This window comes from Saccoglossus kowalevskii, chromosome 11, assembly GCF_978046115.1.
Source record: "Saccoglossus kowalevskii chromosome 11, keSacKowa6.1, whole genome shotgun sequence".
Lineage (NCBI taxonomy): Eukaryota > Metazoa > Hemichordata > Enteropneusta > Harrimaniidae > Saccoglossus > Saccoglossus kowalevskii.
This window is the reverse complement of record NC_140651.1, coordinates 24,685,641-24,757,729: the sequence shown is the minus strand read 5'-3', so window position 1 is coordinate 24,757,729 and position 72,089 is coordinate 24,685,641. Positions and strand designations below refer to the sequence as shown.

The 72,089-nt window shown below is 36.4% G+C and overlaps 2 protein-coding genes and 2 long non-coding RNA genes across 4 annotated transcripts; 1 reads left to right on the top strand and 3 right to left on the bottom strand.

The window, feature by feature from the left end:
• Positions 1 to 558: 558 nt before the first annotated feature.
• LOC144360159 (uncharacterized) lies at positions 559 to 1,584 on the bottom strand. Its single transcript, XR_013422167.2, has 2 exons — positions 1,414 to 1,584; positions 559 to 671 (listed from the first exon to the last, which is right to left on the bottom strand). It is a non-coding gene; the product is annotated as an uncharacterized LOC144360159 (long non-coding RNA).
• Positions 1,585 to 43,405: 41,821 nt separating this feature from the next.
• LOC144349532 (scavenger receptor cysteine-rich domain superfamily protein-like) lies at positions 43,406 to 52,219 on the top strand. Its single transcript, XM_085505292.1, has 10 exons — positions 43,406 to 43,451; positions 43,732 to 43,860; positions 47,655 to 47,828; positions 47,999 to 48,130; positions 48,248 to 48,430; positions 49,787 to 49,918; positions 50,281 to 50,457; positions 50,587 to 50,718; positions 51,076 to 51,249; positions 52,119 to 52,219. The coding sequence occupies exons 1-10, from the start codon at positions 43,406 to 43,408 to the stop codon at positions 52,217 to 52,219; spliced, it is 1,380 nt and encodes a 459-aa protein (XP_085361418.1).
• A 3,896-nt stretch (positions 52,220 to 56,115) lies between these two features.
• On the bottom strand, positions 56,116 to 60,234 carry LOC146736553 (uncharacterized). The gene has a single exon (XM_085505290.1). It carries the CDS (start codon positions 60,232 to 60,234, stop codon positions 56,116 to 56,118), a length of 4,119 nt encoding a protein of 1,372 aa, XP_085361416.1.
• A 6,850-nt stretch (positions 60,235 to 67,084) lies between these two features.
• Positions 67,085 to 67,821, bottom strand: LOC146736552 (uncharacterized). The gene is made up of 2 exons (XR_014930850.1): positions 67,754 to 67,821; positions 67,085 to 67,258 (listed from the first exon to the last, which is right to left on the bottom strand). It is a non-coding gene; the product is annotated as an uncharacterized LOC146736552 (long non-coding RNA).
• Between the last annotated feature and the right edge of the window lie 4,268 nt (positions 67,822 to 72,089).

Sequence of the window (72,089 nt, the reverse complement as noted above, 5' to 3'; positions counted from 1 at the left end):
CAAATACAGTCTGAAGATCTTTTATGCGTGATGGGTAACCAATAAGTTGTGGCAATTCCCTAGACACCATCTTTCCATGTATTACGATGGCCCAAGTTAAATTTTCATAAATTAACAAACCTCTTGAAATCACAGGTTGCTTGTCCAGACCAGATACTACTTTATGTATAGTTATGCCATCTCCCTTTTCTATATATGTACAACACCACCCAACTTCATTGTTAACCAGTTCAGTAATTTTGTGCTTGATGACATCACAATCAAATGAGGTGATATTGGTGTCCATTTCCGTCAAACTACAGATATGTTGAGTCGAATCAGTTGTCACCTGTGGGCAAATTCTTTGTACATGTTTTCCGCAATCTTTACTATGATCCTGTTGTGAGAAAAAGGTTAAATTAATTATTAAATATTTTTCCCAATTCTAACAAACAGGCAATAAAAATAACTGCAATTGTTAATTAAAATGAAATAATTTGAGGGAAAAAAATAAGAAAACTATGGACGGAAATAAGTATAATATTCACCTGTTTGTCATCACAAATCTCTTGATCTCCCTTCTTCTGCTTTTCAAGTTTCTCCAGCTTTTTTTTCTGTAACAATTTTCTGTAATGGTTTTTTGTTCTATCTAGCTTTCCCGACTTGTATGGCATTTTGTATGAATAATAACACTGAAATACAAAAATACATATTCAGATTAAACCTGCACCATGAAACCATACAACTTCCTACAGGTGTCAATTACACTGCCACTGGAAGCAGTCATGAAAAAACAAGATGGCCGACATCGCTATCGGGAGTAAAATGTCTGCAAACTTCGTTAAAATGAAACTAACATTGCTTAAACTAGCACATCCCTTTAATAAAAGACTAATAGATTATAATTCAATGCACAAAATAAACTTATGAACCGTTCACAGATAAATATTTGGGTACAATTCTTCGTCGCCATGTTGGACATCAACAGACACAGAGTTACGATTGCCCTACTGAAACGATGACAATTTTCTACATTAACCTAGTATTTAACCAACAGAAATGATAACAATGTGAACTATAAATATTAATTTAATAATGTGTTGTACTAAAATATAATTTAATCTGATTTTTCAGCAATTTTCCCGAACTGTTACGACAAAGGCAGTCAAAATAGCTGACGTCGCTAACCTTAACAAAAAAAGCGTTATTGTCTAAAATTGCGATTGAAACTAGTTATGATGATCGTAACTCGGTATTGAAATACCCAAACATTAACGTAGTAATGAATACAAACATTTTTGAACATTTACAGACAGAGTTTCAGGGGTACAAAATGCCAAGGTCAATTACGATTCGCAGACGGCAAATCTGTCAACAAAACAAACTATCCGTATTTTCATTTTTTTTTTCGAAAACAACAAAATAAAAGCTCACCTTGAATATCACACAACAGTCGCACAGGAGTCGGTGATGTTTTTACGACGGTTTTTCGGCTTAGTGAGTTTTATTTCTTCAATTTAGTTGACACACAGGAAATGCAATAGCAAGTCAGCAATATGGACGCCGTGCATAAAACGCAAGCGATGACGTAAGAGTGGTTGGACGCGCACCAAATTGAAGTCAATGGTAATTAGCATATCTAACAATAGAGTTTCCTAACCGTTCTTCTAGTAACCGTGTTCTAATTAAAATTCTATACGACAATCTGTCTGATTAAATGTGTTCTGTGTATTAATTAGAAGGTGTGCCATGAAAAGTTCCTTTCACGTTCTTATATAAACTTTAGCAGACTTCTCCGCCACATGAATATTCAGAAAAAGATCTGAAATTTGGTATTTAGAAGCTATGTATATAAGGGATATGCAGCCTGTAATATTTGTTAAACGGGTGTAGTAATTTCCACATGTTGCATACGTCTTTGGCAAGGTACGACTTGGGATATTCTAAATCTCATATATGCATTCTAGCTGTTTCATCGGCAAAAACACATACATCCTAGGCACTTTAGCGCATTCTATACATTTGCATACAGCAGCGCGTGCGTTGTGGTTAGTCTATCGACTGCATTTAAACAAATAATTAATTGTTTGAACCAACAATCCTTTTACAGTTACAGAGATACTTTGACGACATTTTAGCTTTATAAAGAAAAAAACACAGCACAAATCTGCGAAATATCAACATCTACACACACGTTGTCGGCAATGGCACAGTGTGACACGACTTTACACTCATCCAAACTGAGTTTGGTGTTATGTCTATTGTAAATATTATGATTTATTCAGTAAGTTTATGTGCTTTGGGTTGCATCAGGTTAAGTTAGAATAAGAGAATATTATTTTTGGGGTTGGAACGTTGAATGTTAGTGAATCAAATCTAAGCAGCTTCGGTCATATGAAGACTGTTTGAAACTTATCAATCAATTATTTCCGAGGCATATAAACACACGCCTTCTAACATAAATGTATACGTACTTCCAATCTCCAATGAATATTTTGAATGACCAACAGTAAACAAAATTTGGACAACCGGTTACATCTAAAAATGAATCAACATGAATTGCGGATATATGCCATTTGATAACGAGTTGAAAATAGATATGTCATTTATACATATCTCAAACGTTACTAAGATTGTTACTATAACAACCAATACATCATCTGACAGATTAGCTATAGCTACTGGACTACTCTAACTCATAGAGATTCCTAGCAACGTATGCTTGTATTGGATTCCCATTGAACCCGAAACGTCATATGTCCTCTGTCCTTGTACTCCACAATCACAGTCCACATGTTTCTGTGCAATAGGTCAAAGTTCGACACAATAATTGGATGTCATAATCAGAACTGGTAACAATGTTTAAATTCGTGTCAATACAGGGAGTCGCCAGTTGAAATTACGCACCTCACTACGACAATTACACCACTCGGGTTAATGACTTATTATAATTCTAATTCTAAAGTCGAACTTGCAAGACGTTTGGAACCTCTGTCGCTGATAATATCGGAACGTGTTCTCTAACTGAACATGACTCCTGATCAACATCTCCTCTCTTGAAGCTCGTCCTTGTGATATCAGCATACTAAGATCACGCGTAAAACTCCGTGATATCACGAGGTTGTTGTTTTTTGATAACCATTTTGTCATAAAGTTTTCACGATCTGTATGTTTTGCGGGCCAAACACATACACTCAACACAAAACTAGCAATGAAACTCCGTTGATTATGACTGTGTATGCCGTTTACAGTAGTTTGTGTCCTATAAACTGCGTATAGTGATATGATGTGCTCGTTTGTTTTACTATGTGAAACAACTGGGAAAAAACATCGTATAATAGTACATGTTCAGATATATATGTTTGTTCAGTTAGTAGATGGGTTTTATGTTACATCAGGTTACGACAGGATATCGAAACTAAACCATTGATCAGGATTTGCGAGACAATAACTTGAAACTTTTAAGTCATATAAAGACTACTCGAATGTATTTTCTGTTGAAGAGAACATGGTAAAAACGATCAGGTTTATCACTCATTAATTTCAAAAACACATTACTACAACCTTTAAATCGCCTACGGGTTTCCAGCGACTATTCGATCTCATGATGTACAATGGTTTATTACGTTTGGATTTGACATGCTACCTCAAATAGCTTCACAATAAACCATTTCAAATATAATTCACGCCTTTTAACATAATTACTCTCATCACACCATACAATGATTATTTATAATGACTACCAGAATTTGAATATTACCATAGCAATATCTGACGTTATGTGCATATATTTAAAACAAATGTATACGTCTATGCTCGTGAGTATTTTGAAGTGCATCACATGAATATCTTAGCGGCAATGGATCGTCGTCGACTTGTTTTTATGATTGGGATATTTCTTTTGTATTTTGCAAATTATTGTGCTGTACTTGGAGAAGGTAAGAAAACATATACTGCATGCCGTAACTGTCATATATTGCTTTATGTTTTTTAACAATGTTCATCCCGATAGCCAACGTACGATTTCTATGCTCCTTGTATCTGTTAGTAGTTTTGCAAACCACCTTTTCGCGGATGGAAATTAGAGGCAGATGTTGAATGGCAGTGTTTCATCGGACTATTGGACAATCCAACAGCCAGTATTAATTGAAAACGATGACAGCTAAACGTAACAGGGTGCCATATATGCACGGAAGCTTGGGACACAACGTAAATGTTAATGTGAATTGACCGAAACATAGAATGGGCTTTTTTTCATATATTATATCTGCCTGTGCCATGTATGATAAGATCGAAATAGAGACCTTGTTGTTTTATTATCATTTATTGCTTTACGGTTGTTCGATTTACTACTGGATGATTTGGCGCTTTGTTTGAGTGGGAAGCCTGTGACTGAGCGTTGATGATTCATGTGTTGTATTGCGCAAACTATTTCATAAGTGGTTAGTTGTCAAGCTATCGTTATTTGATCTAGACAATGTAAATGTAATGACACAACGATTTGGTGATATTAAAGACCAGCCATCTTCATTCTATTCAGGATGAAGAACTTGTTGATAGTAATGTCTTCACACAACAGGGGCTCTGGTTGTTTCCTTGGATTATTGTACTATATTTGCAGCACATAACGCATGAGGCACTATAACTGATACTGAAACGGTGTAAAGGCATCAGACCACTAAATAACTTTCTTGTTACCAAAAACTCGAATAGCCCATTCAGTACTTACCAGATTACCATTGCCCGAGTAACTTGTTATTTCGTGGTGATAAATTGTATCAATCAAGGGGACTATGCTCTTACTTTTTTTTAAATCGAACGATCAATTTTAAACTTTCTTGAACTAAGGTATCTGACAGTATTTCAAGCTGTCGTCTCTCATCTCATTACTTGAACGGACTGAGGTTAAGTTCATTTATGATTTAGTTGTGGACTGTTTATTCAAAGAAACACCAAATCTATCCATCCGTTTGTTTATTGCTAAGAATTTTTACAATATTAACTTATAGTAACATAGATGATGAAAATTGTAATTAGTACATCCAGATTATCCCCGAAGTATTGCTGAATATATTGTATTTAAACATCATATTGGCAAATATAACAACGGTTTTTTTTTAAACAGAATAGCCAACCATATTTTCAGTAAATATTAATTAATATATGTATATATAATATGACCCAAACGAACAGTGTAGAAGTCATTTGATCATCATGGTTCAGTGTTTTTAGTAGAATAAGATGTAGAAAAATTCTCGATACAACTAAATTAATTCTTTTACTGTAAGACATTTCCACATGTTTCCATAGCAGCATCTCACACCTGTGATCAATTTTAGTCGGTTGACTGGTTAACAAAACCGACAAAGCGGTTAATGGTTTATTTATAATTTTACTGAAACACAGACGGTCATCCACAACTGGTGTCATTTATGCTAAAAGTGCTTAAATCCGCGTTCAAGAAGTTCCCAAGTTGAATTTAATAATGGCGAATATTGTTTTCCCTGAAATTCTAATTTTAAATTCGGTACAAATTAGTATGTGTAAATTTATCTGCATTCACAAAATATTGATTTGGTTTATATTTTGATATTAAAAAAAAGGCTTTTTTAACATGGTAAAATATTGCAAGCTGTTGGCGTAATGTCTACTGTTGCAGCGCTTATTGTCTTGGCTATGTAATGCTGTCAATGTAAAAACTACTACTGCGGGGTTAGAATGAATGATTATGATGAATAATCTAACTCCGTCCAAACTCACATTAAAATGTAATAAAACGCTTCATGCGTACTTACTGTACCGTGGTTATTCAAACCATATCACGTGGTGTTTTCAGTATAACCGTATAAAAACCAGGCATTCACGACGTCACCCTTCACGGAACAGTGGGATTTCAGTATATCGCATGTTTGATAGATCGGGCGTGGATGTGGACAGTCAACAGCGGAAAACTAAAACTAAAAGAGCTAAAAATAAAGTGAAAACCAATATGTATCAACGACAAAAGAAGTAAACTAAGTTTGCTCCAAAACGTTTTCCGGAGAATCGAAACAACCTTTGTATTTTTTTTCGACATTGTTGTCATGACTCCGACAACCTTCTTAAATCGATAATTACCTGCAGCGGTGTTCAACAGAGGGACTGTCATTGGCCTTATAAACCACAAATGAGCTGTTTTTCTGATGCTTATGAAATTAAAGACAACTTAAAAAGCCGGTAAGCAAGAACAACAAGTCTTTAACACACTGTATACCACAAACTAGCGAGAAATCAGTTCAGTGTTATTTACAAGAATTGTAATTCTTTGTGTCAGTGACCCAAACCATCACTCACTACACGGCCGGACGATCTAATCTATGGAGATAATATGCCAGTAGGGAAAACTACTCTTGCCAACAATGACGTACTTCTGTAAGTTAGTTGTATTTGGCATACGTGTAATAACTTACCCTATAAACACGGATAAGTTACAACTCGCGATCGCTACAAGTTTCAGAAATTATATGTGGCCAAAGACCTTTTAACAAAGGTTTTCCAACAATTCAATTTAAATATTATCAACTGACCATTATGAATTATGAAGTCAAAACCTGGTGGTAGTAATAGTTATTTATTTTGTCAGAAGTGCCTCTCATACCGCGATAGATGATTATTGTCTTGTTACTGCATGCACGGTTTACAATACTAAGAAAGTAACCGTGCTGCTTAAGGATATAACAGATATGATAGGTGACTTGTGTTTGTTTTTGTAAAAACAGTAAACGTGCCTGGGTTGTGGCGGATCTTGTCTAATTTAAACAACGACATTATGTGTGATTGTATATTGTATGTTGACATACGTATCTTGAGTCTGATAGGAAAAAGAACAACACAATAGCTCTCCCGTATGTCTTTGCACACTCTGTTTCAACTTTACGTACTAGTTTATAATTGGTGTTCGACCACACACATAACGCACATTGAATCTTTGCTATTCAAGGTCGCATTGGCAGCAGCACGTAGGCAGCGACTTGTTTAGATACGTGAACAATTTGCAGCTAACTGTATTATTGACTAAATATTCAAAGTTCGCTCGAACGTAGTGATAAGATGAGTGAAATTACCGTCTATAAATTTCGAAAGGAAAGGTATATTCAGATTTACTATAATTTCAAAACAAGCTAATTGTTGGCGCGCGTTTTTCCAGGTGTCATTCAATGACGTAAAAACTTAAGGTCCAGTACATACGGGGACCTACATTATTGGATACGCTTTATTAAAGCTACGTTAATTTCTTGATAATTCAGTGAAAAATAATTTACATTGGTAATTGTAACAGCCACAGACCAGTATTGTTTTTGAAATTGATCGCTCCACGAAACAATTCCATTAACAAATTGGTAATAATTATTAAAAGCAATTTTCGTTATTTTACAGAATAAAGTCTCACGGGAATAATATTCTATATAGAATAGTCATGTCATGTGACAACAGACTAGAATATTGCATTGTTGAAAAAATGTTGTAATTAGGCGTAATTATTTATTCCATTGTAGTTCGATTCATAATGAAATGTAAGACAATTAATGTAACGTATTCTTTTATTATTAATCTTGCCATACATTGTGTAAAATATTCAGGTGATTGACTACTTGACAATTCTATGCTGTTGGGGCTATTTATTTATAATTATTTACTAACTAAAATGTCAAAGGGGGTGTACTGGCAAAGTGAGAATAACTACCTTAAATGAGGAATGTATCAGTAATTTGCATTGCATTTTATATTTCAGACACTACAGACCATTATATCACGTGTCCTGATGACGTAGTTGAACCTACGGCAACTGGAGACAACGGGGCTGTCATTGAATGGTTTGCACCCCAGGTCTGGAATGACTCTGGATCAGTGACCGTTAACTGCGACAGGCTCTCTGGCAGTAAGTTTTACATTGGTAAGAACACTGTGACTTGTACAGCTACTAGCCCGTCCGATAACACCGTCGAATGCAATTTTTCGGTAGATATTGTAGGTGAGTACAATATTACGCAATGTTTAGTCGTTAGAGTGCCCTTGTAAAATATTACCGTTTTTGCAGTCATGCCCCTCAACTTAGGCTAAATAAATAAATAAATAAATAAATAAATAAATAAATAAATAAATAAATAAATAAATAAATAAATAAATAAATAAATAAATAAATAAATAAATAAATAAATAAATAAATAAATAAATAAATAAACAAATAATATATATAATAAAATAAATAATAAAATATATGGTTATTAGAATAATCGGATAATTCTAAGTAAACCACAAAATATGGCATGTTCTCATTTTATTATGCACACATTATGTTTGATAATTTTCTATGACTACAGTGTTTTTCGTATGTTGTCCCAAAAAGTACACCAAGATGGGAATGATAATGATCTAATACAGAACGCTTGTTCATATGTAATGCTTCTGTCATAAATCTCGAGGTACACCATAGCACAGGATAATCTATTACTGAAGTATACAGGTACAAATGATTTGACGTTTTTAATTCCAAAGTCGTATAAACTCTACCTCCTTAAATAAGATATTCTCGGGGGCGGAGCAACGTCACAGAACGTTCCACTAAGACGCGCAACACTGTACCACATATTTTTATCGTCTCCGTGCAAGCTACTGTGAAACGCCGGTGTAGAGACGGTGAAAACAGATAAAAGTCATACTTTGAGGTAATCATGTGTATCCAAAGTTTATATATGTAGCACATGTAAAGGGTAATCTAGTTACACAGTTCAGGGGAGTATCAGCAACTATCCAGATGTACAGCTTTCTGTGAGTTTTAGGCCTTTTGTGTTTACCGTGATGGTAATGTAAAAAACGTATCGTGTAATCACAATTTATCTGCAGTTAAATCCGAATAACATCAACGAGAGTTTATGCTCATTGAGATCGCCTTTGAGTTAACTACTCCATTACTGATGCAACGTTTTATATGTAGTTAATTAGTTGTTGGTCAGCCTACATGTCCTAAAATATATCAGTGTTTGCGAAATAAGAAGTAAAAGCAAAGCTGCAAATAAATGAATAAAAAACACGGGGAATAGTGCACATTTATACACATTTGTTTCAGACTTGTCGTATAACAAAACACATTGATTTACTTTCAGACGAAGAAAACCCTACCTTGGTAAACTGTCCGTCCAATATTCAGCAGAATACAGATAATGGAGAATCGTATGCTACGGTTATATGGCAGGAGCCTACACCGGGAGATAACTCCGGATCACCAAACATGATCAGCAACAGATCGCCCGGGCAGCTGTTTTCTATCGGTGACACCGAAGTCACATATACGGTTACCGACCCTACTGGACGTCAAGCACCGCCATGTTTATTCACAATAACTGTAACAGGTGAGTGAAGAAACTTGTCCTTCGTTGAAAACTTAATTACTAGTAGTTTCCGCACTAAATCGAAACAGGGTATGGGACGATAATGTACAGATATGAAATAATTTTATTAACACACCTGTTATTTATTTTCATCATAAAAAACATATGTTAATAAAAAAATAATTAAATGAATAATATGATTGGTGAATGACAGTGATCATGCTGCTCTGATTAGGACTATGAACATATTTCGGAAAAACTAATCGTATCCATAGCCCTTATATCATCAATATTTAACCATGAATAAAGTGCCACATTTGTAAAATAAAATGAAATTACTAAAATACTTGGTTGAAATAATTACTGGTATCATGGCCAAGCTTGTATATTTTTGATCAAAAATTAAAAGACAATAGTTGAGTTTACAGAGTTTATTTAGTCAAATGATGCAAAGTTGTCGGAATAGTGGTGCAAAGTGTGCATGTAAAGCAGAGAATGTAAGGTAGCGGAATAGTTTTTTGGGCACTTTTCACATTTTATTTTGAAAATCACAAGCATAGCTCCATAAGGCATGCTACATACATTAGTGTATTTATTTTATTGAAAAAATAATATCTTGTACAAGTAAATTGGGTTTTTTCTTGTGTGCAAACAAACACCCAAGTTTTTGTTTATCCAGTGTACACCCCATGAGTGCTTCTCATTAATATTCATGGTTAACAAACATAACTGAACTGGGGCTAAGCTATTTGCAAACAACTGATAAGATATCTGTTTGTAGTTTACAAACAGCTGATAAGATATGTGCACTGCTTCGTTTCAAGGGGAGGAAGCTGTACAGCAAAAACAAACAAAAACACTTTCGAAACACATCAAATTTTGAATAAACAAAATACTAGTAGTACTAGTAGTATCACATGTTACCGGATTTTGCCATAAAATCGCTCGGGCCGTTTAACGGCAGTTTGGTATTTTTTAAGATTTTTTTTAAATATTTTGGGAAGACACATTTACGTTCTAAATGTTATTTTTAAATCTGTTGTCAAAATAAAAGTACAGTGTAACAGTTGGAGATTTTTTATTGTTTTTATTTCTGTTTGATACATTGTATGCTTTTTAAGATCAGGGGGGCCTTGTCCCTTACCGAGTTCCGTGTTGATTGACATTCAACGAGATCCGAGTTTTTAATTTGATGGCTGGTTTGAATTTATCCATTTTTACAGTGATCAATATAAGCGTTTGGAAATACCATAATTATATTGCGCGAGTGAAAGAACCCAGTGAAACTGTGCCACAGCGTGTTCTATTTATTTCTGACGCGCGTGGTCGGCGTCTTCGATTATTTTGTATTTTCGTTTTCGAAATGTATCACTCTGCGTTTTTTTTTTGATCACGTCTCGCAACTGAAAGTCCAAGGCTGACTTTGTTTTGGCTGTAAAACTAAAAGCCCTCAAAGTCGGATTCGTCAGCATCATTCACAAATACTTGAAGGGCGTCTGAGATATCTCCACCTTCAAACTGTCTTCGTCCAAAAAGTCAAATTCGTCGTCTTCTTCTCCAGAGTTATCTTTCCCAGCTAACACCTCTTGAAGTTTGCTGTTCAGTAATTTACTTTCATTGACTCCACCGTCATTCACAGCAGTTTTCGTTTCCTCAACGGCGGTACTCACAAAGGTAAAGGATGTTTCCCAAGATAGTACACGTATTCAATGTGGACGTGTGAATTATAAACAGAACAGACAAGTCCGGTTAAAGCAACAAAAAGACGACAAAAAGACACTTTGAAGCCCCGTCATAGCCATAAAAAGAAACCACGCGGGGTTGTTTAGTGTCTGTCAATATTTTAGAACACTGCTTTTTCATTGGTCGAATTACGTTGAAAGAGTCGTCAATTGTAACAAATATTACAGTCTGTTGACAGTGATTGATCACTGTTATCATCATGAGAAAAAAATGTTATCCACGACTTGCTGTTGGGGAGCCGCACTACGGTAGCCTCTTTAGCCGAGATCGCCAGAATCTTCACGATAATAAAAACGCAGTCGTTGTAACTTTTCGTGGAAAGAAAGTGGCAAGTTTAAAACTTGATGCAGCACAATTATTTGCGAACATAATGGACTTGAATTTAGCTGATGGTGGTTGTTACTATCTTAAACTAAAATCAAACCAAAGTCCGACGTACCTGCAAAAAGAGTGCATGTAAATGTGCTGTAAGACGAACACTTTGGTGAGGAGGGCAGCGTTCCCTTCGAATTTGTCTGAAAATCGCTTTAGGCTTATTCAGGTAAAATGAAAACTAAACTTGCACGAACACTACAAAAGGTCCCTCCCGAAAATAACAAGTCCAACAAAAACGGTCTCGTCGGATGATGATTTACAATATTTTCGTGTTGAAAATTTACTCTGCATTTCCCCAAATCCACACATAAAAAAACTTATCCCACAGCCGCCATTTCATTTTCTTATTCTACCGTACTCTGCGCAAGTTTGCTCGCGGGAGTCTGATAATTATTGTCGGAAGGTGACTGTTCTTGTGTCTCTAAAAGACTCGTGGAATACTCGAGAAAATAAGTTTGCAAATAAAACGGCCCAAACATAAATACGCTATGTTGACAAACACTTCAACTTCCCAGTGCAGTAGTTGTGTTGTTTGCTACCCGCAAACAGAACCGCCCACTTTGCATAATCCCAGCTGTAATGAATGACGTTACCGTTCATTAACAGCACAGACCGTGTCAAAACTTCATAGCGTGAAACAAAACGGTAAAAAATACAGTTTTTTTTCACAGACATAAATGTCGATTCATGATTTTTCCTGAGAACAACCTTCAAGGTAATTTATTTACTACCAACCCATGTAATTGTTGCTGCTAAAACGGGAGTTAAAGGGAAACTGAATAGAGCCTATTTTGGTGTTTGTATTTATCAAGTCATGTATATTGATTATAAATTTGAAAAAAAAATTAAAAAAAATGATTATCTTCAGAGTTATGATGATTTAAATATAAGAAACTATAAACCTGCGATGGACTTCCGTTTGCGCCATCTTGTCATAAAAATACGCCCTCATGAGATATAAACAGGTAAGGTAACAAAGCATGATGACGAAATAGTATCTGATTAAATATAAGCAACTTAGGAAGCCATAGTTGGCTGGACAGGTGAATTGACTTCTAGTCTAGGTTGTTTCGACTTTTACGTTAATGTTATTTACAAAGCGTATCAACATACAAACATTATAGATGTGCGATTGATCGAGACAGGCATTTTGTTTTGTTTTTTGTCTATATGTCTAATAAATGCTATTTCCAGTACTGCACTGTGCGTGCAAATTATTTCAAAGTCTGGATGCTGGAGTATGCAATCTTGAGTTCGAAGGGTGGCGGTGGAAACATTGTCGTCCATGTATTCACGGGGCTGCACTGGCAAATCATGGGACAATTGTCACAGGAACACCAAGCAGATTGTTCAAAGACTTCCGTGTAATTTGAAATAAAACTATCATCCGAACAAGGGGCATCGTCGACGATATACTCTCATCACTCACACTGGACTGATCTGAATCTTCACAGTATACCGTACTTCCCTGATCATAAGCCCGGAGGCATGAACACGTAAGGGAAAAGTAAAGGGATGAGCTTGTACTCGAGGACCAACTCAGAAAATATGATTTTGTTTTAGGGTTAAACACTGTAACCATCTTGCAAACAACGAAATATTATCCAAAAAAATTATTCGTTCACCACGCAGGGCTCGGGAAAATAATACTTATTTTTGAAAAAAAAAATGCGTCATTGATTTGAACGACACTTACAATGAAGAAACAAACATGCTCATAAAAAACACACACATTTCATTACAATACGATTTACATACCGTCTGAATTTACGGTGAAATAATGGGTAGGGTCTGTGAGGAAACAGTGGACGAAGGCAATTATCATTATCTTCGTTTTGGTATGTTTTCGATCGTACGCAAACTCACGACGCAAAGCAATTTTCCACCATGAGGTTTTTCAGCACGATTTGACCTGGAACAACTTCCTTTGACATAACAGGTCATGTCTTTCATTAACCAATCAAAATGATGTGTCGTAATGATGACATTTTCCGATTATTTACGATGATTTTTTAACGCAATGCGGAAGTGAATTACCGCAATGTTAAAATGCGATCTGTAGCACTGATTGCAACGAAAAAACGATGATTTTTTCCCTAAGAACTGGCGATTCGCAATTTCCGAAATATAAACGACGATAATAGTAATCGTGGGTAAACTGAGTGTGGAGGAAGAATTTAAACACTTTTCTCGGTCGCCAACATGTCTCATCGTTCAAACCCTAGGCCTTTCATGGTAGTCTCAAAGTAAACCATGCCCAATAACCAGGTACACGACTTAACGATCACATTTTTGGCTTTTCGAAAGCTACTACTCAAAGAAATATGGATTACTCAAGTATATCAACATCGGGGTTCATCCTGAGTAAATGACAGAATAGAAATGATACGAACCACGTTGTGTACGTTCACCATGCACTCTGAAATTAATGCGAGTTTTATCATAAAAGCACGAACCAAACTACCGTACCAATCACGATTATTATGAAATGAAATACACCTTTTTCACGCATATTTTAAAGAATAACGTCGAAGCCCAGGAAAAACACCCCGGGCTTATAATCGTGAATGCCCTCAACTCGATAAATACCTAGTACAATAGAGGGATTGGCTTCATACGATCGGGGAAGTACGGTACTTTAACGCAATTGGGCTTCCACTCTCAGAATACTGTGGTTCAAACGCATAATGATCTAACCCAAGTTCTAAAAAGCACATTGTGCATATAAAAGTTGAGTTTATACTAGTAGTACACAATGCTTGGCAGCATGAACGGGGCATGAACGGCTATGTACAATGGCGTATACGAATGCGATCAGATACTAAAACGTCATAGCTTTGAAAAGTACCCGGATGTTAGATATGTTCGTTCGTTATTTATTTCCCTCCATGAACGGCCTCCATATGCATGGTGTTTAATTGCAAGCACTTCAAATGCCTATCCAAGCTACAGTTATAATTAAAACAAAATTAAACCACTGCAATATTATTTCAAATACAGTTTAGAATATACACAACTATAAATTAAGGCCGCATTTAGGTTCGCTTTAAATTTTGATACGTATGTGAGGTGAGGAAGTATTAATGTGTTGTGTAGTAGAATTTTAGAACAGAACTCAATGGCAGACTAATGAAATTATACAAACTTTGGGGCAAATATTTATTTTCCGCGTCAATGATCATACCAAGGCAATTAACCGCACATGCTCCCTCAATAGTCTTCAAATATTCTGCCCAAAAAGGAGAGTGGAAGAAGCAAATATGAACTATTATTTCCATAAAGCAGGCTGAACAAAATAATCAGGGATAACCCAACTTGATTTACATTCATTCCAGAACATGACTAGTTAAACTAAATCTAAGCACGTTTTGTGAAAACAATCTTATTCACATGCATATTGCTGCCTACATATGGCAGTGTTTTTTTTTGTATCATCATTTTAATCTGATGCAATTATACAGCCAATCACAGCTACGTAATATACTGTTATATAATGTTCATTTCATAAATAGACGCAGAAGAACCAGTGATATCATTTTGCCCGAACACCAAACATCAGGACTCAGACACTGGCCTAATGACTGCTATTGTCGATTGGACTGAACCTACAGCTGCAGACAATTCGGGAGTTTTCACACTATCTGGCGATCATGGATCCGGCCACCGGTTTGATGTCGGAACATCAACTGTAACCTACACAGCGATAGATGAAGCTGGTAACGTGGCAACTTGCATTTTTGATGTGGTGATATCTGGTAAGTGTCACGCATGAATGAAAGCAGTGGCGGATCCAGCAAAATGTATTGGGGGGGGGGCAAGCTTCGCTTAAGATATACGGAGCGAAAATCGCAGAGAAGCTATGCGTAATCCAGATGATATGAATCGTCATGCGTCATGCCCCCGCCCCTCTGGATCCGCCACTGAATGAAGGATCCTAATATTTACATTATGTATTGTCATATATTAATTACTGTTGCCCTGTTAATATCATAGTGGTGTTTGTATCGGGGAATTTCTAGGGCATCTGCAGATCCGTTTTACACTTATTATACTATCGGTCTGCTACTTGAAAATTAATCCGCTATGAAATCGTCCGCTATTGAAAACACCCACCAGAGGTAACCTTCGACCTCCATAAAGAAAGCCCCCCGAAAAATGTTGGGGGCGTCGCAAATTCATATGAGAATATTGTCTCGGTTCAAAACCCCCCACGAAATAGTGTTCCAACTACGCAGGCTGGTTTCCTTCACATGAGTATTAGCTTTGCATGACCAGTCACTTTGGGAAATATTGACCTACAAGGTACGTGATTCACCAACACAAGACAATCGTGCATACGGTACCTGTCTGTACCTGGGATTTTCAAGTAGCGTACATATTCTTTGAGGTGGGACCGATTTTCAAGTAGCGAACTAATTGCATATATAGGCCGCTGTATGTATTAAGGTACAGAATTTACATTCGATGTACGGGCTGTCGTTTGATAGATAAACTGCACAAACAAATGTGAAATATGACACCAACTCCTGCAATAGCGACAGTTACAATTGGATTAATAAAGATATACTTGATGCACTTTATAATATCTTCGATTTTACCTGTATGAACAAAACCGGGAACGGGGACTTATAAATTGACGTCTGAAAATTAACGATTTTCGTGTTCTTCATAAAAAGGAAAGTTTATTCCATTTTCACCGTAAGCGGGCGCGCGTGCTGAGCTCACTGAACTCCCGGTTTACGTCCGGCACGCGTTATGGAGAAACGTGCTTAACGTTTGGCAGACCTGTATAATTCATTCCGCAATAAATAGTAATATCCAAATACATTGTTGAGAAGTAATAAATTACATTTCCAATTTTCAATTAAATTTTATTCGGTTATTTTTGTTTTATATTCACCTATACAGTTTGCAATTATATTTCATAGCTTACACACTAAAATTTCCATCAACATATTATAGCATCACGGTGCTTGTAAAATATTGTTTTCATACGTCTCTCAAAAAAATGCATTACTGTTTTATAGTGACACAACCGTCTTTACATAAATATTCTTGTATGTAATCAGAGACAATTATATCAATGTAAAGCTGTTACTTTGATGCATGTCGACGTAATAAATAATGCTCGTAAAATCTAACATTGAAGAGCGAAAACAATCGAGAATTGTTTTATTTCTCATGGAATTATTTGACTCGTTAACACTACGCTTCTTCTGTAGATGGGAAGCAAGTCATGTCATATTTGTATTGGGCATGAAAATAATGAAAATTTGGCGTCGTAGTCACTTGTATACACAACAAATAACAACACATTACACATTTATTAATCATATTGTGGAATAGAAAAACCATCACGTATGAAGGCATCCACGTTTTACGAAACGTTCAACAGCCACGGGGATGACACTACTGACAATTGTGAACTGCTTAATGGTTCATCAAAATATAACCATTATTGTGCACCAAACAGTTTTCTTGCTTTTCACTTTCCTTGAAGACCCAACACAAATTACTGATTGTCAACATAGGAGAGGGTTAGGGTTAGGGTTCATCACGTTCATTTTTCACAATTTCCAATGCCAGAATGTTCGGTGGGCTTGTCAACGTGCAGGGTAATTATTGCAAAGAAGGTGTACTTTCGAATCAGAGATATTTGATGACTTTTCCATGGGATAACATTGATTGATATATGAATTAGTATTAATTGTTGTCTACAGCGTTACAAATAATATTTCTAAGCTTGATAATTATTTTGATATAACAAAATTTATAAAAAAATGAATAATAAGTTTTGTTCATGGTCGTCGGTGATTTATAATTCAAAAGACAATTAGACAATAATATTTCAGATAATAAAGTTCATTTATCCATTTAATTATAATATTTACTAACATTGTTTTCTAATTCAAATGAAATGGCTATAGTATGTTCTAAACCATGTCGAAAAAAACACCTTCGGACCAACTATGTCGTGGTCACCTTAATGTACTGATAAAAAGAAATACATGATTTGTCAGAAGACGTGTGTATATTAACCAAGTACTGATTTTTGATCTACATCAAATCAAGATCTGATTAGCTAATAGGTTGACGTACAAATGTTTTACCAAATAATCAGGAAAATTGGCATACAAAAAGAATTCTTATTTAATTGATATTACAAGAACTCCCATATACTATGAAACACTTACATATGAGTGTAATTGGTAATATGTGCACGAGTAATTAGCGTCATTGGAGTGAGGGAAATTCAGTTTATATTCTTGTACTGAGACGATATTTTAATTGTAATATTTAACTATATGCTATATAATGCGTCAATTGAAATGTTTGGACATAATGAAAACTACGTCTTTTGAAGTGTTTAATGATATTTATTCATTTAACATTTGCTGTGGGGTTACCATCGACATCGTCGTAGCCTTGCGTGGTGATATAACTAGTTGACAGCTGACAATTTTAATATTTATTTTTCAATTTCGTACAAAGAATGTATATTTTATGGTGTTTCTAAATATTCCTTAGCTTGTATTTTTCATTGATATGAATATTTTTACACCATTTTTTGTTGTTAATGATCTTCCCTTGTATCAATATTGTTGAATTATTTGCCGTATTTATTTTGTTGACTTTTATTTTATTTTCAAACTAAAGTGTTCTGTTTGTGACTGTTATATCAACAATGGGCCACACACATATTAACATTGATTGAGGTGATTGTCATTTCTTTCAAAAAAACATACCCATGACCAATCACTTCAGGTTAACCTTGTCTCATAAGTTAATGGGGTGGTATGTACCTGACATGCCTTGTTTAGTGGCATCAAATTGTACAAGTACATTACACATTATATCATACCGCATGTGGTTTAAGTTCCGACTAAAAATGGCTTACTAATTTCAGTTTTTTTTCTTCCTCATATAATCGAAACTGTTGCCATTCGCAACTAATTCCAGACAATGAAAAACCAACCTTTGAAGGATGTCCCGACGATATTACCCAAAGCGCTAACACTGGAAAAGCGTACGCAATAGTCACATGGAGCGAACCCGTAGCCAGTGATAACTCGGGCAATATTGCATCACTCACAAAGTCAAAAACATCAGAAGATGAAATTAGTATTGGAGAGACAACAGTGACGTACAGAGCTGAGGACCAGACCGGAAATGTTGGGACATGTGTGTTCGTTATAACAGTCACAGGCAGGTTGCAGCTATTTTTTTTTACAATTATGAGGCTCAAAACAAATCAGCTAATTCTGTGAATGATAGCCAAATTGTTGTTTCGACTTAAAAAAAGAATTAGTACTTGTGAATATGTGCTTTTCCTATGCCATCTTTATTTGTTATTTATTTGGTCAAAATACCAATATTTTGTTGTAGATGACGAAGATCCTACCCTGAGCAACTGTCCGTCAAATATTCATCGGAACACAGACGTCGGGAAACCATATGCTACTGTTACTTGGCAAGAGCCTACACCGGAAGATAACTCTGGATTTCCAACCATGACCAGCACCCGATCGCCCGGGGATCAGTTTTATATGGGTGTTAATGAAGTCACTTATACGGTAACCGACCCTGCTGGAAATGTAGTATCTCCTTGTTCATTCACAATAACCGTAATAGGTGAGTTTTGACTCCCATGTGAGAGGCACACAAAGGGAGTTCCCATGTGAGAGGCACACAAAGGGAGTTTTTGCAGTTCATTTCAGTCTTTATATATGGACAGAACATCGTAAAATATATACGCACATACGATAATTCTGTCATCGGACATATATGACTATTAACGATGGTTGTCTTATCAACGTTGTGACGACTTCCATTCAACTTTACATCTACCAAGTTACGACAAACCTACCAAGTAACGACCCAACTATTTTTCATACTTTTCACAATAATCGAATTTAAGTCAAGTTTGCGTAGCTTAGTGTTAGTAAAGGGAGAACATATGGTATAATTTAAAATAATATTAATATAATTGCGCAGACCTAATTAGTTTTACATTAAGATCTGTGCATAATAATTACCTATCATCTTATTCAATGAATCTTGGTACGTAAATGCATTCAAAACATGCAACTAAATAGTTTGGGTTTATATACATCCATAATAATTACCTAATTTGCATAATAATTTACTTTTCGGCTCACCATCGATTTCTTAAGAAATAATCACATTATAATAAAACTTGGAATGACGTGCCCTGGAACAATAGACAAGCCTAATTAGTCTGGGGTTCAAATCTATGAATAATTAATTTTCACGTTGTACATCTCCTTGTTTGGAGGGCTAATTAATTGTTAATATGTTTCCAATACTCGAGAGTTCTTTCTAAGATTATTTTGATATTAATTGCTGGCACACCAACTTAAACGTTGACAAGAGATTATAGGAAATATAGGGCATGATGATATGGACAAGGTTGTGACATGTCTGAAACATGACCTCTGTTGTTTGAGGATTTTTTCAAACCGTTATGATTACATGATGTTACTATGTTGTAAATGTAACCCAAAATGGCTTCCTGGCGAGCATTTTGTTTTTTGACAAATTAGTTATACATTGGTGCATGCTTTGAGCAGTTCACTTCAGTCTTTATATATAGACAGAACATTATAGCATATATACGCACATTCGATAATTCTTTCAGCGGGCAAACATGGCTGACTGGCTGACTAACTATACCTGTACAAAAACACTAAAATCAAAAATTATAGATATTATGACATGCCGAAAACTAAATGTCGGACATTTAGACTAGGTTGGAGGAATACTCATTACGAATAGTTGCACGCAACACACGTTGATGGCCGACTAGCGACCATCTTGTTTTTGGTAAATTCTATTTCACACATATGATTCGTACATGCCATTAACGTTATAAATACATAATACTTCATCCTCTACACCACAAATTAGGTCTTGCCATTGAGCACAATCATAAATTCCAACATGGCATAATGTTTCCTATTGTAATACTTATTTGTCGTGAATTGTATGTAATAGACAGTGAGAATCCGATAATAACATTGTGTCCAAGTGACATAAACCAAGGCACGGACCCTGGAACAGACGTAGCTGAAGTTAGATGGGATTTACCTGTGGCTGAGGACAATTCGGGAATCGTGTCTGTAGTAGGAAATTACCAGCCAGGCGACGTGTTTGATATCGGAACAACTACTGTCAATTATGAGGCTAGTGACGAGAGCGGACACACAGACACATGCTCGTTTCAAATAGTAGTATTCGGTAAGTGTGTATACAGTTATGGCTAATCACACGTTTGGCACATATTTTTATATGTTCGTAAATGTAAATTCATTTGAAATATTGATACCTAGTGATTTACCGTGAAACACGATAATTTGCTCGTAGTAGTTAACTACTGCTCGTTTAAGTGTGATTAATTCTCGAATCAGTGTAAATAACATAATGTAGTTGGACTGTATAACGTAAACTGAATAACTGTAACTATATTCCAGTAAGTACGGGTCTTCTATCTGGTCTCATACTTCGTTGCAATCCTAGGATACAATTTAAAAAATAGAAATTGCGCTTAATAAGATAGAAATACCGAGCCAATCAAGAAGCATTTTGTTGAGTTGAATTACAAGTCCAACACAAAATTATATCAAACAAAAACATGGAATTGGAAAATAGCCAAAGTACACTGCCGAAATAGACTGACTGATTTGTCCAAGAAACCATATAACTAAACACTCAGGAAATACACGGAGAAATATATCAGCTGTCATAACAAATGTGATGGTAAAAGGTAGTATTTCGTTAAAGGTTTTGGAATCGACTTGTAGTGAAAATCAGGACTTTTTCAGATTTCATAAGTAGCATCGAAAGTAAAATTATAGGTATGAAGCAGAAAAAGTTCATCTCACTACTGAACTTGTACGAAGGGGTCTCCCGTGTTTTAGATGTATATTACTATGAGTCGATTTTTCGAAATACAGCCATCAAAGAATTAATATTAGACGTTCAAATCTTCTTCTCACGTTGTATGTGATTTCAGTTACACCTCTTATACGGAAACTAATTGAATTAACCTTGTTTGTATTTATTTATATCAACTGTCAATAGACGACGAGATACCAAATATTATCTGCCCTGCCGACATTGCACAAAACTCGGATCCGGGAAAGGCAACTACAGAGGTTACATGGAATGTGCCATCTGGCTCTGACAACACTGGGGTAAAAAGCGTGACAAGTGATTGGCAACCAGGAGATACGTTTTCTATATTTACTACCCTTGTCACGTACACTGTCACAGATATATACGATAATTCGTTCGAATGTACATTTGATGTTGTTGTTTTAGGTGAGTGTTTTTTGCATGATATAACATTGTTTTCGTTGCGGGGAGGGGAAGTCGTCTGTATTGACGTGCTAGTGTACTAATCACGTGTTCTTAAACTATGGGAAAACATATAGTTTACACCGTACCGCACAACGCCGAACAAGTGTCAAGTATAGACAGCAGCACAATTCGTTTTATCAGAGCGACCTACGTTAGACTGTCAACACGCAATGTGCATATGCTTATAGCAAAACTGTGCACTATAGTAGCGTGTATACACCAGCAGTTCCTGGCTAACACAAATATTAACTAACTGGTTGTAGTTATTTGTTTTTAATAGTCGGAATAGTGAAAGAAGTACATCGAAATTGTCAGTCAGATATGGCATATGAACTGCCGTTACGGTATATGCCTACATCCAAGCTTTCAGATGATGTGTTAGTTGCTATAGTAGCATAGCTGCGTGAATAATGACTTGTAGAGAATGAATCACATTTGGATTTACGTTTACACTTATTCTAATTTCTGTCTGTTGACATACATGTACTAATCGTTTCAACTATATTTGGAAGACTACTTGGTTGTATTCTATGTGAAACAACAACTTCGAAATGATGTTTACAGTCATTATTTATCATGAAACTCTGATTTGGTTCAATTCATCGCCAAGACGTGGCTTTGTATGTGCGTTATTAAATGGTAAACGTTGTTTTTGATGTCCATGATTTTGCTTGCACATTTGTATCTTGTTACTGTTAGTACAGGTTAATTACATGCAGTGTCGTTAGTTTCATTACATGCAGTTTCGTTAGTTTCATTACATGCAGTTTCGTTAGTTTCATTACATGCAGTGTCGTTATATTCTTTTTCTATATGATAAGTCGCGTGTCTTTATGCATGAAACGACGACGTGATTGACGAGTATGTGTGTTCGATTATTAATATATATATATGATTTACCAAACAAACTGATTCACTAATACGATTGGATAAATCAAATTTAGATCACAGCGTATACTAACAATATTATCTCCTACAAACGTCTGCAAAGTTAAGTAGTTTGTTTGTTTACATGCCTAATGTTATGAATATATCTGTAATCAATGAATATACATATTTTCATTGCTTAGATATTGAACCACCGACTATCATTTGTCCCGAAGACATAAAAGAAACTACTGACCCTGGCTTGCCAACATCAATCGTCACTTGGTCAGATCCCATAGTCGGCGATAACTCTGGAGACGAAACTGTGACATACTTATCTACCATGTTGCCTGGTGATGCATTTCCAATGGGAAATACTACTATCACTTATCATGCTGTAGACCCATCTGGAAACAGCGCCAAGTGTGAATTCACAATTGAAGTGATAGGTATGTAAAAATTAAACTAAAATGTTTTCGTTTCACTATATTTTTCAAGTCTCACTAAAAATAAACTCAAAAATCAACACGTTTACCTAATTAAATCAACGCAGTGAAAAGAACATTGAAATTGTATGCTAGTTGTAAATTAATTTGTATATATCGCACAGTAGATATGCTTGGTGTTTGTTATTTTTCTTGAGCGTTTTTTGCAAATCTATTTCATATAATATTTAATAATACTTATTTCTCAGATGATGAGCCCCCAGTGATTGAATGTCCAACCCCTATAACAGTGGACACAGAACCCGGACAACCCGATTCGCTGGTAGAGTGGAATCACCCAGTACCAACAGATAACTCTCAACAGGACCCCATACTATCATTTTATGGTGGATCTCCAGGAGACAGGTTCGGCATTGGGCATAACACAATCACCTATACAAGTAAAGATTCCTCGGGAAATACTCAAGGATGTGAATTTATAATCACAGTTGAAGGTAAATGTCTTCGTGGTTAGTGCTTGTGACCATAATAACTGCCAATAGCTCTAGTTACCTTACTATCTGATCTAGTATATTCCTGTTTACCTTACACGTCAGCTTGATTATATTACGGCAGTTCATCTAGTGTTGAATGAGACAACCCACCTTCTAAAATTACAACTTGTTCTATACGTGTGGGTTTTGATTTGAGTCATAGTTTATATGTTGACTTTTATTTATTTTAAACTATCGATTTTTTGTTATCAGTGGATAAATTTACAGTATAGGCACTATTTGGCATATATGTGAAAAGAGAACAATCACTATCAGTATAAATCATAATCGCTATAATTTTAATTTGCATTAGGAAAAACAACTTATAATGTTAGAACTTTAGTGTATGCAGAACATTTTAAAGTTGTGTAGTTGTGTATAATATGACGCATGTCAAAGTAAACAGCAATTAATCAACTTCCATCTGTATGGCCATTTGTACGAGCATCACAACCGTTAGCAAATTTGATGTACTGATGCAATTTGGCATTTTATATATTGATATCTAAAAAAGATGGTGGTCTAATTGTAAATTATGCGATGCTATTTGTATGCGATGTTCGTGCTTATTGTATACTTGGAGGTGTTTAATAAACGAATATTCTGAATAACTTAATTTCTATTACACAAATAACGAAAGATTACACGTAAAAAGAGCAAATATATTTTTTTAGTAATGACCAAGACAGCCCCGGTAATCTTTGTATCGAGAATTTCAGTTGAAAAATAACCACTGAACCGAGGCGTGGCTTTTCGCACAACTATGGTAATAGTTTTGTGAATTTACTTTTGCAGACCACGAACCTCCAACTATAACCTGCCCAGCTGATATAATTATCGAGGCCAATCCCTGGCCGTCCGTCATCGTCAGCTGGCGATTTCCGGATAGAAGTGACAATTGTGGTAGATGTTTTCGGACGCGCTATTTTATTAAGAGTGGGTCGCTATTTTACGTTGGCACTACTGTCAATTGGTATACAGTTACTGATGGTTCGGGAAACACAGCTTCTTGTTACTTTTCAGTAACAGTCACAGGTAATTTTCATTATGACATATTCTTTCCTTTATATAAACCTTTCTCCAGTTTTCTACCAAAACAATTGATGATATATTAGGAGATTATTATAGATGCACATGCTGGTCTATTGTGTTTTTTTATTAATAATAATGTTACATTTGTCGTTTGTAGCAAAACTGAACATAGCAGACGGACCCAGTCTACGTGAAGGACGTGTTGAAATCTATGAGAATGAAAAGTGGACATCTATTTGTGGTGATTGGTGGGATAAACCAGATGCTGATGTCGTGTGCAGACAGCTTGGTATGTATATGCTTATAGATCGAGTGACTCCACTTGAGCATGAATGCGTGCAGAAGTGTTTACATACTGTGCACTAACGTATATTCCTACTCAGTGTGCAATGATAGGAATTTGTGAGAAATATTTCTACTCAGTGTGCACTAACAGGAATATGTGAGAAATATTTCTACTCAGTGTGCACTAATAGAAATATGTGAGAAATATTTCTACTCAGTGTGCATTTATAGGAATACGTGAGCAATATTTCTACTCAGTGTGCACTAATAGGAATATGTGAGAAATATTTCTACTCAGTGTGCACTAATAGGAATAAGTGAGAAATATTCCTACCCAGTGTGCACTAATAGGAATAAGTGAGAAATATTTCTACTCAGTGTGCACTAATAGGAATAAGTGAGAAATATTCCTACCCAGTGTGCACTAATAGGAATAAGTGAGAAATATTTCTACTCAGTGTGCACTAATAGAAATATGTGAGAAATATTTCTACTCAGTGTGCACTAATAGGAATATGTGAGAAATAGTTCTACTCAGTGTGCACTAATAGGAATAAGTGAGCAATATTTCTACTCAGTGTGCACTAATAGGAATATGTGAGAAATATTTCTACTCAGTGTGCACTAATAGGAATAAGTGAGAAATATTCCTACTCAGTGTGCACTAGTAGGAATAAGTGAGAAATATTTCTACTCAGTGTGCACTAATAGGAATAAGTGAGAAATATTTCTACTCAGTGTGCACTAATAGAAATATATGAGCAATATTTCTACTCAGTGTGCACTAATAGGAATATGTGAGAAATATTTCTACTCAGTGTGCACTAATAGGAATAAGTGAGAAATATTTCTATTCAGTGTGCACTAACAGGAATATGTGAGAAATATTTCTACTCAGTGTGCACTAACAGGAATATGTGAGAAATATTCCTACTCAGTGTGCACTAATAGGAATAAGTGAGAAATATTCCTACTCAGTGTGCACTAATAGGAATAAGTGAGAAATATTTCTACTCAGTGTGCACTAATAGGAATAAGTGAGAATATTTCTACTCAGTGTGCACTAATAGAAATATGTGAGAAATATTTCTACTCAGTGTGCACTAGTAGGAATATGTGAAAAATATTTCTACTCAGTGTGCACTAACAGGAATATGTGAGAAATATTCCTACTCAGTGTGCACTAATAGGAATAAGTGAGAAATATTTCTACTCAGTGTGCACTAATAGAAATATGTGAGCAATATTTCTACTCAGTGTGCACTAATAGGAATATGTGAGAAATATTTCTACTCGGTGTGCACTAATAGGAATATGTGAGAAATATTTCTACTCGGTGTGCACTAATAGGAATATGTGAGAAATATTTCTACTCAGTGTGCACTAATAGGAATATGTGAAAAATATTTCTACTCAGTGTGCACTAATAGGAATAAGTGAGAAATATTTCTACTCAGTGTGCACTAATAGGAATAAGTGAGAAATATTTCTACTCAGTGTGCACTAACAGAAATATGTGAGAAATATTACTACTCAGTGTGCACTGATAGGAATATGTGAGAAATACTTCTACTCAGTGTGCACTAATAGAAATATGTGAGAAATATTTCTACTCAGTGTGCACTAATAGGAATAAGTGAGGAATATTTCTACTCAGTGTGCACTAATAGGAATAATTGAGAAATATTCTTACTCAGTGTGCACTAATAGGAATATGTGAGAAATATTTCTACTCAGTGTGCACTAATAGGAATATGTGAGAAATATGTCTACTCAGTGTGCACTAATAGGAATATGTGAGAAATATTTCTACTCAGTGTGCACTAATAGGAATATGTGAGAAATATTTCTACTCAGTGTGCACTAATAGGAATATGTGAGAAATATGTCTACTCAGTGTGCACTAATAGGAATATGTGAGAAATATTTATACTCAGTGTGCACTAATAGGAATATGTGAGAAATATTTCTAGTCAGTGTGCAAAACATGAATGTGTTTACAAGCTCTCTATTTAGTGTGTAACAACATACATATGTGGACACGCTCTCCACTCATGTCCAACAACATGAATATGTAGACAAGCTCACTATCCAGTGTGCAACAACATGAGTATGTGGACAACCCCTCTACTTAGTGTGCAACAACATGAATGTGTCGACACGCTCCCTACTCAGCGTGCAGCAACATGAATGACTGGACACGCTCTCTACTCAGTGTACAAAACATGAATGTGTGGACAAGCTCTTCATTTAGTGTGCAACAACATGAATATGTTGACAAGGTCTCTACTCAGTGTGCAAAACATGAATATGTGGACAAGCTCCCTACTCAGTGTGCAACAACATGAATATGTGGACACGCTCTCCACTCATGTCCAACAACATGAATATGTGGACAAGCTCACTAGTCAGTGTGCAACAACATGAATATGTGGACACGCTCCCTACTCAGTGTGCAACAACATAATTATGTGGACACGCTCTCTACTCAGAGTGCAACAACACGAATATATGGACAAACTTTCTACTCAATGTGCAACAACATGAATATGTGGACAAACTCTATACTCAATGTGCAAAATATGAATGTGTAGACAAGCTCTCCCTTCTATGTGCAACAACATGAATATATGGACACAATCTACTCAGTGTGCAACAACATGAATGCGTGGACACGCTTTCTACTCAATGTGCAAAAAATGAATGTGGTGACAAGCTCTCTACTCATTGTGCAAAACATGAATGATTTTACACGCTCTATACTCAATGTACAAAATATGAATGTGTAGACAAACTTTCTATTCAGTGTGCATCAACAGGAATATGTGGATAAACCCCTTACTCAGATCAGTGTGCAACAATATGAATACGTGGACACGCTCCCTACCCAGAGTGCAACATTATGAATGTATGGACACGCTCTCTACCCAGTGTGCAAAACATGAATGTCTGGAAAAGCTCTCTACACAATGTGCAACATGACTATGTCGAATAGCTCTGTACTCAGCAAGATGAATGTGTGGACACGCCCTCTACTCAGTGTGCAAAAATATGAATATGCGGACAAGCTCTCTACTCAATGTGAAAAACACAAATGTGTAGACAAGCTTCCTACTCAGTGTGCAACAACATGAATATGTGGACAAACTCTTTACTCAGTGTGCAACAACATGAATATGTGGACACGCTCCCTACTCAGTGTGCAACAACATGAATGCCTGGACACGCTCTCTACTCAGTGTGCAAAAATGAATGTGTGGACAAACTCCTTACTTAGTGTGCAACACCAGGAACATGTGGAAAAATTCAGTGTGCAAACTCAAACAGAAACTCAGTGTGCAACAACATGAATACGTGAACAAACTCTTTTCTTAGTGTGCAAGAACAAGAATATGTGGACAAACCCTCTACTCAGTATGCAAAAAATAAATGTGTTGGCAAGTTTATACTCAGTGTGCAACAACATGAACATGTGAACAAAGTCTTTTCACAGTGTGCAACAACAAGAATATGTGGACAACCCTCTACTCAGTATGCAAACAAATACATGTGTGGGCAAGTTTGTACTCAGTGGAAAAACACAGAAAAATGTGAACAATCTCTCGTCTCAGTGTGCAACAACATGAATGCTTGGAAAAGCTTTCTATCCAGCGGGCAAACACATGAATATGCGGACAATCTCTCTACTCAGTGTGTAAAACATGAATATCTAGACAAGCTCTCCATTCAACAACATGTATATGTGGACAAGCTTTCTATTCGATGTGCAACAACATGAATATGAGGACCAGCACTCTACTTAGTGTGCAGCAACATGCATATGTGGACAAGCTTTCTATTCGATGTGCAAAACATGAATATGTGGACAAGCTATCTATTCGATGTGCAACAACATGATTATGTGGACAATCTCTTTACACAGTGTGCTAGAACATGAATATGTGAACAAACTTTCTACTCAGTGTGCAAAACATGAATGTGTGGACAAGCTCACCATTCAGTGTACAACAACATGAATACGTAAACAAAATCTTTACTCAGTGTGCAACAACATGAATATGTGGACAAACTCTCTACTCAGTGCACAAAACATGAATGTATTTGTGGACTAAATCTGTACTTTTGACTAAGTGTGCAACAACATGAATATGTGGAAAATTAAGTGTGGAAACTCAAACTGAAACTCAGTGTGCAACAACATGAATATGTGGACAAACTTTGTACTCAATGTGCAAAACATGAATATGTGGATAAGCTCCCTGCTAAGTGTACAACAACATGAATTTGTGGACACCTCTATACTCAGTGTACAAAATATGAATGTGTAGACAAACTTTCTACTCAGTGTTGAACAACATGAATATGAGGACACGCTCTCTACTCAGTGTGCAAAACATGAATGTTTTGAAAAGCCTTACCATTCTGTGTGCAACCACATTTATATGTGGACAAGCGTTGTACTCACTGTGCAACAACATGAATATGTGAACAAATTTTCTACTCAATGTACAAAAAATAAATTTGTGGACACGCTCCCTACTCAGTGAGCAAACACATGAATATGTGTGCAATCTCTCTACTCATGTGAAGCAACATGAATATGTGGACAAGCTCACAATTCAGTGTGCAACGGCATGAATATGTGAACAAACTCTTTACTTAGTGTGCAACAACATGAATGTGTCGATACGCTCCCTACTCAGCGTGCAGCAACATGAATGACTGGACACGCTCTCTACTCAGTGTACAAAACATGAATGTGTGGACAAGCTCTTCATTTAGTGTGCAACAACATGAATATGTTGACAAGGTCTCTACTCAGTGTGCAAAACATGAATATGTGGACAAGCTCCCTACTCAGTGTGCAACAACATGAATATGTGGACACGCTCTCCACTCATGTCCAACAACATGAATATGTGGACAAGCTCACTAGTCAGTGTGCAACAACATGAATATGTTGACAAGGTCTCTACTCAGTGTGCAAAACATGAATATGTGGATAAGCTCCCTGCTAAGTGTACAACAACATGAATTTGTGGACACCTCTATACTCAGTGTACAAAATATGAATGTGTAGACAAACTTTCTACTCAGTGTTGAACAACATGAATATGAGGACACGCTCTCTACTCAGTGTGCAAAACATGAATGTTTTGAAAAGCCTTACCATTCTGTGTGCAACCACATTTATATGTGGACAAGCGTTGTACTCACTGTGCAACAACATGAATATGTGAACAAATTTTCTACTCAATGTACAAAAAATAAATTTGTGGACACGCTCCCTACTCAGTGAGCAAACACATGAATATGTGTGCAATCTCTCTACTCATGTGAAGCAACATGAATATGTGGACAAGCTCACAATTCAGTGTGCAACGGCATGAATATGTGAACAAACTCTTTACTTAGTGTGCAACAACATGAATGTGTCGACACGCTCCCTACTCAGCGTGCAGCAACATGAATGACTGGACACGCTCTCTACTCAGTGTACAAAACATGAATGTGTGGACAAGCTCTTCATTTAGTGTGCAACAACATGAATATGTTGACAAGGTCTCTACTCAGTGTGCAAAACATGAATATGTGGACAAGCTCCCTACTCAGTGTGCAACAACATGAATATGTGGACACGCTCTCCACTCATGTCCAACAACATGAATATGTGGACAAGCTCACTAGTCAGTGTGCAACAACATGAATATGTGGACACGCTCCCTACTCAGTGTGCAACAACATAATTATGTGGACACGCTCTCTACTCAGAGTGCAACAACATGAATATGTGAACACACTTTCTAGTCACTGTGCAAAACATGAATATGTGGACAAGCTCTATACTCAATGTACAAAATATGAATCTGTAGACAAACTTTCTACTAAGTGTGCAACAACATGAATATATGTGGACAAACCACTTACTCAGTGTGCAACAACATGAATGTCTGGACACAAGCTCTACTTAGTGTGCAAAACATGAATGTGTGGACAAGCTCACCATTAAGTGTGCAACAACATGAATACGTGAACAAAATCTTTACTCAGTGTGCAACAACATGAAGCTCGCTACCCACGCTCCCTACTCAGTGTGCAACAACATGCATATTTTGACAAACTTTTTACTCCTTGTACGACAACATGAATATGTGGACTAAATCTGTACTTCCATCCAAGTGTACAGCAACATTAATATGTGAACAAACTCCTTACGCTGTGTGCAACAACATGAATATGTGGACAATGTCACTATTCAGTGTGCAACAACAGAATATGTGAACAAACCCTTTACTCAGTGTGCAACAACAGGAATATGTAGACAAACTCTCTACTCAATGTACAAAACATGAATGTGTGTACAAGCTCTCTATTCAGTGTGCAACAACATGCATATGTGGACACATTTTCTACTCAAAGTGCAAAACATGAATGTTTAGACAAGCTTTCTACTCAGTGGGCAAACACATGAATATGTATACAAACTCTCAGCTCATGTGCAACAACATGAATATGTGGACAAGCTCCCAATTCAGTGTGCAACAGCATGATTATTGGACATCCTCTCTACTCAGTGTGCAACAACATGAATATTTAGACAAACTTTTCACTCAGTGTGCAGCACCATGAATATGTGAACAATATCTCTACTCAGTGTGCAAAAACATGAATATGTGGACTCGCTCACTACTTAATAAATTTGCAAAACAGGATTGTGTAGACAAGCTCTCTACCCGGTGTGCAACAACGTGAATATGTTGACACGCTCTCTACTCATGTCCAACAATGTGAGAATACGTGGACAAACTCAGTGTGCAACAGCATGAATATGTGGACAAGCTTTCTACTCAATGTGAAAAACATGAATGTATAGAAAAGCTCTCTACACAGTGTGCAACAACATGACTATGTGGAAAAGCTCTCTATTCAGTGTGTAACAACATGAACGTGTGGACAAGCTATCTACTCAGTGGGCAAAAACATGAACATGTGGACAATCTCACAATTCAGTGTGCAACAGCATGAATATGTGGACAAGCTCACAATTCAGTGTGCAACAGCATGATTATGTGTACAAACCTTTCACCCAGTGTACAAGAACATGCATATTATATGGAAACAAATTCTACTCAGTGTGCCACAACATGAATATGTAGACCTCTCTACTCAATAAATTTGCAAAACAGGAATGTGTAGACAAGCGCTCTACCCTGTGTGCAACATCATGAATATGTGGACACACTCTTTACCCAGTGCGCAACATCATGAATATGTGGACACACTCTTTACCCAGTGTGCAACATCATGAATATGTGGACACACTCTTTACCCAGTGCGCAACATCATGAATATGTGGACACACTCTTTACCCAGTGTGCAACATCATGAATATGTGGACAAGTTCTCTACTCAATAAATTTGAAAAATAGGAATGTGTAGATAACCTCTCTACCCTGTGTGCAACATCATGAATATGTGGACACACTCTTTACCCAGTGTGCAACGTCATGAATATGTGGACAAGTTCTCTACTCAATAAATTTGCAAAATAGGAATGTGTAGATAACCTCTCTACCCTGTGTGCAACATCATGAATATGTGGACACACTCTTTACCCAGTGTGCAACATCATGAATATGTGGACACGCTCTCTACTCATGTTCAACAACATGGGAATATGTGGACAAACTCAGTCTGCAAACTCAAACACAAACTAAGTGTGCAACAACATGGATGTGTGGACAAGCTCTCTATGCAGTGGGCAAAAACATGAACATGTGGACAATCTCTCAGCTCATGTGCAACAACATAAATATGTGGACAAGCTCACAATTCAGTGTGCAATAGCATGAATATGTGAACAATCTCTTTCCTCAGTGTGCAACAACATGAATATATTAATAAACTTTCTACTCAATGTGCAAAATATGAATATGTGGACACGCTCCTTACTCAGTGTTCAACATGATTATGTGTACAAACTCTTCACCCAGTGTACAAGAACATGAATATTATATGCAAAAAAATTCTACTCAGTGTGCCACAACATGAATAAGTGGACACGCTCTCTACTTCGTGTGCAACAACATGACTATTTGGACAAGCTCTCTACTCATTGTGCAAAATAATGAATATGTGAAAAACTGTCTATTGAGCGTGCAACATCATGAATTTTAGGACAAGCACTCTACTCCCTGCAAAGACACGAATATGTTCTATAACATTAATTTGTCAATACGAATTATACTCTCATATAATAATTGTATCCAATTTTCTATTTAATATGACAACGTTATCTGTTAGTAAGGAACAATATGAGTGTGTGAGTTTTCTTCTCAGTGCCCACCATCATCATTAATGCGACCACGTACTGTCTGAGTGCATAGTTTACAGTATCCTCATAATAACCTTATTATTATACATCTTTTTTTCCCAGGAGTACATATGGGAAAGCCGAAATCTAAAACATTTAGAACAGATTTAGCGAACTACTTTATGAGGGATCCTGTCAAACCCTGGGAACAGCCGTGTTTGTTTTTATTATTAGATGCTTAGGCGCGTGATCGTTTCATATTTGGAATTCGCTTTCCCATATAATAGGTTTAAAATGTCCAGTGCCTTTTAGCAGCTAGATTGATACTCATTCACAAATAATTTTATGTTATCTATGATGAAGGTCGTTCACAGGATTTGCTTTCTATTTGATACATCTGGTTGTAGGTTTCGAGGGCGCTGTTCGACCATTGTACTCTGCGTTCTATGGTGTAGCTGTCGGCGATATTCGTCCTTATCAGATGAACTGTCTTGGCACAGAAGATTCTATAGCTGACTGTCCTTTACAGAATGTCAATAGTTCCACATGTGATCATAATAAAGACGCATCTGTTATTTGCCAGAGTAAGTATATGTAGATGTTGAATTATGATGTGATCAAATGACGGTCAAACTTCCGTCGGCCATTATGCATTATGTGTTGCAATGTATCCGATGACATGCTTGTTTAATATGTTGTACAAATCAAATATTTTTCTTCTGTCTATCGTTTTTGTCCCGTAGTGCAATGGAGATTGAAAACATTTTCATATTCGAAATATTACTAATTATATCTGAATTATTTATATTTTAAAACCAACCAATTTAGCTAAACATAGGAATACATACTTTCATAAACTTATTGACGAAGTAACCCAGTGATCTGTGTAATCATGCATTAATTCATTCAATGACTAATCATTCATTGTCCCATTCTTTCATTCATTCATTCGTTCTTTACTCATTCATTAAGCTAACATTAGACTCGTCGGAGGCGCAACTCGATATGAGGGACACGTTGAAGTATTTACTGACGGCGAGTGGGGAACTATTTGTGACTATGGATGGGATTCAAATGATGCTGACGTAGCTTGTCGACAATTAGGTAATATCTATCCAACCATAGAGATACTGCTACCACTGTAAATATTCAGTTATTGGATAAACTACATACTAAGTTGTTAATAATACTGCAAGTCAGTAATTATATTCTTGATTACTGCGTGATTTGGCTGAAAATAAGCGTGAAATCTACATCATCCCTTAATATCTGGGTCCACTGATTTCAAATATTAAAAAAATGGACGAGATTATCCATAACCAATACCAGTTTGCATTGCCATAGTACAGCGGCTGATTGTATTATGTAAACTTTATAGAGTAATATTTTTTTTTGTATTACATACACTACATGCACATTTTATGCAACCATATGGCTGACGACGCCTATACTATTATGTGCATTACACTCAGTTGTGAGTTTTTTTTCAAAATTTGCTTCGTTGCTTATTTTTTGTTTGAAACGATGATATATTTTTAATGTGTCTATCCATTTTTCTGCATTGCAGGTTTTCCCCTTGGAGCAGAATCGATAAAAACTAATTCTTATTATGGGAGAAATGTGGCACAACCAACAGTGATGAACAATGTCGATTGCTCCGGCGAGGAGAGAAGCTTATTTTCCTGTTCATACACTGGAGATATATGTGATAATGAACACATTGCAGGGGTCAAGTGTCAAGGTGGGTGAAGTTGTCATTGACATATTGCAGCGTTTTGTATCGTATGTACACCTTTATCAAATCAAAACCATAAAGCCTAGTCTAAACTAGTCCAAAGTTGAAATGATTATAAACATGCCGTCCAGTTCGTCAACATACATTTCCAGTGACATTTCTAGCTTGAAATAAAAGAATTAGACATATAATACAACAACGGAGCTCCCCGGTTCTGTTTTATGGGGCTACAAGACAAAACCACATAATTCTCAAGCTGCGAATAAAGTGTGAGTGACTAAGTAGCAGTAATATATTTTTCACAGGACCAGTGAGGCTACAAGGAGGCGATTCTTCTCATGGCCGAGTGGAGGTTTATACACAAGGCAGATGGGGTACGATATGTAGTGAGAAATGGGATATACAAGACGCCAACGTGTTCTGTCGTGAGCTCGGTAAGAAGAGAAACTGATGGTTACCATTGTTCTATTCTATTCTATTCTATTATGCTTTTTGGTTCACGGGTAAAATAAAATTCAGACGATCACGTAACAGTACAAAAACACCTTGGAACCCCGTAGGACGGCCGGTGACACCAGTTCGCACTTAAGGGGGTACCGACCCCCCCACTGCCAAATTCCAAGGGAAAATTAAAACATTTAAAACACAGAACAAGTAACATAAAACATATACGCGTTGATGCAAGTGTGTGCAATGATAGCCCACCAAGAGAACAAAACTCTTGGCTCCTGTGCGTGTGCTAAGTTTGCTAATACAATGGTGTTCGTTTGTATCGATGTTTAACAAGACAAGGCAACTTTCTGTTTTAAAATAGATCCTACTTGCCACATTTACAGTAGAATGCGAAGTGTGTTATCCTCGATTTTACATAGTGCATCCTCTACCGTCCACATAATCTCGAATTCAGACAGTTGGTTCATGATCCGGGAACTTTCATATTCTGTTTTAAGCCTCGACTTAATACTTTGAATAAAAATTTTCCAAAGGCTCACTCGAGCCTTTGTTTTGCCTTTTATTACGAATAAATATACTCTGTGCCTTGCTAGATATAAAGTGTTTTGAGCGATGAAGTGGTAAAATGGTGAACCACCAAAATAGGAATGCGAAAGTATGGTTGAAGCAGTCGCGACGTGATGTTATTAAAATAATGGAGTAAGGCGCTATTTGATGGACAATCATAAAAAATGTGTTGAAGTGTGTCAAGGACATTTATTAGAATTGTTCAAACGAGCTTTGAACAGAAATCTCCCCTTGGAAAGGCACCATGGCCAATACGCCACTGCAGATCCCCATATTTGTTAATGACTGGTGTTTCATAGGATTCCTTGAAGTTGGGTTTAGCACTTTCAAGCAGACTGAGGATGTCACGCCAAACAGTGTCAAGTTTTTGTGGATGTTGTGTTATTGACTGGACACGTATTAGATGTTTATAGATTGCGCCCTTTTCAAACTCATATAGTGGCAAATTTTGTTCATCAGAAAAGTGCAGTTGAAAGCTAAGATGCGAAAGAGGTTGATTACACTTCCCGTTCCCTTTGAAGTAAGTGTTGATAGTACATTTCCATTTGGTAGGAATAGAATCGTGAATGACCTTGATACTGAGATGGAGAATACGCTCCGAATGGATTTTAATTTTATCCGACATATCAGCGGCCTCCAACCAAGTTTTATTCGTGTCTGAGACCAAATCACATACTTATTATGTTATTCCCACGTCAACAAAGTGTCTGAGCGCAAAAAGCTCATTTCTTATGGGATGTATGGTGAGTGGTGGCTCATTAAGAATATAAGTTACTTTATTATCATTGAATTTACGCACTTTATCTACAGATTTCCAACACTGAAGGAGCTCACAATAAAATAATGGCAATCTATGTAAAGGTGCTTTGATAGTGGTGCATAGTAGTTGACTTGCATATGACATATTGCTTGCTTGCATAAAAAAGTAGTCTGTGAACTTAAAACAGGGGTGGTCATGATTATTATATAGATATCTTTGAATATAGGAAAGTCGCATGGTACTTATGCGTGTTGGAAAGTGTGTAACATTTTGTTCACCCCTTTCCAAGAGAAGATATAGTGTTGCGGCAGATACCCAATGTCGGCCTTGCCAAAAGAAAGCATTTTACTGTACCTTCAGAACTACGTTCGATGGCGGCACAGGGCTATTAAAGCGGTACAATAACTGTGATGAAATCAGATTATTAATAATAAGAGCGCGCGCTCTGTAAGACATGCTGTGAACAAAGTGATTCCAGAAGTTTATCTTATTATTTACTTTTGCAACAAGTTCAGCCCAGTTCTGATTCGTGTAAGTTCGATTATTCCCAAGCTAAACACCCTTTATTCCCTTTATTACCCTTTATTCCTTGTCATTCCCTAACCAATTACAATCAATATAAGAGACTCCAAGGCCTTGCCTTCAAACAAACAACCAATCACATGAAAGGTTTACACATCATAATCAATTGATTAATCGTCAAGCTATTTAGACAACCACTATTATACTGTCAACACTAACTAATATTTATGGAGTAATAGTCTTTCAATAACATTCCACAACGATACCACATTAGTTAGAATCGCAAACAACATTGGTTTCGAATTTCTATCTCGCGTACCTCGTAATTTTTTAGAAAGTTGCTAACACATGAGATTTCTCGGCTGATTTTGACTAGCTCGCCATCTGGCCTTGTCATTAACCTTTATCAGTAGATGTCATGGCAACCACTATTAAGCTGACTGACCCCGTCATTTAACCCCTATCAGTAGATGCCATGGCAACCACCGTTAGGCTGAAATATAAATCATGACACAGGACAGATTTGAGGAGCTTTGCAGTGCGTATGTCCGGTTCAGTCCCTCTATCACGGTCAATGTCGGGTTCAGGAGTACAATTAAAATCGCCTCCCATGATTACTGGGTCATTATTTAGAGAACTGATGAATTGTTCAATTTTAGTGAAGCATTCCACGCGCTCAGCGCCATTAATGGGTGCATAGACATTAATTATATGAATAAGAGTTTCATTAATTTGAGCATGAGCGCGCAACACATATCCAGGCATGATTTCACATTGTGTTAACATATTCACAGTTGCTGCTGGAGAAAACAATATAGCCACACCCGCACGATTAACAGTGCCATAAGAAAAAAATACCAAGGCCACGCCACACAAGTTTCCAAATATTTTAATCGGAGACAAGTGAGTGTATTTCTTGTAGCATATAAATATTACAGGGATGGTCACGCTTGAGATAATTGAAAACACTGTACCGTTTGAGGGCGTCCTGGCAACCATGGACATTGTATGTTGCGCATGTTAGTGTGTTTGCCATCATAAAAAGGGAAGTTAAAAATCAGCGATAAAGTTACCCGTTTAGATTTGCTTGTTTAATTTTTTCAATGAGTCTGTGTATGCGAGATTTATCAGATGTGTTCAACTGCGCGGTATTGCGGTAGTTTATCAGATGTCGGACCAATATTTTAAGATTGAGGCAAAATTTAAAACACTTGTCTATAAATCTACGTTAGTGAAGTGTAGACACCAAAAAGGTTTTGATATTAGCGTTTGATATTATTGATTCGCTGTTATCAGTAAATGCTGAAACATCCGAAATGATAGACCCCTCATTCTCACTACATTCGCTGGCAGTTTCCTGCATATAATCAGCGGTTTTATTTTGTGACATAGGTGTGCTGAAAAGGTCTTGTGATTGATCAGTTAAACCACTTAAATCAATGGGGAGTTCGGATAGCGGCGAATAGCGTGGGGATTCAACAGTGAATTCAAGTGAGAGAGATGATGGAAATGGTGCCGACCCCGTATTCTCGGGCTGTGGCTTTGGAGTACACACAATGTTTCATTGGCATAGACATAGGGGAAGGGTTTGTGGGGTGGAGGGGGTAGGGGAGACAATTGTGATGCAATGGAAGGAGATGGAGGGGTTCGTACCCTCTCTTCATCAATCGGACAGTTTTGTTCAACAATTTCGATTACATTTTCATCATTACGTTTTTTAGAACTTGGTTCACATTTATTTTCGTCATTCAACTGGTCATTGTTTTGTTCTTCTCTATTAACTGGTGATTTAGAGCGCGTGTGCTTTTTGCTCATATTTTTGGATAAATCTGTATCCATTTCAGTTTCAAGTTCAATGTTTCCTGTTTCACCATCTGTCTCATGATGATTTATCTCAGTATCTGGTGTTTGGGTGTTAATTATATCAGTTATGTTATCGTCTTTGTCGTGCAATGTGTCAGGAGAATTTAAATTAGTAACTACATTCACCTGTTGAGAGTCTGTTGGAGATAGAGCTATTTTGAGCATTATTGTTTTCATCATTCGTCATTTGCATATTCATTGTTTGAGAGTTTGGGCAAGTTTTACGTGTATGTCCCTTCATGTTACATGAAAAGCAAGTCAATTCGTCAGACGAAACGTAAATATTATATGTCTGATCTTGAAAAGTAATAGGTAATAAACCGTTGATATTGAGATCCTTTAAATATACATAAACTTGGCGGCGAAAAGACTTTACGTGTTTCAGTGCTGGTCTTTTGCACCCGAGTGGGATCGCTCGCACCGCGCTCATTACACGCCCGTATTTAGCTAAGGCGTCTGTAATAAAAGTGTCAGGTAAAAGAGGGGAGACTTTTGATAGAACAAATTTTGTTGAGGGCAGACAAGAGGTTCAACAGAAACATGGATGATGGAGGTCTCCAATGTCAAGGCCAGCGGCAGAAACCATGTCGACCCATGTAACCTTATTCAAAAAGACAATAACCGATCGGTTCATACGGGATGCAGCCACAATACTGGCCCCGACTAAATTTGCAACAGACTCCACATAAGTTTCTACTGGAATGCCATCAATGTTTTCGCACCGTACCGCATGGTTTCTAGTAGTTGTGTGAGCGGCAGCCATCTTGGTTGCCGACCACCTTGCCAAGGCAAAGGCAAAAACACTCCAAAAAACACCAAACAATGTTAAAATACAATAGAAAGTTACTCACGTAGTGACTATAACCACCAAAAAAGCGCCTATAGCGAAAATAATAACTCAGTCGGGAGCTAGAGACCAAAACCGGGCGAAAACGCACGGAGCGCTGGAGACGACGTGCTCACTCGGTATAATATTATAATATATTATATTCACTACAGGATTTTCAGCTGGTGCTTCATCTGAGCAGGACCCTGATGTCACAGATCTTGCGACAGGTGACATCTGGATGTGGGATACTGAATGTGATGGTTCTGAAGACAGTATATTTTACTGTCTCTCTGGCAAACCTATCGGAAGCCCACCTTCAACGTGCACACATAACACCGACGCCAGTGTAATGTGTATATGTAAGTACTGTGGCATCGGTTTTTATGAGCACTAAACAAACATGAGTTATGATTACCAGATAAGGAGATAGAAAAAAAATATTGTTAAAGTGTATTTATCATCGATGCGGATGTTTGGATTTTACTTACGTATCGTAACAATCAAAAATCAGATCGATTTATTCTCAAATATACTTTTAATCTCTGTGTGTTACGCTGTAATTTAAAATATCGAAATATCGAAACTCGAAATATCAAATGTAATCGAACATTAGTGACGATTAAAGTTTTTTATTTACAAAAATGGATATAGCCAAATTAATCAAACAAGGCAACAATGAGTTGTCAGAATACGAAATAAATAAATGCTATGCCAAAATAAATACATTATCAGTGATTTGATTTTTACATTGTTAATTAAATCAATACGGATATCGTCATTCGGCCCAGGAGCCAATCAGCGACGGTCTTGTAGTTAGCTGACGATTTCAGTTTCAAATACCCCTGGAAAGTGTTCTATGTCTTCGTGTAATGATGGGCTTGTATGCAAAGAATTCGGTCGAATCTTATTAGCAACAATCTAACCACAATGGTTTGTTTGGCTGTGACAGTTTGTTTTGTTTTCCCTCGATTTGTAGGAAACTGAAAAATGCGTTTCTCAACTTGTCTCTGTATTCAAGATGGCTTCACCATATAGTATGAATCGTTTTATTATAGTATCACTTCTATGGCAAGTGAATAATGTATAGCGTCTCACTTATTTATTCAGGCTATTTTTTTTAGATATATGTTTATTAAACAAAAAAATACTTTATGAGTAGAGTAATTGTTTATAGTCTTACTTGTAGACTCCTAATGTCCCGGTAACTAATCATCACAATGCTTTTGTCTTCTGGTTTCCCCACCCGTCTTCATAATGGACGAGCGCGGTATTCAGACCGCCGGTCTATGAACCTTTCACACGCCAACTACAGTTTCGTCATTCCAGCTTTTACATTTAAACCCCATCACGATTGTTGGTACAGAAGTCAGAATCTAGTCACACAATTCCAAACAACCATTAACAATTATGCTAGAACAATAAATTAGTATTCGTCAAATCACTTAATCCAAACACCACTCAAAAGGTAAATACCGACTTTCCGACCAATCGCCTAGGAGTATAACTGCTCAGAACTATACCGTTATCCAATATCTTAAGCATGATCTTTCGGCCACTAAACACTTAAATGTCTTCGATTTACTCAATTGTTAGCCATTTAACATACGGAACATACGCAATCAACAAATTGTGATCTTTGAAAACTCGCCTGGTGAATTTGTGTACATCCTCATATTTGTTATAGCGCAATCGGTTCATCTTGTTGGTGGCCATACACCATACGAAGGAAGAGTGGAATATTTCGAGTCAGGTGAATGGAGATCGATTTGTAACAATGGCTGGGATATTAATGATATTGAAGTGGTCTGTAAAGAATTGGGTAAGTCAGAGGATCTATCTATGAGCAAATTTTGTTCGTGCATATGTAATTTTGTCTGATTTGTTTGGCATCTGTGTTGCCACTCTTTTTCGCTTTTCACTATTCCATGTTTGGCTCATAAAATCAGGTCACATACTGGGTGCCAAGCGAGTAGTATCTCGAAATTACTTTGGCAGTGGAGTTGGTAACCTATCCCTGGATCAAGTAGGATGTAGTGGTAGTGAAACACGCCTCAAGGAATGCCCTTCAACAATCACAAGTACAGTCAAGATGCTGAGTTGATCTGTAAACGTAAGTATTAAGTTATATCTTCAAGCGTTTAATTTGATTTTAAAAATTTCCTGTGTTTTCTTTTTTTTTTTATTTACAACATGTACTATATATTTCGACTGTTGCAGGTAAATATGAATTTGTCGATTTCCATAATAATGTAAAATGACAATAATATTTCAAGGTGAAAACCAACAAAAATTATGCTTTGTTTTCAGCCACAGTCCGTTTGGTTGATGGAACTAGAAATCACGAAGGAAGAGTAGAGATTTATTCTGATGGTGCTTGGAGATCTATAGCCAATACAATGTGGGAAATTACTGATGCCAATGTTGTATGTAAAGAGCTAGGTACGTTTAAACATGTATTGTATATTTTATGCTTTGATTGATTTGTTCATTTCTTGTTGTCGTTTGTACGTTTGTTGGAATAGTAACGTTACAAAACTACTCATTACCTTATAGGTTTTACTCTGGGAGCCAATATGGACGATTGCTGCCCCGCTTACGATGCAAGTCATGGACCTCTTTGGGGGGACATGGTCCAATGCACTGGAACAGAACATAGTGTTCGCAACTGCTGGCATAGTACAACTGCAGACAGTGGTTTGATGGCAGCTGGAGTCAACTGCATAGGTCAGTGACGAATAATCATATTATCATTATACTTCCCCCTGAAATATGCATCTCATCATGATACGGTGATTGTAGAATTCGATGCTGTCTTAATCATGCCATATACCCGCCTACTACCTACCTACCCACACTATTTTGTACTAATTATACAGTTGAGTAATAGCAATGACTGACTGCTAGATAAACAAGTCAGGCGCCTATCATGTGTATTCTTTCCGAGGTAGCGATTAATGTTTACATTATGTCCAACGTCTTACAGATCCCGAAGTACGTTTAAACGGGCATACCCCGTATCAAGGACGGCTTGAAGTTAAATTAAATGGCGAGTGGGGCACAGTGTGTGATGATGGGTTTTACGATAGTGACGGTGGTGTGGTCTGTCTACAGCTTGGTATGTATACGTAGTTCTTGCAATTGTACCCGTTTTTCAAACTCGCTCATTAAAATTGTAGGTGGGGAATTAGTTCAAAATTATATCTTCACATTGTTACAGGCTTAAGTCTCGGACTGACGACTATTCCACGGAGAGCATATTATGGTCGTGGGACTGGTCGTATATGGATGGAACAGCAATATTGTTTTGGTCATGAACCTAATGTTGCTTATTGTCCATCGATCCGAACAACGAGCATGTCAAGATGTAGTCACAATAGGGATGTGGGAATCGTATGTAATGGTACGTCATATTTAGGTGTATTATTTCCAATAAAAACTTCCAAGGCATAAATCTTATGGTAAAAGGAACATGTTGTCAATTGTTTTGATTTCTGTAGCAATGTAATACTGAATCAAAGTGTTTGTTTTTTATCGCAAAAATAAAAGGTTAATATTTTAATATTTAAGTTCGATGTATCAAATAAAAACAATGTCTATTGTTATTAACAGGCAGATTTTGGAACAATATAATTGTAGGGATTTTGACATATAGTTAACAATGATTTGGTTTTTGTAATCAGCTTTATTGCGTTTGGTGGGCGGACCTTCCCCTCGGCAGGGGCGACTGGAAGTTTACAAAGATGAGTGGGGAAGAGTATGTGACACTGACTGGGATGATGCTGAGGCTACAGTCGTATGTAAGGAATTAGGTGAGCAAATATCACATAGTGCATTACACCAATTTATCATCTTGAAAATGAGATTTGGTCTTTGTGACCATTATCATCTGTGAATACTGGATTCTGCCGTAAATTCGCCTATCCAAAAATCGCCGATTTCACGGCTGATGGACCCTTATTTAGGGTACAAAATTTAAAAAATGATCATCAAATATATGTTGGGAACTTGTATTATCATTGAACTTTCAACGCCGGTAGTTGGACCACTCAAAACGAAATAAACTAATGCATAAGCTAATCTAAAGTTTTATACATTTTTTTCTTGCTGGATTGGAAAATAGACCGTCTAAAATTTTATTACAAGGTCACCCAGCGCATCTTCCTCCAAAAAACAACACATTAACGAACCTCGTGCGCCAAATGCAATAATTTTTTCATTTTATTAGTAACGAAAATATAATTATTCTAAAAGATGTTTCAAATAAAAACGAACACAAATGCATTGCTTAGTAGCAAATGATCGCGGTAGCGCAATCCGGTCACAATTGCTGATTAATTGTTGAGTACTGATTATAATAACATGCAAAATATAAATTCGTTGATTTGTTATGAAATGCAAATAAATTTCAACTTATTTTATCGTAAGCGAATTATTCCTGTCGCATTTTAAACGCTCGATGCTGTAGAAATGAATATCCGCCATGTTTTGACCTGGGACGGTGTTCTTTGACCTGATGATGCCAACGTGTTCACATTACCATAGCTCAACCAGAGGGTCAGCAAAGGGTATTTTCGTAAGCTGTAATCAACTGTTTTTATTTACGTAATAATGTAATAAAAAAACGCAAACTCGTAGACAGGGGCAAAGTGTAAAATGTACTCAGCTATTTTATTTGTCCGTAGTTTTTACAAACTTTAAGATTTTATTTTTTGTAAACGTGTAAAGCATTTTCAACATTAAATGTCGTAATTCGTACGAAATTTCCAATATTGATTCTTAAACACAAATTATCAAGTATATTAAAATAATGTAATTAGGAATTTGCTTTATCTGTAAAGTGTAAAAAACCTTTTTTTACTGTAAATGTAACTTTCATTTTATTTTCTGTAATCTGTACCTGCTATTCTCTCTTAACCCCATCCAACCATACACTTGAATAGGGCGTAATGTGGTGGCTAAAATTAACAGAGACATTTGCTATACTGATCTGCCGACCCTCTCTCAAATTCATGGTAAAGCTTATAAACACATCCATATTACCACGCAACATTATATTTAAAATAATTTATTTTTGAAAAAAAAAATAGCTGCAACAGCAATGTAGATGCTTCAATCTGCAAAGTTTGTTTTAACTGTACTATACGCGATCGCGACACTTTCCACGGCAGTTTTTGATATCATGACACAAACAAATCTGGACGAATGTATTATAAAAGTGCTGGAAAGTTTAGACTACCATTATATTTTTTGAAAAAAAATACCAGACACAATCACAAGCTACACAGAGGGGAGAGATGTGTTCGTCAGCGTGCCGTGTTGACATTCGTCTTGTCAAAAAGAACTCGTTTCGAAACCAGGGATCCCTCACTTTCAGTTGCCTGCGACCTTTCTAATAACTCTCGCTTAGTTTGTTGAAATTTCTTCCTGAACTCATCCATGTTTTTATGCAGAGTCGTATTAATTGTGTTCATAACGTGAACAACTAACGCATTCATGGGGTCATTTAGAATAAATGTGCATACATTGTGTTAATATAATTTATTTCGTGACGTCAGCATCAACTTTGAATTATTCATATTAACTAGAAACATGCAGACGGGGAGAGTCTCTCGGGACTAAAGTCCCACGCGTGAAATGTTGCGCATTTCCCATCAAATGCCTTCGTGGTTCGATCGGAATGTCTAGGAAACACAATTATATTAGGCCCGAGGACTGTCGACAGTCTAACTTTACAGATAGGGCAAATTCCTAATTACATTTTACAGCTTTATAATATATATGATAATTTGTGTTGAATCAAAAAGAATCAAAATTGGGAATTGCGTAAGAATTGCGACATTTAAGGTGGGAAATGCTTTATACGTTTACAAAAAATAAGATCGAATTACAGACGAATAATATAGTTGATTACATTTTACACCTTGCCAATGTCTACAAATTTACAATTCCTATTTATTTAAATTACATTATTACGAAAATAAAAACAATTGGTTACAGCTTACGAAAATACCTCTTGCTGACCCTCACAATAAGCAGACTTGCTATTTTTCCTTATAAGACTCTAGACTCGTTGAAACATGAATACTGTTTTGTGTTCCAAGCAAACTATAATTATGGGTCAGTAAACTTTGGACTGAGTATACTATGTATACCCTAATAACAATGGCGTTCACATTGTATATTTTGACATTCGAATGAGTGATATTTTAGGACTAAATCTAGTACCATTACACCACTAGATCTAGTACATTTTTTTCTCTAGTGCTACTCGTACTGACCACTCCTGTGTCGATAACAACCTACATTCATACTGGCCAGTATCCTGACAGTGACTTGTATTGTATTGTCACTGAAAGTGATGTCGGCTGACATTTTAATACTGAACAAGTATTTGGGATTCCGTCGAATAACTTGGTTCCTATGCTAGACTCGAAATATTAAACTGGGGATTTTCCAGGGGTACTGCAACAGTAGAAAGTTTTGCGGCTTCATTTAGAAGCACGATACACCGAACATTACGTGGTGCAGTTACCAGTGGGAGAGAGTAATTGCATTGAGATGCTACAGACACTCTTCATTGAGATTGAAGCCACGTTGAACGATCGCCCGCTCACATTGGTTTCAGCCGATGTCAATAACCCGACACCATTTACAATTTCGCATCTTATCACCGAAAGAGCCATTACTTCACTGCCATACACCGAAGCATCACACTCGAGTGAAACTGAAAGTATCAGCCACCGTTAGTTAAACTAACACTACAATAATGTAATAAAACTCAACGAAGCTTTGTGGATGTGTAACACGTTATTTGTTGACCAATCTAAAATATGTTAATGTAAGAACAGCGTGTTCATGATAAATATAAAATACTATAAATAATTATCAGTATGCTTCCTCTATCAGTATGCAAAAACAAATAAACAACAAACTAGTTAGTGAGAAAACGCCCATTGTTGAAACGCCAATATATTGATTTAAAATTGTTCATTTTATTTTTGAAATAAAACAAAACTATTAAACACGATTGGAACTATTTCGGGATAATTGGATTCGCTTAAAATGTGCTACTGTAATGGTTTGTTTTCACAAAAATATTTTATTTGTTCGTTTTAGATTTGTTTCTGATAATTTCTTGTATTGATATCAGAAATGAGGAAATTAAGAACAATACTACCCTACAGTAGCACATGTTAAGCGAATCCAATTATCCCGAAATAGTTCCAATTGTGTTATTAATAGTTTGAAAAACAGAATACCTTGGTGCAATTGTTTTCATGTATATTTGTGTGGTTTTGAGCATCAACAGTAAACAACAAATAATAAATGTACACATACCATGCTGAAAGTGGTGTAAAGCGGGGGAGTCGTCACCTGCGCATGCGTCAGATTGCCATAGCCTGTTATTGTTTACACACAATCGTCTATCCATGAGCGTTTACGCTTTTAGCGTGTGTTGTTATCGTCGCTTGGGACTCAATTCCCGCGCGTGCGCAGGTGACGACCCTCCCGTTTTAAGTAAAAATATGTTATTTTCTTGTGAATTGCCATCAATGGAAAAAATAATAATGCCCGCGCCGTCGATGTCTTCTGCTTTCTACAGGGTTTCCAGGCATGGATCCCTCTTTAAATAAGAATGATCTTTTCATCCCGAATGGCCCTGGTCCAATTCTTCTGAATAATCTCGAATGTTCTGGGACTGAGAAAAGTATTATGGAATGCCCAGCGGAAACCAGTGGGGTGCAGACATGCAATGATGTTCTGATAGGATGTTCGGGTAAGCAACTATCCAATCAAATTATTGTGTTCCCGGTATTAAGCTGAGTTATTTTTACATCACTCGATGTTCGATCGCGGTATAACATGAATGTTGCAACCAGAGCAATGTACAGACACAATTATTTGTGTGTTTGGCTCATTGTCTATATAAACACGTTTTTCTCACAGATAATGTTCGCATGGTTGATGGCATTTCGTACTTTGATGGTCGTGTTGAGGTGTACCATAACGGACAGTGGGGCTTGGTTTGTAACAGTGGCTTCGATGAGAACGACGCCAATGTTGTATGCAAGGAACTTGGTAATGTATTTTAATATAGTTCATCCAAACCATTTCCTCGAATGAACATACTTTCCTCTTTAGCGTTTATGCAATAATGCAGGAAACGCAACTAAACTCAGTACATTTGATTTACAGGGTTTCCTCTCGGGGTGAAAGTAATTCTCCCGCCTGGTTTATTTGGTGTGCAGACGAAACCAGTTTGGATGACTAATGTAGATTGTCAAGGGGAAGAGCAATCCATATTTGAGTGTCCTCCATGTCCTCCACTAGATGCCAGAAGATGTACTGTTTCTGACAATACTAATATAGAATGCAAACGTGAGTAGTAGTTTGCCACTAGTTGCATATTTTGTTATTTATTATAATAAATATATATATGTAGTTAATTTTCATGACGCAAATTGGAATAGTGAAGTTACGTACTCTGAAGGGTCAAACTGATGTCTCATGCTTTTCCGATATAGGCAAGCATGTCATGCTTTGTTAGTGAAAATGAATTATATAAGATCGACAGACAAGAAAGTATTGTTTGGTTGGGCTGGTTTATCGACTTTAAATTGTTTGGGCACTTGGTAATAAATAAACCTCTTCCGAAGGGGTTGAAATAACAACTTGCCTAAACACTGCCCCATAAAACAAAAACTCACTTTCAAATCGATTTTCAACTTCGTCAGCCATTGTCTCTGTAGGCTTTCCAATTTCTATAATTCCCAACATTTGAATGCATTTATTTATATTTGTTTTAAACAGCGTCAAAAGCAATCCTTGTTTTTGTTTTCATATATTTTATTTTATGTATTTATTTTTGGTAATCGCAAATGCACATTCGCGATAACGAAAATTACCGAGACTTGTAAATTCATCCCTGACGACGAAGGTATATCCAAGGCCGCAGGTTCGGATCGACTACGATTCAAAAATACTGTTCCCAAGTGCCTGGGACACTGCTGTCAGAATGAATCACATGCTAATTACCAGGACTCACATTAGCGGATACATCAAAACTGTTATTTTCCATTAACAAAGTCAAAGCAATATTCTAATGTCTTCTTCGATCGAGCATAGAACAATTGGACGAAGTTTGGTCCACCATATTTTACTTTTCAAGACGATTCTAGATACCTTAGATGCGAAGAATTAATAAGCAAACGTTTAATGACTGTACACTCAAATGGAAGTTAACACACTAATGCGTGGTGACTCCGTACGTGACAAAGCAAATGGCGAATGCGCGCTCACTGAGCGTTGTTCCAAAGCAAAGGAAAGAAATATTCGGAAACTTAAATAAAGTAACGAAATGCTCGAACGAAAAGATTGCATATTTGAATTTATAATGAAATGTCCGAATAAAATGGTGTTTTATTCAAAGAAAACTATCAAAAAACTAATGAAATTATTTCATTTGGCGTATATTAGAATGAAATGATAAAAAATAAAGGAATGAAATGATCACATATATAAATAAATAATTAAATATACAAATGAAATACCGAAATGTAATTTTGGCATGGATACCCCGCCATAAATCTCCGATTTAAACATCTTCAAACTGAAAACAATTCTGCTATGTAGCATTTAATTTGCACTGAGGTAATATATCCAACAAGAAGTCGTGATACGACAGTGTAGCTGTAACACTTCAATGTATTGATCGTTTCGTATATGTTTCCTCAGCACCATTCCAGTTTGTGGGTGGCCGTCTTCCGTACGAAGGTCGTGTTGATGTGTACCACCAAGGACAATGGGGAACGATATGTGACACAAACTGGGATAACAGAGACGCTGAAGTTATATGCAGAGAACTAGGTAAATAAACGACATTTTCTGTTATGTCTTTTAAAATAGCGTTTTACATCATATGTCAAATTATACACCTAAAAATACTATACTTTCTTTTTCGAATCGAAAAAGCGGTCAGTCATCGAATCCTAGATTATGATATATTGAAGATAATATTTGGTAATCGTAGTCCTAAATAACTATTAAAAATAGCTACCAGTTTGGATGTAGCTATTTTTAATAGTTATTTAGGACTACGATTACCAAATATTATCTTCAATATATCATACTTATCAGTCCGAGCAGCGTTTATTTATGAATCCTAGATTATGTTCTTTATAATTTATTACCACAAGTTTTTATTAGTGGTACCATTTTGTTCCTTCAAGGTTTTCCATTCGGTGGAGTCGCTTACCCGAGTGCTCACTATGGACAAGGGTCTGGACAGATATGGTACGAAAACGTGCAGTGTGATGGCACAGAGAACTCTATCATTTCATGCCCCAAGGCCACCAGTGGTTCTACTTCTTGTACTCATGCCCAAGATGCAAGTGCCGCATGTGCAGGTGAGGTTTCGTGCTATGCCAGATAATGTTATTCTTTGTGAATCAAATACATGTAGTGTAACTTACATACATCATTCCAGCAAATATATATTCTGAAACAATAAATACATTTTGTGTTGTAACTATCAGCACCCGTTCGCCTATTTGGTGGACCGTCGCACAATGAAGGACGCTTGCAAGTTTATCGAAATGGTACATGGGGATACATATGTGATGATTACTTTGATGTTATCGAAGCCAACATTGTTTGCAAAGAACTCTGTGAGTGTATTTATTATTGATTGATATTTTTATTTTATATACTTATTACTAATTTCGCGCACAAATACTATATATGTTGAAATAATTTGAGTTTGGTTCAATTTTCTATGTGGAAAGACATATTATTATTATTATTATACATCTGTCGCCGTAACGCCAAATGCCGTAATTTTGCGGTATTTTACGGGGTATTTTCATCCTATCGTATAAGGAAATCTGAATACCTCCGCTATTCTCGTAATAAACTCATATTATATATCATTATTATACTTTTCTAACAATAACAACGAAACTAAAAGCGTGAAGTGCAAGTTACATACATGTTATAAATAACATTTTGCGGGAATTCTTACACAGCTTTCGCGTATGGATCCCAGCAACATTTCCATAAATCATACTATGGAACAGATAGTGCACCGATATGGGCAGATGATATGGGATGCCAGGGAAGGGAACAGAGCATAATGCAATGCGAATTCAGCTTGATACACAATTGTGACCATGGTGAAACTGTTGGCCTCAAATGTTTTAGTAAGTAATGCACACTTCTTATTATACAATGCACACTTCTTATTATACAATGCATGCTCCTTATTATACAATGCGCACTTCTTATTATACACTGCATACTTCTTATATATATATATATTTTTTATTTGCTCTTATAGGCCACTGGCCCCTTTTGCTTATTACAATACTGATGCAACAAATCTTTGGTCAAAGGTCAAGTATATCTTGTCTCAACTTAAATGCATTTTGTATAAAAACAGCTAAGTTACTAATAATTTCAAATGAATTACATGACATTAAAGAATAAAACTTATTTACAGATGGATTTGTATAAGCCCAAATGGGAATGAGCCGCTTTCTAAGCATCTCATACAGAGGACATATCATAATGAAATGATATTCGTCCTCTACTTCCATCATGTCACAGACTCGACAAAGTCTAAAATCAATGTCAAGCCCCATGATCCTGCCGCCCTCTATTGCCAATACATGACTGGAACATCTAAAGCATGATAATGTTCTTCTCAATTTAACATTACTAATAAATAATAAATAATCTTCCCTCTGGAATAGGACTTTGAAATTACAATATGTACGTAGTTTGTCTTTTGTACACACCTCCGCTCTCCAATTTTGTCTGAAAATATCATTTGCCCTTGACATGAATTGACAAAGAAAGGCTTCAGGGTCACCAGGACCCTGCCAAAACCACACTTCACCAAAACCAAACTCAAAAAGAATAGATTTTATGTGTGTTGCCCATGACGTTCTGTCATTTTCATCAAGATTGAGCGCAAGTTTATAAGCTTGCTTAGCAACTCTACTTGGGTGCATGCTTAATAGTCTTAGCCAGTATTTCATACACTTTTTGATTGTATAATTATATATAGGGTATCTACCACACTCTCCGAGTACTGCAACGTCCGATGTGGAAGACTTAACTCCTAAAAAAGCTTTGCAATATTTTAACTGGGCTCTTTCTACTACCTGATACCTATTATGTCCCCATATCTCTGATCCGTAACTCAAAATTGGTAAAATCATACCATCAAATAATTTAAAATAATCATTATATGGAAGACTCCCAGTATTATGTATCATGCGAAAAATTGCCCCCATCGCTTTTTGTGCTTGTCTTGCTAATGTATTTACAGCCATTGACCATGAATTTCTACTAGAGATCAATAAACCAAGGTATTTGTAGTAACTTACTGTATTAATCTGTGTCCCTCCAAAAGCCCAGTTTTCACTTTTCTTAACAATGCCCCCGCGTCTAAAAACTATAATTTCTGTTTTACTTAAGTTTACCGACATTTTCCAAAGTGTACAAAATTTTTCCAAAATCGACAGAAGTCTCTGTAAGCCAATAGGAGAATCACTAAAAATGGCCACATCACCTGCATACAAAAGTGAAAATAAGTTTAGAAGTTCCTGTGAGATTTGAATACCCACGTGACCTGAATTTTTTAACATAGTATTGAGTTCATTGATGAATAATGTAAATAAAAATGGACTAATCATGCATCCCTGACGTACCCCAACATGACAAGAGAAGTAGTTTGTAATACCTTGCTGCGATTTAACACAGGCTTTGACATCTTTGTACATGGACTTCAAAATAATAAGCATTTTCCCACTAATACCCTCTATACATAGTCTATACAATAATAAGTTATGGTCTACTGAATCAAAAGCTTTGCTAAAATCCACAAATGCACAATAAAATCTACCTTTTGATTTACTCAAATATTTTTGAACCATAACATGCAAGACAAAGATGTTATCAACCGTACTATAACCTTTGCGAAAACCTGCCTGACAATCTGTAATACAACCCACAGCATCTGCCCATTTTACCAGTCTTATATTCAATATTGATGTGAAAATTTTACTCATTGAGTTTAATAAGGTAATTCCCCTGTAATTCTGTGGATCAGTCATACTTCCCTTTTTATGTATTGGTACTATTATACCTTTACACCATTCATTTGGAAAGACACCGGTGTCAAAAATAACATTAAACATGAACATTAGAGCGGGAACAAGTATATATTTGGCAGCTTTATAAAAATCATTGGGAATGCCATCCGGTCCAGGGGATTTGTCATTTTTTTAGTTTTTTCAGTGCATGTAAAATTTCTATTTCTGAAATTTTCCTATTCAAAATTTCATCTATACTGCCATCCTGACTATTGCCCGCGTAATCAAAATCTTCTAAATATTGCTCAACTGTGGCATCTAAAGGTGACTTTTGTCTTTCGGGGTTGTGAAGTATTTCAAAATGTTGCAGCCATTTTGTCGGTGCAATGTTTGGACAATGCTTACTGACTCCCGTGAACCGTTTGACCTGTTTCCACAAATCATTTCTATCTACCTCTCGTAAATTCTTACAAGCATCACGTTTGAATTTACTTTTTGTTTTTTTCACATACCTTTTTAAAAGCTACCTTTAATGTTTTATAATTTTGTAAGCTTTCAAGACCATCATGCTTTCTGAATTTACGTAATGCAGAGTACATGTCACGTTTAGCTGACATACAATGTGTATTAAACCAGGTCGAGTATGGCTGCCTGTGAACACCTTTGCCACAATATGCACGTTTCCTGAAATCACTAGCTGCCCAGTTTAAAACATTATACAGATTTTCGATAATATCATTTACACATTCTGTATTAGAATTTAGAACCTGATTTATCATATTTACCCCCTTATTGGACATCATATTTTCTAGAAAGAAGTGACTCTTTTCCTTATCCCATTTAAATGGTGAATACGTATAATAAAGTGTTTCAGATTCCTCTGATGTGTTATTCAACAACTTAATATTCATAAAACACAATAATGGGAAATGGTCTGAATCACCTCTGTCCCCTACACAAAAACTGGTAATGTTTTGAAATAGTGGAGTCGATGCTATAACATAATCCACCACACTGGATCTCCTGTTAGCTGTACATGTGAACTCCCCTGCTAAATCTGCCCCCCAATCTACCATTCAGGAAATGAATTGAATATTCACAACACAATTCAAGCAGACTATTCCCAAATTTATTTTTAAGCATATCTTTTGAATTTCTCTTAATCTCAAAGGTATCCTCTACATAACTTTCAGTTGAAGTTTGAATGTGGTCTAAAGAATCGCCAATAATATAATCAAAATCTTGACCTGTCCTGGCATTGAACTCGCCCATAAGTAACCAGTTGCATACTTCTTATTATACACTGCATACTTCCTATTATACACTGCATACTTCTTATTATTCAATGCATACTTCTTATTATACAATGCATACTTCTTATTATACAATGCACACGTCTTATTATACACTGCATACTTCTTATTATACAATGTGCACTTCTTATTATACACTGCATACTTCTTATTATATTATACCAGTATATTGATGGTGTTAATCCATTGATTTGATTGGTCCAAACACAAAATTTGCATATGCAATCCATGGTATATTGGCTGATAATGCACGGCTAAACCAAGTGGTCCTGGAACATGAATTGACTACAGGTTTAATACGGAAATACATAAAACCGGTATTATTTGATTTTTAGGGAAATATAATGGTTGAATTTTGGAAGAATATTGAAAAAAAATACTGAATTGAAACATCTGAAAAGTTATACAACCATAATATTGCTTTTTGTTAATGGTGGGATCCAAGTTGTGAGCGTCGGTCGTTGTTGGGTGATTGTCGTTCGTCACACAAACCTAAACCATCGTCCTTCAACACCGTGAGGTGCCTAAACGAACGCCAGAACGCTGTGTTCTCCGTGTTGTGACTTTGAGATGGATTGCGAACCTCCAACAAAGAAAACATGATCTTTAAGTACTAGATAAGATTGAGGGATTGAAGGACAAAAAATGCAAAAAACTATGAGTCTCAGGCAAAAGTGTATGCCACCAATAACAACTGGTGTCCCGTAGCGGCGTTCGAATTCTAGCTGACAAAATTGCAGTGAAATTGCACCCGGGTAATTGCCATCTGTTTCAAAGAACACGGGACAACGCAGAATTCGACGACTATATATGGTATTGTAATTCTCCACTATGGGTAAATAAATTACAGGAGATGATGAAGGTAATTTCGAAAGCTGCAGATTTGTGCAGAGTGTACACCAACCACTGTATTAGAGTGTGGGAAGTCGTATTTTTGGACGTAATATTCTTTATAATACCAGCAGTCCAGCAATCAGACAAGACAAGTACTTTCAAGAGTAGAACACAAGTTGTTTATTCGTGAACATAACATAGAAGAGCCCTGAAACAATTACAATGAATGCTTAAATACCCTCGTGGGGATTCTGAATTCGAGCGGGAAAACTAGATACAAATATACAATACTGTGATTGGTCAATACAAATATTGTGGTGTTGCCTCTCACGTTCGCTCATAGCACAGTGTTCAAGGTCGTATCCCGTTTTGTTACATTCAAGCTTTAGGCGGTACAAACGATGTATATAACAGTATAATAATATAACACGATACACAATATCAGTAAAAATAGTAAACAATAATTCTGTCCATATCTATTTCCGACATTCTCCCGGCCACAAAAAAATATCGACTAAACACGTCATATTAACAAATACGAGGCAATGATGTATTAAATCAACGCTATCAATGATCATAGAAGACAACATGTAATAAGAGTTGAATAATCAAACATTTTGAATCAAAGTTAACATTAAAGTTTTTAGAAAAAATATCTATCATGATAATAAAATGTCACGATGTAATGTGTTCAAATATTACTCGCATAGGTAAACAACTGAGAACAAAAAGTCAATATATTTCATAATGTTCAACCAATTAACGGCAATTAATCCAAGACATTGGCAGGCAATATCCGATAAACAATTTCAGGGTATAATCACAAGTCCTTGAGACGATCTTGTATAAAATGTCTAGCCGCAATGGCAGCCCGTCGTTTTGGGCGAGAATGTCTAGCATCAGTATCACTTTGTTGCGTTGTGTCATCTCTATTTTCACCTCCATGTGACAACGAGAGTGGTTCTGTGTCTCTGTTTACGTTTACCGGCATCTGTGGGCCGCGAGGAAACCCGGAAGTATTGATGTTGACATCCGCGGACTCGTCGATGGCGTTAGAACGTAGAACAAGGGAATCCCCGGTACATAGTTCGTTGACCTCATGTGTGACGTCATTGGAGCGTGGATTCGCATCGCATTGAACGTCGCTGAAGAGAGGTGAATCGAAAAGCGTGCAGATTGGCCAATTTCCTTGCACAGGAAGCCACCGTGGACCATTCCACCAAAGATTGGAATTGTTCAATTCTTTTGCGGTAATTCCTCGAGTCAGGAGGTCGGCAGGATTGTCAACTGTTGGACAATATTTATACACGTGTTTGAAGCCAGTAATTTCTTTCACTCTGTTAGCGATGAATAAAGGCAATTTCTTATCACTGTGGATCCAATGTAATGTTATTTGGCTATCACACCACAATACGCGTTCAGTAATGTTCAGTTTCGGAGATAACGCATTGTAAACAAACTTACTCAATCGCGTGGCAACTAAGGCTGCCATCAACTCTAGACGAGGTAAAGTCAGTGTTTTGCAGTTGATCGGCGCGACTCGGGTTTTCGCCATAACAATAGCAGTTTTGTTGTTTTTCCTGAGGTAAACAACAGCACCATATGCTTTCATGGAAGCATCAGAGAAAACGTGCAGTTCACAATCGTTTGTGTCATCTGTGGTTTCATTGAAATATTGACGATTCATTGTAGTATTTGTGATCTGATTTAGATCGCCAGCAATAGATTCCCAATTGTTAAACATAGTCTCATTTAAAGGTTCATCCCAATCGATTCTCTTTTTCCAGATGTCTTGAATGAACAACTTTGCCTTTACGTGTACTGGTGATAATAAACCAAGCGGGTCATACAATGACGCTGTATGACTGACGACGTCGCGTTTCGTAATTAAATGTCCCGGTGATTGAATGTTAATATCTCTGTAAGTAAGTGTATCTTTCTCGGTATTCCACTGTATACCAAGAATGCCGACGTCTGGCGCGGTCTTCAGTTTGTTGTCATTTCTGGCAAGTTTACGAATCTCATTATTGTTCGAAGACCATGAACGAAGGTTGAAACCACAAGAACTCATTAGTTGATTGGACTCGTTGTAGTATTGTATGGCGTCGGATTCAGACGTACAGCCGGTTATGACGTCATCCACATATATGTTCTGTTTCAAATCGGAGGAGGTTGGAATGTCCGAATTAGCTTCCATCTGCGTTTTGACTACGGCATTCAAAATGAAAGGCGAACACACAGCGCCGAATAAAACCGATTTGAATTGGTAAGTGACGAATTCGCTCTCGATATCTCGTGGATTAGAAAGCCACAAAAACTTTGTAAACTTTCGTTCATCGGGTTCAAGACGTATTTGGAGAAAAGCTTTCTCAATGTCACTTGTCAATGCGATAGGATTTGCGCGAAATCGTAGTAGTATCGAGGTGAGGTCGTTGAGTAACGGAGGTCCGGTCATTAGACAATCATTTAGGCTAGGAGAATCAGCGTTCTTCTTACAACTACAATCGTATACAATACGAATTGGCGTGGTCTCGGAATCTTTTTTGACGGATCGATGTGGCAAGTAATGACCACATGCAATGTTATCGTTCTTAACGACCTCAATGAAGCCTTGTTTTTCTTGATCGGTAATTATTCTATCGTAAATATCAACAACATTTGGCGGTAGACGGCGAATCATGGATCGCGTTCGCGAATTCGAAACGTTGTAGTTTGTAGGTAGTGGAGCGTGGTCTGATTTCCATGGTAACTTAGCAACAAAATGATTGTCCTCTCGGCGCAGGTGAGTATCGCGATACGACTTGAATTCGGTTTCCTTTGTAGGCGTGTTATCAGAGCGTGTATCATCTTTGATGCCGATGGACTCAAGGTCCCAGTATGAAGTGATAGCAATGTCAGTTTTGCAAGTGTCAGTCATTACGTGTAGCACATTAGCAGCAGCGGTAGATTTCCCATTAAGTTTGGGACCAGATAACAAGTAACCAAAAGGAGATGACACGGCTGTAGGGCCTTTGCCACGAATAACTTCGTCTCCGACGAAATTCCAGTAGTAGTCGGCACCGATTAAAATGTCGATGTCGTAACAAGTGTCATTAGAAACCGGGTGAGCTAGGCGTAGCCCTTTCAGATATGGAAGTGTCAATAGTTCGGAATCGACGTGATTGGACATCGAAGTGGATATCTCTGGTATGAGCAATGCGTCAATTTTCGCTTTGTTGCCGGAAATGGTATGCAGATCGAATGTCCCCTTTTTCATTGAGCGTATGCGTGTATGTTTGTTCCCAAATGAAGCAAGATCAATGTTTTCGGAACGCGTAGTGTTCGCGTGTATTTTGTCGGCGAAACTTTCAGTAACAAATGTGCGATTAGCTCCCTCGTCAAATAGTACAGTAGCGGAGACAATAGTTCCATTATTGACAGAAACGGGTATTTTAGCAGTTTTGAGCAGAACCGGCCCTTTTGGCGCAAAGTTCAGGGTTGAAGTAAAATGTACACAAGTATTATTTCCATTTGTATTAGATCCGTTCGTAGGTCTGCTAGTAGGATTTCCATTATTGGCCGAATAAACCGGTGTATTATATCCAGTGGCCGAATCTGCAGGTAATCCAGAATTGTGACGAGTATCCCCACTGGGATTAGATCCATTTGTGGCACTGCTATTATTTCCTGGGTTACTGCGGTTATATCCATGAATGTGAAGCGATGAGTGATGCTTACGTTGACAGTGTCTGCAGGTGTGTTTCGATGCACAGTTTCCAACGAGATGCTTAGCTAAACAATTATAACACAGTTTGTCTCGGCGTACGATCTCCAAACGGCGCTTCGTGTCTGTAACAACCGTACATTCGGAAGGCGAATGCGATCCTTTGCAGTAGGCGCAAAGGCGTTTCGGACGAGCTGATTTCTGCCCTCGCGTCGTAGTGTGAAAGGTAGCAGTAATCGTGGGTTGATTTGTTAAAATGTTATTGTTACCAACCTGACTTATCTTAATTTCGGTGAGTATGGCTTTTCGGAGATCGGGTAGGTTCCAAGCGACATCTCCACGTGCCCTTGCTAGTAGACGTTGTATTTCAGTCGGCAGTTTTTCTAGAATCATGGGTACAAGAAGTTTTCCGTATGAGTTCTCGTCTTCACCCAGTGCATGTAGACCGCGAACATGGGATTCGAGCGAGTCGTAGAAGTGACGGAGACTTGTGGCATCTTCCGTCGGCGTTGGTAGTTCCCACAGTGACTTCATGTGGGCACTGATTATGACTTGTTTCTGTCCATACCTTTCTCTGAGTAATGTCAAAGCGCTAGCGTAGTTGGCATCAGTAAGATCAAGTCCTTTAATTGTGCGTGCGGCTTCACCTGTCAGAAGGCTTCGCAGATAGGTGAACTTCTGGATATTGTCAAGTGTACCATCGTTATGTATGGCAGCATTGAATGTATCATTGAAACTAACCCATTTTAGTGTATCTCCCGCAAATGTCTGTAATTCGAGTTTCGGTAGTTGAACGGTTCTTCGTTGAGCGGATGATTGCGCGGAGATTTGCTTTCCGGCGATAAACGAGGCATTGAAATTCTCCGTCGCAGCTTTTTTCAGTGTAGAGGGGTCGCGTGACTCGAGAAATTGTCCGATTAGTTCTTTTCTCTCGGAGATCTGAATTTCATAGTCGTCTGTCTCTTCTATGTCGCTGCTCAGATCGGGGTCTTGAGTTGCGTTGAAAATTTGTTCATCAGTAGCGATGAGTCTTGCATATCTATCTTGAACAAGTTTGTATGTTGCTCGAAGCGTGGCATAGGCTTTAGTTTTGTCAACCTCAGCGTCATATTGTCCGATTTCTGCTTCTGCCTTTTTGAAGATCTTCGTAAGTTGAGCACGGCAAACTGTGCGTTTCTTTTTGAGATCAGGCAATGGATCTGTCGCTTCAACTGGATTCTGGGCTGGATCTGGCATTATCCTGGTCTCGGCACCAAAAATGTGGGAAGTCGTATTTTTGGACGTAATATTCTTTATAATACCAGCAGTCCAGCAATCAGACAAGACAAGTACTTTCAAGAGTAGAACACAAGTTGTTTATTCGTGAACATAACATAGAAGAGCCCTGAAACAATTACAATGAATGCTTAAATACCCTCGTGGGGATTCTGAATTCGAGCGGGAAAACTAGATACAAATATACAATACTGTGATTGGTCAATACAAATATTGTGGTGTTGCCTCTCACGTTCGCTCATAGCACAGTGTTCAAGGTCGTATCCCGTTTTGTTACATTCAAGCTTTAGGCGGTACAAACGATGTATATAACAGTATAATAATATAACACGATACACAATATCAGTAAAAATAGTAAACAATAATTCTGTCCATATCTATTTCCGACATAGAGCGACGACGTGCAAAGTCTTTCTTTCCGCCGGAGTTGAGACAAGGCATATCATGTACGTGTCACAAAAACGATGCGACAATCTAATCTTACACCATCAAACTTACCCCAGAACAACGACAAAACTTGTCAGTCATACTGTCACAAAACTTTGGTTATACCAAAGGTATCCAGGTCAGATGTTGGAACTGAGGTCGCCGTAGATGATACACCGCGTCCCGCCGCGTCTCAAATTTCGGTCGAACCAAGTACCGCTGAACGTCAAATATCCACAGTTACAAGTAGTATGACGAGTCACAAAAGCGGTTTATTTCAAAACTGTACTTTCAATGGACAAATTACAATCCAAATTGTACAAAAACCGGAATGAAAACGTGGAAAATCCGTTGTTTTAATGACCCAAACTGTACACGACCCTGTATTTCAAATCGCGTTGACGCGGTCAGTAAAAGGTCATCTTTTGTTATGCTAATTTGTGTGTTTACGCTACTCTATTCGCCGTGGATACGTTTCTTTTTCATGCTGAATAAAAATTAGTTTGTATTCAATTTGAACTGTGTTGCGCATGTAATTTTTGTATGCATTCAGCGTACAACTGCATACTATTCTTATAAATATTCATGTTCGAGGGCCATAATCATGATCTTTTAGTAGATGGAAGTAAACTCTGTTTTTACTAGTTTTATCGAATTGTCAATATACTGGTATAATATAATAGCAATAACCCTCCACCGAAGGCGGGTATACCACTTGATATTGCACAATTCACTCCATATATGCACTCGCCTGTGGCTCGTGCATATATGTCGTGAATTGTGCAATATCTCGTGGTATACCCGCCTTCGGCGGGGGTTATTGCTTAATTATACAATGTGCACTTCTTATTATACACTGCATACTTCTTATTATACAATGCACACTTCTTATTATACAATGCATACTTCTTATTATACAATGCATACTTCTTATTATACAATGCACACTTCTTATTATACACTGCATACTTCTTATTATACAATGCGCACTTCTTATTATACAATGCATACTTCTTATTATACAATGCATGCTTCTTATTATACAATGCATGCTTCTTATTATACAATGCATGCTTCTTATCATACAATGCGCACTTCTTATTATACAATGCATGCTCCTTATTATACAATGCATACTTCTTATTATACAATGCATGCTCCTTATTATACAATGCATACTTCTTATTATACAATGCACACTTCTTATTATACAATGCACACTTCTTATTATACAATGCACACTTCTTATTATACAATGCGCACTTCTTATTATACACTGCATACTTCTTATTATACACTGCATACTTCCTATTATACAATGCGCACTTCTTATTATACACTGCATACTTCTTATTACACACTGCATAGTTCTTTTTATACAATGCACACTTCTGATTATACATTGCACACTTCTTATTATACAATGCATGCTCCTTATCATTCAATGCATACTTCTTATTATACAATGCACACTTCTCATTGTACAATGCACACTTCTTATTATACTCTGTATACTTCTTATGCATTGCATACTTCTTATTATACAATGCGCACTTCTTATTATACATTGCATACTTCATATTATACAATGCACACTTATTATTATACAATGCACACTTGTTATGCACTGTATACTTCTTATATACAATGCACACTTCTTATTATACACTGCATACTTCTTATTATACACTGCATACTTCCTATTATACAATGCGCACTTCTTATTATATACTGCATACTTCTTATTATACAATGCACACTTCTTATTATACAATGCATACTTCTTATTATACAATGCACACTTCTTATTATACACTGCATACTTCTTATTATTCAATGCATACTTCTTATTATACAATGCGCACTTATTATACAATGCATACTTCTTATTATACATTGCGCACTTCTTATTATTCAATGCACACTTCTGATTATACAATGCACATTTCTTATTATACACTGCATACTTCTTATTATTCAATGCATACTTCTTATTATACAATGCACACTTCTTATTATACAATGCATGCTCCTTATTATACAATGCATACTTCTTTTTATACAATGCACACTTATTATTATACAATGCACACTTCTTATTATACAATGCATACTTCTTATTATACAATGCATACTTCTTATTATACAATGTATACTTCTTATTATACACTGCATGCTTCTTATTATACAATGCATACTTCTTATTATACAATGCATACTTCTTATTATACAATGCATACTTCTTATTATACAATGCATACTTCTGATTATACAATGCACATTTCTTATTATACACTGCATACTTCTTATTATTCAATGCATACTTCTTATTATACAATGCACACTTCTTATTATACAATGCATGCTCCTTATTATACAATGCATACTTCTTATTATACAATGCACACTTCTTATTATACAATGCACACTTCTTATTATACAATGCATACTTCTTATTATACAATGCATACTTCTTATTATACAATGCATACTTCTTATTATACACTGCACACTTCTTATTATACACTGCATGCTTCTTATTATACAATGCGCACTTCTTATTATACAATGCATGCTCCTTATTATACAATGCATATTTCTTATTATACAATGCACACTTCTTATTATACAATGCACACTTCTTATTATACAATGCACACTTCTTATATGATGCGCACTTCTTATTATACACTGCATACTTCTTATTATACACTGCATACTTCTTATTATACAATGCGCACTTCTTATTATACAATGCACACTTCTTATTATACAATGCACACTTCTTATTATACAATGCACACTTCTTATATGATGCGCACTTCTTATTATACACTGCATACTTCTTATTATACACTGCATACTTCTTATTATACACTGCATACTTCCTATTATACAATGCGCACTTCTTATTATACACTGCATACTTCTTATTATACAATGCATGCTCCTTATTATTCAATGCATACTTCTTATTATACAATGCACACTTCTTATTATTCAATGCATACTTCTTATTATACAATGCACACTTCTTATTATACAATGCGCACTTCTTATTATACAATGCACACTTCTTATTATACAATGCACACTTCTTATTATACAATGCACACTTCTTATATGATGCGCACTTCTTATTATACACTGCATACTTCTTATTATACACTGCATACTTCTTATTATACACTGCATACTTCCTATTATACAATGCGCACTTCTTATTATACACTGCATACTTCTTATTATACAATGCATGCTCCTTATTATACAATGCATATTTCTTATTATACAATGCACACTTCTTATTATACAATGCACACTTCTTATTATACAATGCATACTTCTTATTATACAATGCATACTTCTTATTATACAATGCATACTTCTTATTATACACTGTGCACTTCTTATTATACACTGCATACTTCTTATTATACAATGCGCACTTCTTATTATACAATGCGCACTTCTTATTATACAATGCACACTTCTTATTATACAATGCACACTTCTTATTATACAATGCACACTTCTTATATGATGCGCACTTCTTATTATACACTGCATACTTCTTATTATACACTGCATACTTCTTATTATACACTGCATACTTCCTATTATACAATGCGCACTTCTTATTATACACTGCATACTTCTTATTATACAATGCATGCTCCTTATTATTCAATGCATACTTCTTATTATACAATGCACACTTCTTATTATTCAATGCATACTTCTTATTATACAATGCACACTCCTTATTATACACTGCACACTTCTTATTATACACTGCATGCTTCTTATTATACAATGCGCACTTCTTATTATATAATGCATGCTCCTTATTATACAATGCATACTTCTTATTATACAATGCACACTTCTTATTATACAATGCACACTTCTTATTATACAATGCATACTTCTTATTATACAATGCATACTTCTTATTATACAATGCATACTTCTTATTATACAATGCACACTTCTTATTATACACTGCATACTTCTTATTATACAATGCATACTTCTTATTATACAATGTGCACTTCTTATTATACACTGCATACTTCTTATTATACAATGCGCACTTCTTATTATACAATGCGCACTTCTTATTATACAATGCACACTTCTTATTATACAATGCACACTTCTTATTATACAATGCACACTTCTTATTATACACTGATGCGCACTTCTTATTATACACTGATGCGCACTTCTTATTATACACTGCATACTTCTTATTATACACTGCATACTTCCTATTATACAATGCGCACTTCTTATTATACACTGCATACTTCTTATTATACAATGCATGCTCCTTATTATGCAATGCATACTTCTTATTATACAATGCACACTTCTTATTATTCAATGCATACTTCTTATTATACAATGCACACTTCTTATTATACAATGCACATTTCTTATTATACACTGCGCACTTCTTATTATACACTGCATACTTCTTATTATACACTGCGTACTTCTTATTATTCAATGCACACTTCTTATTATACAATGCACACTTCTTATTATACATTGCATACTTCTTATTATACAATGCATGCTTCTTATTATACAATGCACACTTCTTATAATACACTGCATACTTCTTATTATTCAATGCATACATCTTATTATACAATGTAAACTTCTTATTATACACTGCACACTTCTTATTATACACTGCATACTTCTTATTATTCAATGCATACTTCTTATTATACAATGCACACTTCTTATTATTCAATGCACACTTCTTATCATACAATGCACACTTCTTATTATACACTGCATACTTCTTATTATACACTGCATACTTCTTATTATGCAATGCGCACTTCTTATGATACACTGCATACTTCTTATTATTCAATGCATACTTCTTATTATATAATGCACACTTCTTATTATACACTGAATACTTCTTATTATACAATGCATACTTCTTATTATACAATGCAGGCACCAGCATTATTTTGACAATCAAATCAGTGACAAAAAACTAATTTGCAGTTAATTATATAAATCTTTCTTAACAATACGTTAACGCTGCTTCATATTTTTCAGTTTCGCCGCCAGAACATTACTACTGGCCAATGGACAACTTGGAATCGAATAACCTATTGGGCGCACATGGATTGGTCGGTACTACTTCCGGAAATGTGCTCATTCGCAAAGGTCAATTTGAGGATTCTGTTTTCATTGAAGGAGAAGGGCAATGGATTGACCTTGGCAAATTCCCAGATAGTTGCCTTGAAAATCTTTACAAATGCGACACAGGGTTCACTGTGAGTATGTGGATAAAGACGGGATTACTGGAAGAAAGACAGTTAATACTTCGTTCCGGTACAAGGGCAACAGATGGTTTTGAATTTACGTACTTGGATGATCGCTTTCAACTCACTGTAAGAGCAGGGAACATGCATTGGAATGTGGTGCTATACAGCATGTTTAATCAATGGACACACGTTAAATTTGTGTGGATGAGAACACTAGGAGTGGAACTGTATATCAATGATTATTTAGCAGCGACAGATGGGATGGGGATGATATCTACCTACACGACAGCGAATGATGAAGCCGGACATGTTATAATTGGAAGATCAATCGGTGACATTCCAGGAAAGAAAGCAGAAATATATATAGATGAACTAGAAATCAAGATGGAATATGATAATACAACAGGTAAACGAATCACTTTTATTATACATGCATGTATGCAAGATTTTTACAGTGTATTGAGCATCATTGAGAAACGCAAACGTCACTACACGTATTTTTACTTAATTAGTCATGCTTGCTAGTTCCCGTTCGGAGGCAGTACATAAACGTCGAATAATAAGCAAATAAAAGGATATTTGTCTACCCTTATGTCTTACTTTTTTTTTATTCTCGCCCGGCAAACTTGCCGGCGATTCTTCACGGTGAATTTTTATCCTGTCATACACATGACATTCATAATTCCGTGGATTCCTTTTGCAAATATTGGTTACTTTCAATGTTTTTGTACTTTGAATGAATCAATATTTTAATTGTGTGTACGCATTCAGAGGCCTTTTTAAAAAAAAAAACACGTTTAAGCACAATCTGATTAAAATCTGATGTAGTGTACGGGCTTTAATTATTTTGGCTATAAACTTATTTTAATTTTATTATTTTACTTTGATTTTTTTTTAATTCTGCCCTACCTACATCTGATCCGACGCCTATGTAAGTCCTGTTCAAATCTCGCGTGAGTAACAGCCAATCACAGCCCCCCTTTTATACAGGCTGTCGGTTGCTTACTTTTCAGTGTAGTGATACTCTACGGGCAATCTTACTGTACATTATATTTTGCCCACTTGAATAAACCATTAAAAGAAAATCGCTAGTATATTTTTATTTGCAAAAGAAATTCCTCAGCATTTTACAATTTTTGTCATTACATTGAATATTTTTTTCACTTCCAACAAATGTGTACACTTCCAGATACATCTTCGCCAGCCAAGGTTCGTTCATTCAGTCATCGCTTCAATTTTACATCACTGAGCATAATTATCTAGAATGGAAGCAAAAAAAAAAAAAAAAGTAAATCGTAATGATTAGAACACTGTAAACAGCTATAGTAAACAATGCAAACTGATTTTAAATTGTATAACGGTCACCGGCCCACGGCATCGACGCAGAAAATTGGAGCAAACAAATATTTCCTGATCAATTGCGATGTGTTCCAAATAAAAAATATTTTATTCCAGTCCAAATCAGCTCAATTACTTTAATAAAGAGTTATTGTATAATGTACAAAATGTTGATACAATTTGATGAATATTTACAGCTTCAATACCGTAGACGATTTTGGCCCGATCGTCAACAAAACATCACCCGTCTCCAGGGCAGGCGACTGGAAAAAGACACTGGTGTTCAGTCGAACCGGTGGAAACAAAATCAACACTCCCAGAATAACTATGCGGAATAACGATCTAAAGTCGAACCATTTGAGTCACAACATTAACATAAAAATGACTTTCGTTGCATTTGACAATGATAAACTTACCGAAAAGCCGTGTTATTCACGGTCGCTAACGTCGGTATAATCCGCTATTTTATTTGAGTGTGTTTGCCACCCGGTGACGTCATCATGTGCGCTATAGAAGGAGGTATGTGATTCGTTGACTAAAATCGTTGATAGTGGGTCTCGTTGAAATCTCGTTACATAGGCGTCGGATCAGATGTAGGTAGGGCGGAATTAAAAAAAAATCACAAAATCAAAATCAAAGTAAAATAATGAGATAAAAGGGCATTAATAACAAAAGTAATAAAAAATGAAATTAAAATAAGTTTATAGCCAAAATAATTAAAGACCGTACACTACATCAGATTTTAATCAGATTGGTTTAAGCATGGGTGTCTTGGGTGCACGCAGACATGCCTGGGCCAATTACATTCAAACCTGACATGCACATCACACATTACGTCATACACATGCACATTCGTATATAATATTTCAAGATAGGTAATTCTGCCATTCCACAATCAGATACCAGTCGTGAATTAACATATTTATTTCGATTTATGCATGTACATTACAAATCATGTGATCATGATGCAAATCATTTTTTCTTTCATTGGTTTCAGAAAGGTTGAATGGTCATTTTTAATGAATGCTGTTTCAGGGCCGTATCTCTGGCATAATTTAACACAAATAAACTTATATACTAGTAGTTCATATCTTGTCTGTCATATGAGTGTCATTTATAATAAAGACACGAATGGTTTGTATCAGCTGTCATACCACCATCATGAATTGTAATACCGCTTTACATTAGTAACAATCAGACGAATCACACTTATTAACATATTTAAATAGGTCACTGTTTTTTTGTTTTGTTTTTTGCACTAAATTTACTCTTTATTTCTCTGCTGTATTCATAAAAAGTATCAAATTTTAACGAAACTGTGCCATGTTTAATGTCTTGTTCTTTGTTCTGTCTCTCACAATAGAACCACTGAACCTCGCTTTGAACAAACGCAGCTATGTTAGCAGTATTGAGGGCAATGACCATCGTTATATGGCGCCATCTGCGGTAGATGGTATTTTTGACACATTCTGTTTTACTTCGTCTGATGATACACAACCAACACTGCGAATAGACCTTGGCAGAACATATGGGATTACTCATGTTGTGGTGCGGGCAGCTGGTATGTATTTATGCATGTGTTCATTCCAGATGGTGAGATTAATTACAACAGTTACTAAATACTTAAATATTATGTCAAAATATGTATTTATTTAGATATCTCGCAGTCTTCACTTCAAGTAAAAGTTGGTGAAAGCAGATTGCTTCAACAATCTGATGAATGTGGCAAAGTCTTCAACACTGAGGCATATGAATCTGTCACTGTGGTCTGTGGCGATATACTGACTGGAAAGTTTGTGTTTACGACCTTTAAGCAAATGATCCAATCATCTGTTTTGAAAATAAGTGAAATAATGGTTTACAGTGGTAAGAATTTATTTTATTTAATACTACGAGTGTAATTGACAATTTACAGCTGGTCTCGTCTCACGATATCAAACACGATATAACTTATATATACAAATTATATCATTATATTTTTTAGATCCTGCCTACATTGGGTGTATGACAGACCAGGGAAAATTTACTGATAGTTTCGGAAAGGCATCTATTGGTGAATGTCGCAAATATTGCAAACATGCTGGATTTTCGTACTGTGCAATTGACAACGATCATGATTGCACGTGTTCAAATTCATACACTCCAAGCGATATGAACAGCGGGGATTGTAGCCTGTTTTTAGTTCACAGTAAAGCTGACTATACCATCTCACAAAAAGGAGCGAATAACACATTTTTCAATACATTTGGTGTGTCCTCTCGCTTGAACGTTTTCCACAGCGGTATTTACTCTGAATCCCTCCAGGAGTCTCGATCTGTCGAAATAAGTAGTCAGTGCTGGTCACATTGGACGAACTTTATATCTGTAAAACATGCCAGTATGATGTACCTTCCGAATGAAGTTATCCAATGTGGTATTGACGTGACGATCGACAGTCTTGATCTACAAGTATCATTGGTCTTAGATTTCGGTGAATATGCTGATACAATCGAAGATGTATTCCACACCAAAACACAGTATACGTTCAGTATATCATATGCAGCACCCGGGACATACTTGTTCAACATTACTGTGAAACATTTTGTTGGATCTGCTTTTAAACAACAAGAACTGGTTATAACAAAAAATACACGCCCAATACTTGGAGATGCCGAGGCGATAAATGAAATTCCGACTTATGTCACCAATCTTCATTTGCCAGGCCTCCAAATTTTGGAGAGCGAATTAGTAATGCTTGGAGAAAATGCCATTTTTAAAACATATATAGTCGACGGTGAATCGACTACGTGCACGTGGGCGTTTGATGACGATCAGATACTTGAAACCACTCATAACTTACCTGAACTTGTGACTGTCAGTCATAGCTATAACCAACCTGGTCTGTACATCGCGAATGTCACGTGTTGTAACATAATTGATTGTTCTATCAGTTCCTACCAGCGGTACGTTAAAGTTCCCCTCACTGAATTTAAACCTTCAGATCCTTTCAGCCTTGAATTTGGTCAAACAGCTGAGATAACATGGAATGTGCAAGATAATGCTGAAATTAACATGTATATACAACTTGATGGCAGTTCACGTCAAGAAATAAATTACCATACAGGCCGCCATAATATAACATTCGACCAATACGTGTGTCAAGGCAGACACAATGTTTATATGACAGTTCGCAGTCACCCAGAATATATGTTCATTGTGATTACATCATTCTTTGTGCAACAGACAATAACAGGTGTCGATTTCAAATTGGAAGTTGAATATGATGAGACAAATTTTAAAAGTTTGATTGGTGAGACAGGAGATATATTGAGAGAGTTAGAAATTGGCAAAAATATCACGATTGTGTTTTCAATACTTGGCGGGAAAGACGTTATTCGTGTATGGAATATGGGTGACGAGACAGATAACGTTCCTTGGCAAATCGGTTTATTCACTGATGGAATGCACACAGACAGTTATGTACATATGTACATGAAGAAAGATATTGTTGATATCACTATAATAGCAGTGAATGAGAACGGAATACTAAATGCCACTCATTGGTTAAATATTTACACATTATGTGATAAACCACAGGTGTGGATCAATGGCCTAGGAAAGTCAAGATTAGCTCCTAGACAAGAGTATCGCTCCAGTCAAATTGATGTCACAAGCCTTGTTACTTATTCTTGTCGCGAAAACGACACTAAAGCGACGTTTACGTGGAATGTAACCAGAATTGAGAAAGAAGGGAACTATGATATTGAAATTGAACCATCAACGAGATATACGATCACATTCCCTCCGAAATTCTTCAATTATGGTCTAATTAGTGTTTCGTTAACTGTTGACCTTGACATACCACTAGTAGACCCAGGAAATGACACAGTATACATCGATATATTAAGGGCACCACCAATCGTTGAAATAGAAGGTGGTGACATGCGGACGTCCTCGCGACAAGTACCACTTATACTTGATGGTTCAAAATCACATGACCCGGAAGCTGACACTGAAGAAATAAATTTGGTGTGGAAATGTCGCCCTCATGATTCTGAATTTACAGTTTACCTTGATGCATGTAATCTAACTTCAAATATGTATACCATAACTGAAGATAACCGTGTAGTGACTATTATGGAGGAAGTACTGAATGTTGGTCGATATATTTTCCACTTAATTTTAACAACAAATGACAATATGGAAGAATATTTTGAACAGGAGGTTTCCATTGTGGAATCAATTTCCCCAAGTATTCAAATCAAGTGAGTAGTACTTTTCAAATTAATTGAATTCATGCCTTTTCTGTCAAATGGAAAGAACAACTTCAACAAGAAACATGTAGACATCAATGTTATTATAGTGTTGCTCTTAAAAACAAATTAATGTTATTGTATTATCAGTTTTTTGAAACCGTATTAATAGTATTTGTATGCATGTCCGGGTATTTATGGCTTGTGTGTGCAAAGCAAAAACGAAAGGTAACCTCGTACCGTACCTGCCGTATGCTCTATCCATCCACCCGTCCGTTCATCCATCTGTTCATCTGAATGTGTATCTGTGTCAAATTAGTTCCACTGATATTTCAAGAGCTGCTGACTGGATTAAAAGATAAATTACCTAATTTATATACAAATAAACTGTTGTCATTATGTTGCATTTGTGTTGTAACAATTTGCACAAGTAGATCGAAGCTAATATTTTGAAATTATCCTGCGTATATTAATTAGCTTAATAATCAACTGTTTATTTTGTGTCATAACAATAGTTTGC

What these genes read in the sequence shown, in the direction of transcription:
- LOC146736553 (XM_085505290.1), bottom strand. Translation starts at nt 60,234, where the DNA reads ATGCCAGATCCAGCCCAGAATCCAGTTGAAGCGACAGATCCATTGCCT.
- LOC144349532 (XM_085505292.1), top strand. Translation starts at nt 43,406, where the DNA reads ATGTCAAGATGTAGTCACAATAGGGATGTGGGAATCGTATGTAATG. An exon ending in TGTGGGAATCGTATGTAATG is followed by an intron (nt 43,452 to 43,731) that starts GTACGTCATATT and finishes TTTTGTAATCAG; the next exon opens with CTTTATTGCGTTTGGTGGGC. An exon ending in AGTTATATGCAGAGAACTAG is followed by an intron (nt 49,919 to 50,280) that starts GTAAATAAACGA and finishes TGTTCCTTCAAG; the next exon opens with GTTTTCCATTCGGTGGAGTC.